Raw genomic sequence first — 71,631 nt, 5'->3', positions numbered from 1 at the left:
CTCACTGTGGCCATAGCAAAATCTGAGTACAAACCATCAACACTCAGGTTTTGACACTAACAGAAGGGGATTTCTTGGGCCAGGTGCTCTCATTGACTACAGACAGGCTTATTAATCTTTCATTTCAAGCGTACTGCTTGACAAGCCTGCCCTAATTTCCACACCACATGCTCACCTGCCAGCCTTCTCCAGCCTGTGACACCAATTCCTGAGCACAGACCCAAATTAGCATTTGGCCTTTAGAAAGTTAGCTCAGAATGCAAGTGCATGTCCAAAACCCACATAAAAAACTCATCTTTTCTTGCCAAAACCAATGAGAAGCTAGGAAGACACTGCAGGTTATGAGCACAAGGAAAGCGCACTTACAGGGAAAAATACGGAGTTTACAGGGTGTGACTTACTTGTGGCAAAAATTGTAACTTGCCTGCATTCACAGCCCACAGTTGCAAGGAAAAAAAATAGAAAAAAAATAGTGTTCAATAACACCTGAATAACACCTGAAATAATTAAATTACTGTCTTCAGAATGCTGAGGAAGAATGGGATCTAGAGAAAAACATATCTAATTTTTGAGCAAAATTGAATAGCCTACTGTTTCACCTCAAGTGTTCTGGTGAAACAATGCTTTAACTTTGGTGCCTTTTTTTTCCAATGTTTTTAAGAGGAAAACATAAACACAACCTTACAGAGCACTTTAAAAAGTAACTCTCTCTCTCTCTCTCTCTCTATATATATATAAAATATATATATTTATGTATGTATATAATAGTTGTATCACAATTTCTTTCCCTTATGGTTTTTTCCTCTCTTGCCACATGATTGGAAGCCCCAAGCTGAGGCATTTCAATCAGCTTCCTCTGGACTCCCTCTATAGCCAGTGGAGGAAAAAGGACCTCTAGAGAGCACTGCAGCACATAAATTCTGAATCACCTTCAGCAGGGCTCTCTCCCTTCTCTCTCAGCTCTCAGGAGAGCCTTGGAATATTCTCAGTTAAATGGGAAAAAAGGTAGACCCACATTCCTGTTGTGAGGCAGCAAATAGGTCTCCATTGCTTTAAAGATATGAAGTGCCTGTCTGAAGCTGCTGGAAAAGAATTCCTTGTTTCAATGATTTTGTTTTTTCTTTTCTTTTTTATTTTCCATAATTAACTGCAAACTAGACACATTTACCTGATTTAATATAGCACCACCAGAATTCAGAGGTCCTGGCATTTTGAGCTGACCAGGTTCTTTTTAACTTGAAAGAAGTGGAATGAACTTTCAAATATTTGGGTCGCACAAACAGTTTTTCATGTTCATTTATAAAATCAGAAACTTATACCAGACTGTTGATCCAAAAGCTACAGTTGCTAAAAAATACTGTTGCAAAATACAAAGTTGAAAGACAGATCTTGAACATTGTCTTTATGCCTCTACTGGTAAGAAACAAAATACAAAGTTTTATATTTTATGCCAACGTCTTTGCAACACAGTGTGCTTGAAGAAGTGTATTTTTTTTAATAGCTGGTATTTCAATGGAATCAAGGGTATGATGCACAAGTCTCTTCAAAGAATAATGTCCTGATTTTATCTAATTTTCTAAAAGTTGCTTCAAAGAATTTTAGGCACTTCACAAACTCCAAGCCAAAAAACTCAGTACTAATGAATTGGTAATATGATCCTTTTTCGAGGCAATTACATTTTCTTGACTCTAAAGTGATTGCAGTTAAGATGAATCTTGAATTCTCATTCCCTGCCCATGCACATTATTCTTTAACACAAAATTAATTTTTCCTCTATTTTATTGTGCTAAAATTTCCCTCCCACAAATCAAACCTTCCTTTCACTTTCCATGGAAAAATGCTGACCTCAGTAATGTTTTTGCAAGATTTATCCCCAACACCTTCTGGAACGTTTAATCAAAGGTACCAATAGATACCACTTCTGTTTCTTTTAAAATAACCATTCAGCTTACAAATAAGTGACATTTTAAATACTTTGTGCTACTTTCAGCAGTGTTCTACTCCAGCAAGCAAAATGAGACACGACACAAGCAGTGTAACTCCATTAAATGACAAGTATTTCCCATGTTCCTGAACTCTCAAGGTATGTTAAAAGACAGAAAGAATTCTATTTGCATTTTGTCTCCACAATCCAGGTCTCTACATTGCAGGTACCTGGATGACATCCAGAAATAAAAAAAAGAAAAATAATTCAGGGCACAATAGTTTATCCTCAATAAGTAGAAGTCAAATGTCGCAGTAAAAAGCTTTTAGAAAATCAGCAAAGGAGTAAACTTAATGTCTAATAGAAGCAAGAAGATGTAGCCCTAGCTAAATTATGTTGCCTGGCATGGTGAGGTAACTGATAAAAGCTTTCAAGTTTTTGTATGATTAATAGAATTCCAACATAATGTAAATATGATCAGATTAGTCTTAACATTTTATGCAACAAGCTGTGCTTTAGCAATTGTCATTTTGTTTCGATTGGCAGAGAAAATATTGATATTGACATAATAACATTCCTGTTTCACTAACTTTATTAAAAGTAGCTACAAAAGAGAAAAGTTCATAAATACATAATTTAAATTAAATCAAGCAAATGTGCCCTGCTTTATCAATGTGATTTCTTTTTCCACTGGCAATATGAATTAATGACTCCTTTGTTCTGCTCAAAACAAGATTGTTTTCTCATTTGCTAAACAGTTGTTGAATTGGTGAAACAGACCCAACATACGGGAGCCCCAAAGGACTGATGTTCTTCTGGGAGTCTTTCAGGACTCCGGGTAAGTAAGGACAAGTGATAACTAAACACAACGCTACAAAAACACCTGCAGAAATACCAATTCATCCCATCATCTGTCTCCACTCTTCCATTGCACAGACACCAACTGTAGCATTGATTTCTATTTCTCAGGCCTTCCTTCACAAGGGCTGCTATTTGGATTGCTCTCTGAACACTTCTCCATTTGCTTTCCATCTTTGACTTCCTCACAAACAGGTTTTTGCTTTTTCCTCACCTACCAGCTCACTCCCATTTCAGCCTATTATGGCTCCCTTCCTTATTTTACTTTTTCCTTTACTGCAGAATTCCTTCCAGCCATTTTTTACAGAGAATGCTCTTCCAGTCACCTTTCTTTTCTTTACAGCCACCTTGTAGGAAGGAGATTTTCCTGATGGGGTCTTCTCACAAGTAACAGATTCAGGATGAAAGAGATTCAGGTTCTGCCCGCGGAGGTTTAGGTTATTTGGAAACATTTCTTCAAAAAGAGGTCGGTCAGACCCTGGAACAGGCTTCCCAGGGGTCAGGGGTGGAGTCAGTGCTCCCAGAGAGATTTACAAAAGGGTGGATGGGGCACTTGGGACAGGGCTAGGGAGCGGCCTTGGTAGGGTTACACTTCGTCTCAATGGTTTGTTCCCATCGAATTCGATCTGTTTCTATGGCCCCTGTGACTCCTGTAAGAGTTTTGTTGTCATCTCATTGCAAAAGCTCCTTACCTTCTCGGTGATTTCTCAGGGGCAGATCCTCACAGCACTGACTCCTCCTTCACAGCCAGCTGCTCCAACTCTCCCCTCACCCAGCTCAGCCACTCTTTCGTAGCACTCGTCTTCTCATTGGGCGCAGCTGTGGCCTGTTAAGGGCAGGGCTGCTCCTGATCTTTGGTACAGCTGCAACTCCTCAGGCGTGAGACTGCCTTCTGCACTGTTCTCTTACATTCTGTCCCTCCACAGAGTTTAACTGAAGAGAATTTTGCAAATTTATCTGGAGGGGAAAAATAGTTTAAAAATGCCTCACCAACAAGATAAAACCTATGAACTTTTTCTACCAAACATTTTGTAGAACTTTGCAGTGACAGCACCAATCTTACGCAATACTACCCACAGAAACCATTTGTCCATTCAAGTCAGTAAAAGTAAAGCTCTTCAGGGAAAAAAGAAAAACTAAGTTTTAATACAATCTGAAACATGCTTACCTTTCAATATATTTTTCTTTCGTTTCATTCACTTCAATCATAACGCTTAAAATAACATTCATCTAGAAAATTATTGTGGCAACATTGGCAGCTGTGGAATATCTATCTTTTAATGTTGTATATGAGTGAGAAAACATTCTTCCTGCCTGATACAACCTAGAAACTTGTTAAACAGAAGTTACAAAAGGAAGAATAATGTTGTACTTCAGAAATCCTATGTTCCTGTGGCATTTCAAAGTTCTTTTCCTTCCTGCAACTGCTGCAGGTTTCATTTGTGGTCCTGGAAAAGTTCGTCCTCATCACCCATGAAAATAGGATTTAATTTCTTCCAATCTCATTCTGAAGCAAGATGCAGCTTGGTGTTAAACTTGTTGGGTACAACTTTGCAATCAATTCTGCCATCAGATCCTGCTCAGGGTCCTGGGAACATCCTATTATCTGGGATACCTGGGTGCTCTCATAAAGCCAGCAATAATCACTACCATAGAAATAATTGGCACAAAGACACACATTAGTGAACACTCCAACTTGGCCAGCCCGTGAGGCACTGAGCTGACATTGATTGGGGAGTTTCAGTGATTTGGGCCAAGTACTGTCATGCACACACAATGGGAACTCGCCTCAGTAATTTCTGCTCACAAAACCAGATGAATTTTAAGGCTAAAAACTTCCCTTTTAAAGCCCATTTCACATCTACTGACAACCTTCATTGTTAGCTGCTAACTTGCTTGGGTGTGTTGATCCGCGAGTCTCATTTGAATACATTCATTATTATACTGCCAGAAGAAACAAAATAAACTTAATTAGAGGTCACATCACTTCCAGCTCAAGTGAATTAAAAGCCTAATCAAACCTTTTGGGAAACAGTGGCCTGTCAGTGAAAAAATGATAAGGGGAATAAATGGCATTATCCCCACACTAAGGACAGTAATCTCTCCGATTGCCTTTTCTTCCTCCCCCGCCTGATGTTGCACAAACAGAAACACACAGGATGGGATACATACTCTTACATAACATTCATACTAAATAAATGAGTTTGCCAGCTTTCCCTCAGCCTGGGAATCAATGCCTGTTGCAGGAGGAAATGCAGGAACGATGCTGCACATCTTGATGCTGCCTAGCCCATAAAAATGATCAGCCATTACAAGGTCAACTTCCCAACCAAACTTCATTTGGGAGAAGTATGGAAACCAGCTGGAGGCCTAACAGGACTGAATCTCCAATTAACAAAGATGAGATAGGCAGAACTCATGGGGTGCACACTCCAACTGCTGCTGTCAGCGCACCCGAGCTCTCACAAATTACTGACCTGCTGTGTAACCTGGAAAAGCCATTGCCTCTCTTGGATCTTGGCTTTGGCCTTTTCAATCTGCTCACAAAATGTGCATTTCAGACAATGTTTGCTTCTTGGTAAAACACTCTCTTCACTTACTGCTATAATACCAATTAGTACCAGCCATGTTGTAAGGAAGAGACAAAGAAAGACATTTCTCACATAGAAAGTCTAGTGAGGAAAAGCGTTATCAACAGATGCTGAAAAATGTGATAGCCACTGTTTCATATCACCAATAATCTCATGCAACAGCCTTTCCCATAAGGAGCCCACAGATGAAGTTCATAAAAGATCAATACTGATGTTTCAATTAAAATTGCTTATTGGACTCAAAGAGAAGTCCTGAACAGAAAGCACCTAAGGAGAAATCTGGGATACTCAATGTGTTCATTATCTGTATTTCTTCAACCCCAGGTACTTTCTGAGTCCAGCAAGAACCCATTAGTTTTAATCCAAACTGCTTCCTTGGGCATTGTAAGTAATATTCATTATTGAACACAAAATCTCCAATTGTGTCAAACTAACAGCTCAGTATCATGTCCCTGCTCCATACTGGATTCATAAAACTCCTAAAAAAATGGGATCCAAACATGTGCTTCCAATTTTTTCTGCTTGTCCTCACCCTTATTTGCTCCTCCTGGAGAATGAGGAGCTGCTCAAGCTAAGCTGAGCTGAAGTTCTCCCCAAAACAACTTTTTATGCCGAACTCTGAGAAATCACATATTGATTTCAGTGTTGATTTGAAAGGAAAATCCAAAGGAAACTTTTAGAAGACTATTTTGAAATTAAAATTCAGGGACATGAAGCTTCATTTAAAATTTTATTCTTAACTATGCTGTTCACATCTGTTCTGGATTGCTCTTTCCATAATTTCATGATACATAGAATATTTTTGCTATTCCTGAGGGCTCCACTTAACGTTAACTGAAAGGCATTATCTACTTAAATGAAAATACATTTCCTGTTTGTGGGAAGAGCAAAACCACAAGCATGGCTGTGTTTTCCTGGATTGTCCCAGAGCCATCACTTTTCTTACACATTTGAAGAATCCAGGTTTACATGAACAGAGGAAAACCAGCTTAACATGGAAAAGCAGAAAGCAGATCAGGAAGAAATTGCTAACATTGGATATATCAGCATTTTATTTTGGTATTGTTTTTCTCTTGAGACCTGTTTTCAGGGAGGGAAAATTAGGAACACACACAAATTTGATTTTTCACCTCCTGTCATTCTCTCACAAATGTTGTTCTCAATTTCAGCACCAAATGGAAATATCTAACATGGCTTACAGATTTTGGCAGCTGAGCAAATTCTTCATACAAATGAACATTTCAGTTGCAAATCAAGACTAAAATAGAGATTTATTATGTCTGGAACTCAACTGGAAGTACTTACATTCCATTTTCTTTCTTCTCATGACAGTTCCCACCCAGCATGCATTGTATCCTACTCATAAAAATACATCTGTGCTTAGAGTGAAGGTGGGCACAAATCTCTTAATCAGATGAAAGAATTCAGGTCAGCCTTCATCAGAGAAAGTGAAAGAAAAGTCAGGAGAATTTTCTTCATTCAGGAGAATTTTGTTTATTTTAAAAATAAAAGACTACTGAGATCTACTAGAAACCATGGAACCACAGAAGCATCATAAGTGTAGGGAGGCCAATATCTAGGAATGCTAAAATCAGAAGGAAAAAGCAATCAGTGCAAAAACAAAGTACCAGAAATGATGGATGCCAGGAAAGAAAGAGAGATGTGTCATGAAAGGAAAACAGATAAGTGGATATTGAAAGGAAGGTTCATTGGAAAGAAAGATGAAGGACAAAGTAAAAATCAATGAGAATAAAATATACATAAAGTGAGTCATAACAGGATGCTTGTATTTTGTCAGATGGAGTCATCAGTCTGCGAAAAGCAATAAAAATGCAAAGCTGTGGAAAAAAGAACCAGCAGAGCTGGGCTGGAAATGCACTGGAGCTTCCCTGGGGCAGCACTGTGCCAGGGGCTCCCCTGAGCTCCACCACCACAGCGTTGGAGTTTTGGTGCCTTCCCTTCAGAGGGGAGCCCTTTCACAGGGATTGTTAGCTCTGAGTGTGAAAGGCAAAGCTGGCACACAGGAGCTCCTTGGGCAGGCAGGAACATGGGCTCCTTGGAGCGCTTTGCACTCTTGAACTTGGGCAAGCCAAGCTGAAACCAAAAGCAGAGTTTGTGTCACCTTGGTGAGCGTAGGAAGCCAAGTCCGCAATGGTGAATGGAGACAGATCACGGCAGAGTCCATCAGAGAACAGGACAAGAAGGAATGGGCTACTATTGGCTTCTTGAAAAAGCACAAGACAACAGCAGTCCACACAGACCTCAGTATTCAAGCCATTTCTAACACATTTCTGAGCTCTGGGAGGGAATTTTGGTTGTAGTTTATATAAATGAGAGATGGAGTTCACGATATAGACTTGATTTGGAAGTCACTGCTGTAGTAGCAAATGGCTTTGTGAAAAGAATCTTGGGAGTTGTTACACCTTGAAACTCTCCTCCTCCAAAGTAAGATTTTGAATGAGGTAATGTTGAGGTTTGGAGCAGAGGAAATAAAGCCCTTTCCAGGATTATTTGCCAAGGTTCTATGAAACAGGAACAGACACTGATGCTGCAGATCCTGCAGGTGCTTTTCCCGGCTGCCTGCCAGATCAAGGGCCTGCTTAGCTGCGTCCTCCCTCCCTAAAATTTGCCAGAGTCAGCTCAGGTGGAACAAACAATTTTCTCCCTACCAAGAAGAAGTTTCCGGGCAGATTCTTTTGTAAGAGGGATGTAGCAGCAAGTCTTCAATTGTTGTTATGCACGTACCTCTCCTTGGCACTCCTCACTGGGACTCCGACATGGATAAATTCGCCTCAGATATTGAAGTCAACCTGGTAACCAATACATATATGTAGAATTTAAAGTACTAGCCCCTATTCTACGGAAACAAGATAACCACATTCTTTTTTGTTACAATATTTTCCTCAGTGATAGGAAAAAAAAAAAAGATGCAGGATTCTCCATCCTCTTTTCTCTACCCCCCCTAAAGGCCTGATCTGTATTTCTCACAACTACTGTTCCTTGCTCAAACACCACCTTCAGCACTGCTAAATATGGTCTGTCATTTCCAGAGCCATACACAACTTCACAGCATACAGACACCACAGCACTTCGTGCTTGGTTTCATACAGGCTTTGTTTAATCTTTTTGTCTGAAACTTTCAAAAGAACAATTTACAGTGAAACTGCAAATAAACCTTCAGAAGTGCCTAATTCATAGCAGAAAATGCTTCTTAATCTTACAAAATGTATTTGATGCACTAATTAAGGATATTTAAAAAGCTGTTTGAATCACTGTTTTAAAAAAATTCCATAAGCTTAACAGAACAACGAAATAAGTCAGCTGTGAAAGGTTCCCTGCCTTTAACAGGACACCTCAGTAGAAAAAAATGAAGCAGTCTGAAACATAAGACCTCATTTCTTCTGTTGCAATGATATTTCCTACTTTAATTTATATTAAATACTGTTATCCCTTCTCAAAAATATTAATATCTGCCCTGGTACTTTACCATTTCTTAGGAGTCTATGGAGTTTTCTTCCTCTCACACACTCATTCCATTATCCTGGGCTCAAAACTAATTGTGCTACATTCAGTTACTCTATTTACACCTGAGGGATGGGGAAGGAGGAATAAATCTTGTCGGAGGAAGGAGACCCAGACACCAATTGGTTCATCCAAGTCCAATTTATTGATCGAATACGGCGGGTTAAATATAGTTCTTAATAAGCTTCATACATATTGCAAAAGTTGAGCTCAGGATTGGTTAGTTACATATCAGCAACTACACCTACTTCTACATTCTTGTGCTTATTCTTCTGTTACATTCTGCAGATATTCAGGACTAATCTCACCTCCCTTTCCTCATGTTGCAGCAAGGCCATCCGGCATTCTTGCCTGTCAGCAGTCACTGAATCAGAGACTGCTGACCTCCCTCTTTCAGCTTAACCAGTGGCATTATGTCAGTATGGCCTTTCTCAGCTAACCAACTCTTAATAAAATCCTCCACATTTCCCCTGTTTTCTTCTTGAGCAAGAAGACTAGTCTGCATTTTTGCTATCATACGACTGACCATGTTTTGAATACAAGTAAAGATACAAGGCAAAATAAGCAAAAACAGTAAAACTACACCCAGTAGTCCTATAGCATAGATCACAAGGTTCCTTAGCCATGGCCCAAGTCCTAAGTTTTTAAGCCATTTGTCAATTCCTAAACCTTCTTCTTCCTTGAGATTGTGAAGTCCTTGTTGCAATTCTTTTATCTTAGTGTGAATGGACACCGAATGATCAGACAAATTCATGCAACACATTCCCTCAAATTCTTCACATCCATGCCCTTGTGCTAAGAGCAAAAAGTCTACAGCAGCTCTATTTTGTAAAACAGCATGGTTAACACTTTGCACATCTGCAGTCATCATATCCAGAATTTGGGATGTCTTGTTCAGCTCATTTTTTTTTTTGCCCAGCACCCTAATTGCTTTGCTAAATTTGTAGCCTTATTGGCAGATCCTCCTGGTAAAATAGTTGAAACTACTACTTGCCTGAATGTACCCCAAAACTTTTGATCTCCAATCTGGCTGCAGTCCAAGTCATGTATACTACGCTTTTTCCTGTTTGATGTTTGACTGAGCTGCATTAGCAAGGATACATTAGGGTGAAACAAGGACAATTTTCCCAAATAACAGGGTCCACCCTGTGGCTTAGCTGGTACACCATTCCACGCCCTGTCTCCACAAATTAGAAATATTCCTGTAGGTAATTTCATTGGTGCCGTGATGTTTGTGCCGTTACATTGACTGTAATGCTGTGGAGAGAGTTCACTCAAATTCAGGGATGAATCTAAGGTGGCCCATGTGTCTTTAGGTTGATTTAAATTTTGAACATCCAAAGGTTTGAAACTAAACTATCCTCCAGCTGTAGTGTTAGGCATACTGGCATTTGCACTTCCAAAAAGATCCAATTCCTCAGGAGGAGAATGCAAAGAGGTGTTAAGTGATTGGATTAGTAAGCATTGGCGATAGCCATCACTGACCTGCAGTATACCCTTGCTGCACTGGCAATGTGATGTTTGACATGTTCCCACCAGGCATGTTAGAAATGGGTTAGTGACTCCTCCAAGACTAAGACAAAGCGATGATTGATTAATTTGATTAGCAAGTGTTACCCATAGATTTTCTCTTGGCTGACTAAAATGCGTTATTCCTACTGCTTCACTTGCTACAGCATTGAGCAATATAATAAAAACAAACCTCATTTTTCTTTCTGCTTTCTCTGTTTTTCCTTTCTTCGTTGTCTTTTCCCTGGTTTGTTAGAATGTCTATTGTAAGGCTGAGTCAATTTCTGAATACACTGATCTAATTCCAAATCAGCATCCTTGCTTACGGGTATAGCGTGAGGTAAGTTTAAAGGCAAATCAGCTTTATAGCGAGCTGCTATGATGCGTGAGGATGTAGTAATTTCAAGCTCTCTAAGTACTTGCTGTAATTTCCACCTTATATGTGCTATAGCCACTTGTTCTGCACTCTCAAAAAGCTTTAATCCTGCCCTTCCTGGCAGGCCAGTACTTTGCTCAAGAGCTCTAACCCAGACAAAATCTTGAATCCACTTCCCAAAACAAGGTCTACACCATAAATTTCCTATTGATCTTTGTGAGTACCAATAAACCTTATTACAATCAGCACAATGCACAGCTACCCAAGCATAGCACTTATCATTATCCTTTTTGCAAACATAACAAGGAAGTGTATATAGGAAAGGATCAGTATTAAAATTTGTCTGTGTGATTCAATCCAACCAGTTCAATGGTGGTGATTGCAAAGCCTCTTCAGCGTTCTTACTATATACAGCTACCAATTCAAGCTCCTTCTTTACTACAAAATGTACTTGCAAACTTAATTTTTTGCAACTTTTCAATGCAGCAGTCTAGTGCTCTTTCAGGATTCCCTCTGAAGGACCCTACAATCGAACGTTGCGTTAAAGGTACTAATTTTCTACACCTTACAGAGACTATACGTGATTTACCTTGAACCTTAATTCTATTCACAACACATTGTACTTCCCATCGATAATAAGCAAGAATTTTCTGTTCAGGAGACTCATAAAGATTTAAAGCTATATATGCATTTTGCCCTGTTTGTCTCCTTAATTCATCTTGTCAGCTTTTACCCCACGTGTGCTCGTGCTCACAAGTGTGACACCATAAATCCCATAATAATGATTGTTCTATCCAAAAAGTTCTATCACAACCCCCACAACGTAGAGCTATCCAGGCAGCACAATGTGGATTGTAACAGTCAAGGCAATGTTCCTTTGCTGGATTTGTTAAACGAAAAGTTGATAATGAGTCAATAAAACCAATCAGCTCCTGGGCCGTCCGATAGTGACGTGTCAGTGCTTTGTCCAACACTTTCAGGTGTCCCTTCAACTGTAACAGTAGTGGTCGTAGGACTAGAAACAGTTTCTTCCCCAGTAGCTCCTTGTCCTCTTCCGTGAGGTGGTCCACCAGAGGCTGTATCAAAAACAGGTTTAGTCCACTTAGCAGGCACCCACAAAGGTCCTGTAGGTGAGGAAACACAAAGATATCCCCGACCCCAGTATAATACTTTTGCAGGTTTTTCCCATAATCCTGTACTCGGGTTCTTATACCTAACCCAGACCTCTGTCTCCTCAGTATTTTTCTGACCTGACCTTGGATGATGTTTAATCGCAGGAGGGGTATCATCATCTCCAAAAATACATAAATGATTGATCACATACAGAACCTTAGCCAAACATGATTGTGGGTCCTTTATATCTTGATGCTTTTCAATATACTACTTAAGGGTACCATTTGCTCTTTCCACTATTGCCTATCCAGTAGGAGAGTGTGGAATACCTGTCACATGCCTAACAGACCACTGATTCAAGAATTTCTGGACCCTAGCACTCACATAAGCTCAACCATTATCCGTTTTGATACTCTTTGGGACTCCCATGACAGCAAAGCAACTTAACAGGTGCCTGATAACATGTGTAGCTTTTTCTCCTGCCTGAGCCGTAGCCCATATGTAATGACTATATGTATCTATAGTGACATGCACACACTTAACTTTACCAAATCTAGCTATATGTGTAACATCCATTTGCCATTTCTCATTTATATCTAAACCTCGAGGATTAACTCCAATGCCTAAACTTATTCTACCATTATGATAACTACATGTTGGACATGCTCTAACAATGGCTTTAGCTTCTGACAAACAGCTCAAAGTGCTTTGCTAATCCCTTTGCATTTTGATGATATTTACTATGTGCTTCTCTGGCCAATGTATGCTTATCAATAGGACAAGAGTTATCAATGGGTAAAGTAACCAATTTGTCTGCACGTTCATTCCCTTCTCCTAAACCTTCAGACCATTTATGGCTCCTAATATGAATCACAGAATACACTGCATTTCTCTCTCGTAAAGCTTTCCTTAATTGTATCAATAACTCATACAATCGTTTATTATTCACTCCCTTAATTGCTGCTTCCTCTATTCGTCTGGCTACTCTGGCAACATACATAGAGTCTGTGACCACATTTAAAGGCTCCTGAAAGTTGGACACTGCCCATACTACTGCCAACAATTCCAAAGTTTGTAAACTATCTGCAGGATCTGCTGTAAGAAGTTGATGCTTCCATTGTCCTTTTTCTTGCCAGGTGACAGCAGCACGCCTTGATTTCTTTCCTGCATCTGTAAAAGCTGTAATAGCTCCTGTATCCAATAATCCATAAAGGGTTATGCTTTGATGCCCATGGGTAATTTCCACTTTTTGTTTTGGTCTATTTTGTAAATCCACAGTTAAAAGTGTAACACCAGTAGAGCCAAAACCCTTTTTCATCCCGCGTTTGTCCAGTAAATGATAGTATACCAGATGTCATTTGTGATAGTGGTATTAATTGTGCAATGCATTGTCCTTTTGTTATTCTAATAGGAGGATAAAGGGTGTAAACCATGATTTGTATTTCCCCTGTATAATTCTCATCGATAACACCAGGCAATACAAATAATCCCAGCATAGTTATTGAAGAACGTCCTAATAACAATGCTCCACATCTTTATCCATTTAATATAAGAGGACCCTTTACTCCAGTTTGTATCCTCTCAGGCCGGTTCGTCCTTAGTGTGACGTCTACTGCTGCTGATAAATCCAAACCGAGGCTCTCTGCTGTTGCTGTTGCAGACAGGAGGTGACAGTGATGTTACGGCAGCAGCTGATGTCTCCGATGTCACGGTGGCTACTTGTGTCTGGGCGCGTATGTCCCTCATTGCCGCATCAGTAACACTTGATGAATGGTCTCGAGCTCTGCGTGTCCGCCAGTGAGCCGCTTCGGAGAGGAGCAAGAGCAGCTAACACCTGATTCTGAGCAGCTAACACCTGATTTTGAGTAGACTCTGCTTGCCTTTGTAACCCTAATCCTAATTCCTTTAAAGTTTCTACTATAAATGCCTGTGAAGCTGTTGGCATTAATGCCATTCGCTCTAAAGCTTCCTCAATAGTCCAATTTGCCCCTAAAGTAGCTAACACTCTTGCATTTGCCTAACAGGTTCACTTTTTACTCCAAACTAACCATAGAACGTAATTGAGCTAACATCTTCCAATCTAAGGGAGTATATTCCGCTATATTATGTGTAAGGTTCCCCTGTGCATCATACTGTGGTGTGTATGTAACCGGACATGCAAGATTAGAAGCTACTTCCACCGCCTCGCCATCCCCCATCTGCATTACTTCTTTTGCCACAGCAGCCCAAGCTTCCCTCCTCTGTTTAGCCATCTCCCCCCATAGATCACGGTGTGCCCCCGGGATGGGATCTGGCCCTTTAAGGGTGCTATGCTGCTGGCACTTCGGTACCGAGACCGAGCTCTCGCACGGGGAAGGCGGTGGAGCAGGAGCTGACTCGCGCAGGGAAAGCGGCCCCCCCGCTGCTGGAGCTGACAGTGAAACTGGAGACGACTCGCACGGGGGAAGCGGCCCCCCCGCCAGAGCCGGCCCGCTCGGGGGAAGCGGCGGAGGCAAAGGTGGCGGCGGAGGCGAAGCTGGCTTGCTCCCACCCCCACCATCCGACCCGCCTGAAGCTGGCGGCGGAGGCAAAGCTGGCTTGCTCTTACCTCCACCATCCAACTCGCCTGAAGCTGGCGGCGGAGGCAAAGCTGGCTTGCTCTTACCTCCACCATCCAACTCGCCCTCCTCCCCCAACAGTAAGGGTGCAGACGGTTCCACACTATCTATAGGAAAATCCTGCACACCACTCTGCTGGGGACTCTTAGGCATAAGTATCTGAGTTACAGAAGGTGCTAAGGGATCATCCTCACGACCATACCCTATATTCCTCTTATGAGCTTCTGTCGCCCTTTCTGCTGCCTTTCTCTCAGAGACCTGCTGAAGTAATGTATTATACACCACCCGCCATAACTTGCCAAATGTCTTTGCTGACTTATCATCATCTAACACTGTATCCCACAGGATATCCCCAAACTTTTTCCACTCTGCTATCTCATGAACTATATGTGAATTAGCAAAAATTCCTTTAGAATGACCATAAGCTAATAACCCTGGTAATTCCTTTTTTAAATCTATCCCTTTTACTCCTCGTCTTTCTAAATATGAGGAGAAGGGATCGTATGTCGCTTGCCTATCCATACCTATATATCAGCGCGCGCTGTTGCAGCCCTTCCAGGCTTCGTGCGACACGTAGAGACTTGAGATACCTTTTGTAATCCTCAAGGGTGCTTTTAAAATCCGGCACCGTCCCGGCTGCAAGGACTCTCACCCAACTTCCCCGACCGTGGCGAATTTATAATCCAAGAGAGCGAACGTTCAGAATGCTGCCACTTGCCCGCATTCTCCACCATTTGTCGGAGGAAGGAGACCCAGACACCGATTGGTTCATCCAAGTCCCATTTATTGATCGAATACGGCGGGTTAAATATAGTTCTTAATAAGCTTCATACATATTGCAAAAGTTGAGCTCAGGATTGGTTAGTTACATATCAGCAACTACACCTACTTCTACATTCTTGTGCTTATTCTTCTGTTACATTCTGCAGATATTCAGGACTAATCTCACCTCCCTTTCCTCATGTTGCAGCAAGGCCATCCGGCATTCTTGCCTGTCAGCAGTCACTGAATCAGAGACTGCTGACCTCCCTTTCAAGCTTAACCAGCGGCATTAAGTCAGTATGGCCTTTCTCAGCTAACCAACTCTTAATAAAATTCTCCACAACTACCTCTTTGACACTGGGAGCAATTATTGTAAGTTGTCCCAAGGCACAAGGGCCTCCATCTATTTTTGAGGGTATACCTTGCCAGGCCCTGTCTCCACAGATGAGCCAGATTCCTCTAGGGAATCGAACTGGAAGTTTGTTAAGATGATCTGCATGAGGTTCATCGTACATAAGAAGCTTGGTTTGATTACACCAAGAAGTCATATTGCTATAACATACGGGGTAACATTTAAATGAGGGCCACCTTCTCCTAGGAAATGAAAGAAGTAACAGGTATCCATAGTTAATGAGCCTAGGATTTCTAGCTCTTGAAGGTCAGATTTATCAACTTTAGAATTATCGATATAAGTTTGGTGTTTCTGGCTGGGAGTTGGAGATACATGATGATCATCATATGGCCAATATTTCTGAAATGTAACATTATCAAAACCTTCTGGGAAAGGTACTCCAACTACACAGGTTGAGAAGGGTTTGTCAGGGCTTGTGTCAGATAGACAGATGGTATCAGAGCCTGCGGACTTGGCTAAAGCAACCCAGACATTCGTCTTTGGTTGATTTACAGGTAAAGCTTCACTACAACAACTAAAACAAAAGAATAAAAGCAACATGCATTCGCACAAATGATAAAAGTCCATTCTTTTCTTGAGCTGTTTCTGGCAGATCATTTTCTCCTGATGACTCTGCGCAGTTCAAGTCTGGGTGCTTGCTTCCTGGTTTCCCCTCACGGAGTCTCTGGCTGATGTGGGGGCGTCAGCGGGCTCCAATGCGTGGGTTCTTCGCTGGAACCCACTTGAGCCCTCCACCTGTGGAAATACATGGAAATCCCTCTCCCCATAAGATTGTATGGTCCTTCTACTTGTCCGGAATCTAAATTTTTAATCAAAACTGGGGGGTGCTGTTTCAGTTTTGCCTTTTTGTTGTTCACGAAGTGCCTGTAAATGGGGGGGATCAGGCTCTGGGCCCAGCACGGGGCTCTGGGCTCTGGGCTCTGGGCCCAGCACGGGGCTCTGGGCTCTGGGCCCAGCATGGGGCTCTAGGCTCTCGGCTCTGGGCTCTGGGCCCAGCACGGGGCTCTGGGCTTTGGGCTCTGGGCTCTGGGCCCAGCACAGGGCTCTGGGCTCCGGGCTCTGGGCTTTGGGCTCTGGGCTCTGGGCCCAGCACGGGGCTCTGGGCTCCGGGCTCTGGGCTTTGGGCTCTGGGCTCTGGGCCCAGCAAGGGGCTCTGGGCTCTGAGCCCAGCAAGGGGCTCTGGGCTGGAGGCCCAGCACAGGGCTCTGGGCTTTGGGCTCTGGGCTCTGGGCCCAGAACGGGGCTCTGGGCTCTGGGCCCAGCACGGGGCTCTGGGCTCTGGGCTCTGGGCTTTGGGCTCTGGGCCCAGCAAGGGGCTCTGGGCTCTGGGCTCTGGGCTTTGGGCTCTGGGCTCTGGGCCCAGCACGGGGCTCTGGGCTCTGGGCTCTGGGCTTTGGGCTCTGGGCTCTGGGCCCAGCACGGGGCTCTGGGCTTTGGGCTCTGGGCCCAGCACGGGGCTCTGGGCTCTGGGCTCTGGGCTTTGGGCTCTGGGCTCTGGGCCCAGCAAGGGGCTCTGGGCTCTGGGCTCTGGGCTTTGGGCTCTGGGCTCTGGGCCCAGCACGGGGCTCTGGGCTCTGGGCTCTGGGCTTTGGGCTCTGGGCTCTGGGCCCAGCACGGGGCTCTGGGCTTTGGGCTCTGGGCCCAGCACGGGGCTCTGGGCTTTGGGCTCTGGGCTCTGGGCCCAGCACAGGGCTCTGGGCTCAGCACAGGGCTCTGGGCTCTGGGCCCAGCATGGGGCTCTGGGCTGTGGGCTCTGGGCTTTGGGCTCTGGGCTCTGAGCCCAGCAAGGGGCTCTGGGCTCTGAGCCCAGAAAGGGGCTCTGGGCTCTGGGCTCTGGGCCCAGCACAGGGCTCTGGGCCTTGGGCTCTGGGCTCTGAGCCCAGCACGGGGCTCTGGGCTCTGGGCCCAGCACGGGGCTCTGAGCTTTGGGCTCTGAGCCCAGCAAGGGACTCTGGGCCCAGCAAGGGGCTCTGGGCTCTGGGCCCAGCACGGGGCTCTGGGCTTTGGGCTCTGGGCTTTGGGCTCTGGGCTCTGAGCCCAGCAAGGGGCTCTGGACTCTGAGCCCAGCAAGGGGCTCTAGGCTCTGGGCCCAGCACAGGGCTCTGGGCTTTGGGCTCTGGGCTCTGAGCCCAGCACGAGGCTCTGGGCTCTGGGCCCAGCACGGGGCTCTGGGCTCTGGGCCCAGCACAGGGCTCTGGGCTTTGGGCTCTGGGCTCTGGGCCCAGCAAGGGGCTCTGAGCCCAGCACGGGGCTCTGGGCCCAGCACGGGGCTCTGGGCTCTGGGCCCAGCACGGGGCTCTGGGCTCTGGGCTCTGAGCCCATCAAGGGGCTCTGGGCCCAGCATGGGGCTCCGGGCCCAGCACGGGGCTCTGGGCTTTGGGCTCTGGGCCCAGCAAGGGGCTCTGGGCTCTGGGCTCTGGGCCCAGCACGGGGCTCTGGGCTTTGGGCTCTGGGCCCAGCACGGGGCTCTGGGCTCTGGGCCCAGCATGGGGCTCTGGGCTTTGGGCTCTGGGCTTTGGGCTCTGGGCTCTGGGCCCAGCAAGGGGCTCTGGGCTCTGGGCTCTGGGCCCAGCACAGGGCTCTGGGCTTTGGGCTCTGGGCTCTGAGCCCAGCACGAGGCTCTGGGCTCTGGGCCCAGCACGGGGCTCTGAGCTTTGGGCTCTGAGCCCAGCAAGGGGCTCTGGGCCCAGCAAGCGGCTCTGGGCTCTGGGCCCAGCACGGGGCTCTGGGCCCAGCACGGGGCTCTGGGCCCAGCACGGGGCTCTGGGCTTTGGGCTCTGGGCCCAGCACGGGGATCTGGGCTTTGGGCTTTGGGCTCTGGGCTTTGGGCTCTGGGCCCAGCACGGGGCTCTGGGCTCTGGGCCCAGCATGGGGCTCTGGGCTTTGGGCTCTGGGCTTTGGGCTCTGGGCTCTGGGCCCAGCAAGGGGCTCTGGGCTCTGGGCTCTGGGCCCAGCACAGGGCTCTGGGCTTTGGGCTCTGGGCTCTGAGCCCAGCACGAGGCTCTGGGCTCTGGGCCCAGCACGGGGCTCAGAGCTTTGGGCTCTGAGCCCAGCAAGGGGCTCTGGGCCCAGCAAGCGGCTCTGGGCTCTGGGCCCAGCACGGGGCTCTGGGCCCAGCACGGGGCTCTGGGCTTTGGGCTCTGGGCCCAGCACGGGGATCTGGGCTTTGGGCTTTGGGCTCTGGGCCCAGCACAGGGCTCTGGGCTCCGGGCTCTGGGCTCTGGGCCCAGCAAGGGGCTCTGAGCCCAGCACGGGGCTCTGGGCCCAGCACGGGGCTCTGGGCTCTGGGCCCAGCACGGGGCTCTGGGCTCTGGGCTCTGGGCCCCCCACGGGGCTCTGGGCTTTGGGCTCTGGGCCCAGCACGGGGCTCTGGGCTTTGGGCTTTGGGCTCTGGGCCCAGCACAGGGCTCTGGGCTTTGGGCTTTGGGCTCTGGGCCCCCCACGGGGCTCTGGGCTTTGGGCTCTGAGCCCAGCACGGGGCTCTGGGCCCAGCACGGGGCTCTGGGCTCTGGGCCCAGCACGGGGCTCTGGGCTCTGGGCTCTGAGCCCAGCAAGGGGCTCTGGGCCCAGCATGGGGCTCTGGGCCCAGCACGGGGCTCTGGGCTTTGGGCTCTGGGCCCAGCAGGGCTCTGGGCTCTAGGCTCTGGGCCCAGCACAGGGCTCTGGGCTCTGGGCCCAGCATGGGGCTCTGAGCTTTGGGCTCTGAGCCCAGCAAGGGGCTCTGGGCCCAGCACGGGGCTCTGGGCTTTGGGCTCTGGGCTCTGGGCCAAGCAAGGGGCTCTGGGCTCTGGGCCCAGCACAGGGCTCTGGGCTTTGGGCCCTGGGCTCTGAGCCCAGCACGAGGCTCTGGGCTCTGGGCCCAGCACGGGGCTCTGAGCTTTGGGCTCTGGGCCCAGCAAGGGGCTCTGGGCCCAGCACGGGGCTCTGGGCTTTGGGCTCTGGGCCCAGCAAGGGGCTCTGGGCTCTGGGCCCAGCAAGGGGCTCTGGGCTCTGGGCTCTGGGCCCAGCACAGGGCTCTGGGCTTTGGGCTCTGGGCTCTGAGCCCAGCAGGAGGCTCTGGGCTCTGGGCCCAGCATGGGGCTCTGAGCTTTGGGCTCTGAGCCCAGCAAGGGGCTCTGGGCCCAGCAAGCGGCTCTGGGCTCTGGGCCCAGCACGGGGCTCTGGGCCCAGCACGGGGCTCTGGGCTTTGGCTTTGGGCTCTGGGCCCAGCACAGGGCTCTGGGCTCTGGGCCCAGCAAGGGGCTCTGAGCCCAGCACGGGGCTCTGGGCCCAGCACGGGGCTCTGGGCTCTGGGCCCAGCAAGGGGCTCTTGACTCTGGGCTCTGGGCTTTGGGCTCTGGGCTCTGGGCCCAGCACGGGGCTCTAGGCTTTGGGCTCTGGGCTCTGGGCCCAGCACAGGGCTCTGGGCTCTGGGCTCTGGGCTTTGGGCTCTGGGCTCTGGGCTCTGGGCCCAGCACGGGGCTCTGGGCTCTGAGCCCAGCACGGGGCTCTGGGCTCTGGGCCCAGCACGGGGCTCTGAGCTTTGGGCTCTGAGCCCAGCACGGGGCTCTGGGCCCAGCAAGGGGCTCTGGGCTCTGGGCCCAGCACGGGGCTCTGGGCTTTGGGCTCCGGGCTCTGGGCCCAGCACAGGGCTCTGGGCTCTGGGCTCTGGGCTTTGGGCTCTGGGCTCTGGGCTCTGGGCCCAGCACGGGGCTCTGGGCTCTGAGCCCAGCACGGGGCTCTTGGATCTGGGCCCAGCACGGGGCTCTGAGCTTTGGGCTCTGAGCCCAGCACGGGGCTCTGGGCCCAGCAAGCGGCTCTGGGCTCTGGGCCCAGCACGGGGCTCTGGGCTTTGGGCTCTGGGCTCTGAGCCCAGCAAGGGGCTCTGGGCTCTGAGCCCAGCAAGGGGCTTTGGGCTCTGTGCTCTGAGCCCAGCACGAGGCTCTGGGCTCTGGGCCCAGCACGGGGCTCTGGGCTCTGAGCCCAGCACGGGGCTCTGGGCTCTGGGCCCAGCACGGGGCTCTGAGCTTTGGGCTCTGAGCCCAGCACGGGGCTCTGGGCCCAGCAAGGGGCTCTGGGCTCTGGGCCCAGCACGGGGCTCTGGGCTTTGGGCTCTGTGCTCTGAGCCCAGCACGAGGCTCTGGGCTCTGGGCCCAGCACGGGGCTCTGAGCTTTGGGCTCTGAGCCCAGCAAGGGGCTCCGGGCCCAGCAAGGGGCTCTGGGCTCTGGGCCCAGCATGGGGCTCTGGGCCCAGCACGGGGCTCTGGGCTTTGGGCTCTGGGCCCAGCACAGGGCTCTGGGCTTTGGGCTCTGGGCTCTGGGCCCAGCAAGGGGCTCTGAGCCCAGCACGGGGCTCTGGGCCCAGCACGGGGCTCTGGGCTCTGGGCTCTGGGCTTTGGGCTCTGGGCCCAGCACGGGGCTCTGGGCTTTGGGCTCTGGGCCCAGCATGGGGCTCTGGGCTCTGGGCTTTGGGCTCTGGGCCCAGCACAGGGCTCTGGGCTTTGGGCTCTGGGCTCTGGGCCCAGCACGGGGCTCTGGGCTCTGGGCTCTGGGCTTTCGGCTCTGGGCCCAGCACGGGGCTCTGGGCTTTGGGCTCTGGGCTCTGGGCCCAGCACAGGGCTCTGGGCTCTGGGCTCTGGGCTTTGGGCTCTGGGCTCTGGGCCCAGCACCGGGCTCTGGGCTCCGGGCTCTGGGCTTTGGGCTCTGGGCCCAGCATGGGGCTCTGGGCTCTGGGCTTTGGGCTCTGGGCCCAGCACAGGGCTCTGGGCTTTGGGCTCTGGGCCCAGCACGGGGCTCTGGGCTCTGGGCCCAGCACGGGGCTCTGGGCTCTGGGCTCTGAGCCCAGCAAGGGGCTCTGGGCCCAGCACGGGGCTCTGGGCCCAGCACGGGGCTCTGGGCTTTGGGCTCTGGGCCCAGCAAGGGGCTCTGGGCTTTGGGCTCTGGGCCCAGCACGGGGCTCTGGGCTCTGGGCCCAGCACGGGGCTCTGGGCTTTGGGCTCTGGGCCCAGCAGGGCTCTGGGCTCTAGGCTCTGGGCCCAGCACGGCGCTCTGGGCTTTGGGCTTTGGGTTCTGGGCCCAGCACGGGGCTCTGGGCCTTGGGCTCTGGGCTCTGGGCCCAGCACGGGGCTCTGGGCTTTGGGCTCTGGGCCCAGCACGGGGCTCTGGGCCCAGCAAGGGGCTCTGGGCTCTGGGCCCAGCAAGGGGCTCTGGGCCCAGCACAGGGCTCTGGGCTTTGGGCCCAGCACAGACTTTGGGGTCCCAGCCCTGCCCCACAGCAGCCCCAAGGCTCCTCCAGAGCTATGCAGCTCTGCAGGTGGGGTCTCACCTGGGGACAGTGAAGGGTGACCTGGTAAATCTCCAGCTGTGTTCTCAGAGGAGGCCACTCAGCAGCTGAAATTGTTTATGAGCCAATGTGTGCAGTGCTGGGTGTGCTGCCCTGCTGGGGCTCAGCCCAGGCCGTGCAGGGGGCAGGGCTGGCCTGGCACCGCTCTCCTGTGCCCTGCAGAGCAGGTGACTGTCGGGCACTGGATCCCCGGCCTGAGCGCGGACCACGAGGATGTCATGGCCGCGCCGGCGCCGCAGAGAGCGCGGCCCAAGTGACCCAAGGTTGTCACTTTCTGAAGGCTCCGGCCTCTCAAAGAGTTCTCCTGTGCTGCTGCACTCCAGTGCTGATGACAGAGAGCGGATCCAGAAAATCAAGCGAGCTGCAGAGGAACTGTTGGTTTTCTGTCTCCCCTCATTTTCCCGGTTTGCCTCCCAAACTTGCCTGGTGCACTGTAAAGCTGGGAGCAACAGGAGCACAGCAAGTGGCTGCTTTATTAAAGGAATTGTGGGTGTTTTCTAAAGGCTCTTGTTGGATTCTGGTTTGGTTTTGACTTTTCCTTTTAGGAATAATGAACTTATTCCTCCATATGTTCCAGCTTGAGCAGTCTTGTGAAGCTTCAGATCAGCCCTGTGGGCTGCTGGGCTTGGGGTGCAGTTCCTGATGGTTGTAGTGGTAATTATCTGCGATTAACCGAATTGGTCATGCACACTGGGTCATTTCAGTGTGTTCACTAACAGAATCCAGCCCTTCCTCTGAAACCTCTGGTGAAACACACCCCTAAGGAATTGGAGAGCAAGTGAGAAGCTTTCTTAGTTTACTTACTTATTTTTCAAAGAAAATGCTCAAAAATCTGCAGTGTTTCCACGCCTTGGTGAGCTGGGAGTAAACTTTTCTTTGTAAAAAGAAAAAACCTGGTGGATATTAAACAGAAAAATTAAGAAACCAACTCCAAACAGAGTTCCTGCATCCACCAGTATTACTGGAGAAGTGCACCCTGACCTTCCCTCACATATTTTTCTTGCAGCAAAAAACAAATATGGGAAATTAAATTTTGTGGGGATATTTTATTTTATTTATTTGTACAGGTGATTATTTTTAATAAAATATTGCCAAACAATACAGTGATTAGAGGTCACATTTTAGATTTCTTGGTGCTGCTGTGGAGACTGAGATAAGGGGTGTATGTTCATTTAGTAATAATCAAAGCACATTTTTAAAAGGGGAAGAGGACTGCAGGAATTTCAATCACAATTATATCACACTGCTTAAACGTCCCTTCACAGCTCTTTGCGCCCATTCCTCCAAGTATTTCCCCTCTAAGAACTTGATACAGGCCAACGCAGTGTCTTTGACTGAGCTTGATGCGTCAGTAACCTTATCTGCAGTTAGGAAGGACGTAATTCGTGATGATAACGGAAGGAAGTAGCAGACCTGTTTGTACAAAAGTAAACGAAACAAAAAAGCCTATGGATTGCAAGCTAGCCATTTTTTTGCAGAGCCTGGATGAGTACCATAGCTTTCATGGATGTGAATAGAAGCACACAGTGCTTGTGAAACTGAAGGCAATAATTTGCAAAAAGCATGCCTTTTTACAGCACCCCAGTGATCTGGTTTCCTCTCTGCTCCCAGGCCCTCCAGCATCTGCAGGTAAATGTACAGAGCAGTGCAGCAAGAAACACTTGTGTATAACATATCAAATATGTGTGCTCTGTGAGCAAACCTGCTGCCCCAAAAAAGGAACTGCAGCCACCAAGCGCTGCTGAAAGTTTTCAGAAATGTGTTTTCTTAAATGGAAAAGTTTTAGCCTTCCCATGGCAAAGAAGATTGGCCATGGGTCCAGAGATGGGAATCAGATTGTGAGATTCCTGGCATATGAAAGTGCAAGCGATGAATTTAATTTGAACTAATTCCTTGGCCTCTGTAGTCAGCGGAAAGACAGACACACCGCCAGAGGCCAGTGCAATGCACATCCTCTAGGGGTGTGTTTTAGAAGTCTGGAGGGGTCGGGGTTCAGGGCTCATTTCTAACAGTCAGATTGGCCAAAGCTGGGCAAGGCAGACTCCACACACACCCAGACTGAACTCCTTTTTTGGAGTCTCAGCTCAGGCGAGGTGACAGCCCCAGGGCAGGGGGACAGGGCAGGGGGCACAGCTGGGCCCTGCAGGGTTACTCACAGTGCAGGAGCAGATGCCGGTCCTGTGAATCTGGAATCCAGAACAGACGTCTTGAGCCCTGTTGTACCCTAGGCGTGCGGGCATCGCCTTGTGCGTCACAGACTTCACCGCTACGATGTAGGGCAAGCTGCAGGGCGGGGACAAGCATCACTGTCACCGTGATATTTTCTGAAAAATCCCTTCACCAGGATTTCTTCTCCTGGGAAGATGAGAAACCTCAGTTTCTCCATGTTTTGCTCCTCTGGAATGTAGCTGGAGATTGTTTATCCAAACATGTGAATTGTTTTTAATTAATGACCACTCACCATCAGCTGTGTCAGACTCTCTGAGTCAATCACGAGCTTTCATTATCATTCTTGTCTAGCCTTCTGATGTATCGTTTCTCTTTTTTTAGTATAGTTTTAGTATAGCATTTCCTTTAATATTATGTTAATATTAAATTAATATTAAATTAATATTAATATTAATATTAATATTAATATTAATATTAATTTAATAATATAATATCATAAAATAATAAATCAGCCTTCTGAGAACATGGAGTCAATTCTCATCTCTCACCTCATCCTGGGGAGACCTCACAACACCACACATCACACCCTTCCTCTTGTTGAAAACATTCATGGGAGTGACAACAACACATCTTTTTCACAGGAGGGCAGAGGAGCTCGGGTGTTTTGCACGATCCTGGCTCAAAGCTGGGCCCCTGCTGAGCCTCAGTGAGGCTTCACACAGAGCCCAGTGCGGGAGACCTCTGTAGCAGCCAGAGAACAATTCCCCACCTTTTCTTTTTAATTTACCCTGCTCTCCTCAGCTCATGTTTACTGCATCAGGGAACAACCCTTACCCAGAGGCTTCACAGTGTGGCCACAGTAAAGGTATCCACACTCATTCAATCCCCTCATGGAGGGGGAAGGCAAGCACAATACAGAGTGCTGCCTTTTAGGGCTAACTGGAAGAATCACTGAATGTGAAAAAGAAACAGAATAGAGGAAGGTAAGATAGACCAAAACGTTCCATTTGCCCATGTTTCACTGTGTAAGAACAAAAGGAGATCTAATAACAATAATAAAACTTTAAAAAGCAGGATATGTTAAACTGAGCAAGGGACTCGGCAGAATTTACAGACACAACAAATGTGTGAGGTTTCAAGAAGTTCCTTGACTAAATAAAAACCCTATAATTACGTGGAATGGGAGTACAAAGTCACTTCAAACAAAGAACAAATAAACTCCCAGCTAGGTGCTTCAGCATACTGACATGCTCTCTGGGACATGAGTTTTTTTCTCCATTTGCCCTTTTGAAATTCTGGCCTATTTGCCCTCCTGGTAGACCACTCCCAAAGAGTCACTGTCAGGGAATCAATACTGGACTATGCTAAAAATTTGTGATGATCTGTATTTATTTCATTGCACCCTAACATTGCAAAGCAAATCTGGCTGTACAAACTCAGGCATCAACCAAGGAATCTCACTCCTTACAAAGCAAAATGCCCTTTTGTCACCCAGTGACAGCTCAAGGTGACAGCACCCCAGACTGCGTCCCCAAAGTGCTCAGAGTTAAAATCAGAGCCATACTCACTCTGCCTGCAACGGCTCCCTTAGGGATACCAGAACGACAAAATCCTTGGGCTGGCGGCCTGCCGTGGGGCCAGACGTGAGATGGTAAATCTTTTCGCTCTGACTCACATCCTCCACGACCTTACATGCTCTGTGAAGACATTTAGCACACACCTCAGGCCCTGTGTGTGCAACTGCAGCTCCTCCAACAAACTCAGTGCAAACAGGCTCATCCTGACACTGGACCGTTCATTTTCATGTTCCAGCAGCAAGGCGGAGAGAGTGAAACATTTAGGTTTTCTGCAACACCTCATCAGCAGGATTTCTTTAGGTTTTGTTTGTTACAAGCTGTAAATTCAGTAGAGTTTGCAGATTTTCAAATATCCCTGAAGTTCCACCCTCAGGTAAAAATCTTTCAGGATGGAATAACTAACTGAAAATGCTTCACCATATCAAATCAGTACAATTTCAATTCAACTGTCTCTAATCACTATTCTACACCATAAAAGGTAAATAAAAAACCCCAAACACCTTTTAGAGCCATTCCAAAACTTGTTTCAAATCATACAAACTTTCAAACATGTTATTTTTTGAAAATATGCATTTTGAAGGACCCCATTTCTTGATTTCTCATTTTGACTGTGAAATTGAGCATCAGTGTCTCCAACAGCACAAACATGAAGGAGTCCAGCTTTTCCCTAATTTTTAAAGCTAGCATGCACAATATATCCACCTCAGTTCTTACTTTAAACTTTTTCTTTTTTTTACTAGTTTTGGGTTTTTGTACAAAAACTTTTAACATACACCTGCCTAGGACTGGAGCAGTGCTTATTTAAGAAAAAGTTGACCTCTGTCCTATCCCTGCCTTTGAATGATACAGAGCATTCAATTCTTTTGAAAAATACAGTGCACTCTGTATTTTGGAACCAGACTAAGCACAAACCAAATTTTACTTCTACACTAAAAAAACCCAAACCCCATATTTTGATTAATAAATGTCTGATGTCAAACTCTTACAACACTTTGTTCCTAACAGGGCAGGGTCTCACAGGATGTGCCTGCGACAGAGGAGAGGAGAGGCCAGGGGGCTCAGAGCCCCACACAAGGACAGGGTCTCACTGGATGTGCCTGTGACAGAGGAGAGGAGAGGCCAGGGGGCTCAGAGCCCCACACAAGGACAGGGTGTCACTGGATGTGCCTGTGACAGAGGAGAGGAGAGGCCAGGGGGCTCAGAGCCCCACACAGGGGCAGGGTGTCACTGGATGTGCCTGTGACAGAGGAGAGGAGAGGCCAGGGGGCTCAGAGCCCCACACAGGGGCAGGGTGTCACTGGATGTGCCTGTGACAGAGGAGAGGAGAGGCCAGGGGGCTCAGAGCCCCACACAAGGACAGGGTGTCACTGGATGTGCCTGCGACAGAGGAGAGGAGAGGGGGCTCAGAGCCCCACACAGGGACAGGGTCTCACTGGATGTGCCTGTGACAGAGGAGAGGAGAGGCCAGGGGGCTCAGAGCCCCACACAAGGACAGGGTGTCACTGGATGTGCCTGTGACAGAGGAGAGGAGAGGAGAGGGGGCTCAGAGCCCCACACAGGGACAGGGTCTCACTGGATGTGCCTGTGACAGAGGAGAGGAGAGGCCAGGGGGCTCAGAGCCCCACACAAGGACAGGGTGTCACTGGATGTGCCTGTGACAGAGGAGAGGAGAGGAGAGGGGGCTCAGAGCCCCACACAGGGGCAGGGTGTCACTGGATGTGCCTGTGACAGAGGAGAGGAGAGGCCAGGGGGCTCAGAGCCCCACACAGGGACAGGGTGTCACTGGATGTGCCTGTGACAGAGGAGAGGAGAGGAGAGGGGGCTCAGAGCCCCACACAGGGACAGGGTCTCACTGGATGTGTTTGTCCCATGTTGGTCGATGGTTGAAATCCAAGAGTAGAAAGGCGGCCATGTGAAATGGCACGTTGACCTCCATCTCCACCTTCATTAACCGAATATCACCCTCCTCGTCAGTAAAGACTTTTATCTGGGAAAAATAAAGGCAGCATGTATTAGAAACAAAGAATTATTACTGTAAATGTTTAGATACATAAATGTTACATAGTTAGGACTTCAGGCAGATTTTCTCAGGAGTTCCTGGGAAATGCCACACCCTTTTGTCCAGGCAAATCAGCCACACCTTGGCTTAGCCCTCTTGCCCTAGAGTAAACGCCCACTTCCCTTTCCAAAATATCCTTCTTTTTCTCCTTTGCTCTCTTCTGTGAAGCAGAGCACCCAGAACTAATGACACTCTGAATAACTACTTAAAATCACAGTTTTGCATCTCTCGTTCCCCACCTGTACTATCTTGCCTTGATTATTTTGGGTCTATTTCTATTCATAGGCCTAAACCCCAAAACAGAGAATTCAAAGGGAATAACCTGTACATCACAATGCACACACAAGAAGGGTTTGTCACCTCCCACAAACCCCATAAAACGGAAGAGGATGGGTACAACAGAGTGTTTAGAATTAGCGAATTTTACTCCCAAATTCATGTGCTTTATTGCCTCTCAAATCCTGAGAAGTTTAACAGATTTGCATTTCCAAGTGATGCAAAATTCATAAGGTTCATCATCACTTTTGAAGGTTTGTTGTTTTGGTTTTCTTTTTCTGCATCAAAAATGAGCAATGTTTTGTTTCTTCTGCATTTCCGCAACAACACAGATTTTGTATTTCTCTGGATTGTCCTATCTTGGAAGAGGAAATAAACCCCAACTTAATCCAGCAAGCACCTTTCTGAAGTAAAGTTTGGTGTAAAATTAAATGCTTAAGAGCTTTAAAAACCATCTACAGGAGGTCTGCATCAATATTCCTCTATGGCACAGAACAGAAATCATGTTGTTCTAGGAGTCTTCTAGACTTGAGAAATCACAAATAAAAGCAGGAGGTGCAGCTGTCAAAACGCCTCTCTGCTAAGTGAACATTGGCAAGGCTGGATTATCTCTGCAGCCTTACAAGCCTTGTGGCTTTGTGTCAAAGACACAAAGAATGCCATTTTTTACCTTCAAAAACTGTCAAGTCAGCTTGGGGTCATTCCAGTTGCAGGGAAAAGGGAACAGATCTGCACTTTAGGATCATTCCCCCTTGTGCAGTCCCTCTCCAGACTTCTGGTACCTCCCCCTTTAGGTACTGGGAGGTGCTTCAAGGTCTCCCCAAAGCCTCCTCTTCCCCAGGAGGAACAACCCCAGTTGTTGTCTCTGCCTGTCTCCAGGAGCTATTTCAAGCTTGCTTTTCCCAGCTCTAAATACAAATACAGAGTTGCTTGCTGTTTATTTGGCACAGCAGTATTTACTGAAATATTTAACCACTGGAACAACCTACACACAGCACTGGCAGCTTTGCCATCACTCGAATTCCTCATGATTTGTATCTGCCCTTATTAAGTATCCTATTGTCTACATGCAAGAGTCACTAAGCAATGTTCCATAGCCTGCAATGCACAGGAGGTCAGAGTAAAATGCTGAAAAAGTCATTTATTGTCCCAAAACACCTCTGGGTTGACACGATCTGGAAGTAAACTGCCAGTCACTAACCCCATTTCAGAAACTCAGCCCTGGCAGACGCCAGGTGTCTCTCCATTTTCTGGAAAACATGCACTGCAACAGGGTTAACACCCTGTTTTCCCTTGCCCGTCTCCTGCTTTTCCTAGCAGCGTCCTCCTCTGCTAGAACTGGTTTACACAGGTGTCCTCACTGATTTTGGGTTTATAACAACCCTTCACAAACAGGGAGGTGCTCTGCTTTCAGATTTCTGTAATTTCTTTTCGGCACTTACATTATCCTCAGAATTGTCCAAGGCTATTTTCCACTTTGTTTTCTCTGCCACGTAGGTCAACGCGGCAATGTTTTTGTAATTCAAGTACGCCTGAAACACAAGACACGTGTCTGTAAATGGAGGGGTAAGGGTACATTTCACTGAACATTGCAGAAATGAGGTGCTCTTTTTCCCCATCATTATGCTTCAACTGCAAACAAATGTTTATTCTCCTTGTAAGGGAAAACACACTTCAGTAGTTTCTGAATTAAAACACTTCCAGTGGCTTCCTGATGCACTCACATGGCTGTTGGCAAAACAATCTTAATTAAAGGACAACAAAACACTATTTTCAGCTTCTCCAGTTATAAAGCTGTGAAGAGCAACTTTGACCACCAGGGAGACAATACAGATAACCTCTCAGACCGCCGAATTAATGGTTTTGTCCATCTTCCTCTTAAGCAATTAGAATCTACTCAAAAATTAACCTCTTCTTTGCTACCAAGCTGGGTCCATCTCGGCAATTGTTTTTCACAGCAGGCTCACAAGCAAAGAAAATGCAAATATAGCCATTCTTTGTGCTTGGCTACAGTGGATGGAGTTCTCATTTAACCACTCCATAAAGGGAATACAGCCTCAGAGTGTTTATGACAGGTTTTGATTTCACAGGAAATAAATCTTAACCAAGCGATTTTTATCATTGTGTGCATATTTACATTTGTTGCTCTGCATAAAAAAAAAAAAAAAAAAAAAAAAAAAAAAAGGAAAAGAAGCTGCTTTAGCTACAAAAACTGGACACTGAAACAGCATTTAATTTATTTATAAATCCACCTAAATTCATCATTCACTACAGGACATGGACACAGTCAGTGGCCCATCATGTCCAAACCAGAGACACTTGGTGCAGGGAATCTGGGAATGAAAATTATTTCCCCTATCTTTCCATTAAGCTATTCCAATGTTCATCTCGCTGGTGCTATCTCTCCCCCCACTTTTAGCACTTACTAAATGGTTTCCAATTTTTCAGACATTCTGTGGCTGGATAAAGACAAAAACCAAAACCCCAAACTACTTCCTCCACAGGAGAATTCAGCTTTTATAACAGCTGGGGATACTGAGGGATAAATCTGCAGGAGACCTTAAGGGACCACTTGTATGCACGCGTTTTAAAGACTATTTTATATCCTTCTATTGAACTCACTCTTAGAGCAGTAGTGAACCATCTACTCCCCCTTTTCAAAAGAGACATTTCACTGTGTTACACATCCATCCATTCCTCACGATTACCACAAAACTTCCGAGGGTCCACCTGTACTGCCACAGCCTGAACAGTTGCTTCACACACCCCAAAAGGTGCACAAATACAGCTTTTTATGCACCTACAGATTACCTTGTTTCTCTCCTCCCACATATCACTGGGCTCTTCTGCTCTGGCGTAAACGATGGACATACTAAAACATAATTAAAAAGAGACAGTAGCATAAACTGGTTCTTTACACATCTGTGTATGCTAGGAAAAATCACTTTCTATAGGTTTAAGTGTCTTTTAAATACAGGTACTTTATCAAGTTTTGGTTTGCAATAACTGCTTTTTCTTTCCAAGAAAGACAGTGAAACACAATAACCTCCAGAGCAAAGCAGCTTTGAGACAAGAAGCCTCTAACAATTTCAGTGCCATTGAAACAAAATTATTTGCAAATGTATGCCATATAACAGTCATATATATGTTAAGGGGAGTTCAATTACTTTATTTAGAGGATTATGAAATTAAGTTTTCAAAATCAAGACCTGCCAGTGACCCAGCTATACCTGCTGAACAGAAATCTCTTCCTCACAGCAGCTTCATAAAATCTTCTCTCATCATCCTGCAGGAAAAGTGAACCAGAGAGCAACAAATCTCATTATTTTAGAACAAAGCCTGAAAAAAGACAACTAAAAATTATTTATTCCAGATGGGCAAATGCCAGAGCAAAAATACAAGCAAATAAAGAGCAATTGTGCAGTGGCCTTTCCACAAGCTAACCCAGAAAACCAGTGGTTTACTTTTTGCCTAAGCAATATTCTCTGAAATTTGAAAAAAAACAATGGGATAGAAGAGTTGTATTATTGCAGCATCCTCCAGGTGCTCTTTGGTCCTAAAGCAGTTGCAGCTGGGCAGTGCACCACACATTCTGCTCTTTCTAAACGTGCCATTCACCAAATAAACTATTAACCTAATTTATCATCATCTGGTGTTCAAAGCACAAAGGGAAATTGTATTTTTCAAAGTCAGTTTCTTCTCTTGGACAGCCTGCAGTGCGCAGTAGTAAACTTACTGCCCCAGTGAGTACATAAGACACCTTGATTAATTTGTCTAGTTCCCATCCTATAAAAAATAAGGTCTCTGATGTTAAAAAATAATTTCATTTCTGCCTACACTGGCTCTCTAAAATTCTTGTAACTGGAGCAGGAGGATTAGTGACAGGTGTTAACACAGCAAATAATTCAACAATAGCAGTCAAACTGCTTCAAGTGCTTCACGAACCACTTTCAGGGAAACATGAACTGAGATCTCCATGTCAAAGCGACTGGAAAGCCCACCCACATCATGGGATTTGATTCCCACAGACTTCTTTATTCACTCTATTTCTCACCTTTGTTAAGGGTTTATAAAAATAACTATTCACCGAATACTTATAAATTTCATCTGGTCAGTGGAACTTGCACGAGAAACAGACAAGTGGAAAAATCTCCTAACACATCAGATTCTTCTTCTCTGTGGTTCTCTCCATCAACCACAGAATCTCTGTCATGAGGATTCTCCACGGAGCCTCTCACTTTTGGAAGACTAAAGCTGACAATAACAAAGCTCGCACTCGAGGGCAAGCACTTCATTTGGAGCTTTTCTCTCCAGCAAGAAGATGCACTGCAGTGCCCTGCTTGGTCCTTGCTTCCCCAGCAAGGCTGTGGTGCCACCCCACTGCTGAGAGCTCACCTGAGTAGTGGGCCTGACCCTGGGGAAGGTGAATGGCTCCCCTTTTTCGTCCAAAGCAGAGAAAGTGAGGAATGCGCTGCAGATGCGCTGCGGTTCCGGGCACTCCTGGGCCCACTCCTCAGCGCTGAAAGCCTCCACACGGACACCAACCTCCACACTGCAAGGACAGGTTAAATAAATCATTGAGCTGCTGCCAGTGGTGCAGAATCAGCCCTGAGACATTCTGGAGAGGACTGCAGTGCCTGCAGGTGTGCAGGAAGCCTGACTCAAATACCGTCTGTAGCATAGCAAATCAATTACTCAATCTGGACAGGCACACCTTTGAAATAAAATAAACGATGGCAGTAGCTAAATAGTGTTACCAAAAATAAGCAATAAATAGAATGCAGTCTGTCAATAAATGCCAAGATGGGAAGATCCTGGCAAGAAGCTGGAATCTTCTGAGGAGTCAGATCTCTGGGAGCAACTCAGCCCTTGAAAATCCCTGATTTTCAGAGGAATATTTATTGTCTGAATTTGCAGGAGTGGGATTTGGTGACAAATGATCTTTAAACTGAGAGTCAGAGAACAATTTCTTTAAAAAAACTTCCACTGATAAAAGTGAAACCAAAAAAAGGGCACATATAGGAAGTTACAGATACAGATACATGCCTCCAAGTCCCACCTGAAAAATAACTAATTGACTAATGAAAATCCTACTGATGAAACGTGAAACACACAGTGTAGGCTGGTGCTGGAGATGCCCAGGGAGACGAGAGATGAGGAGCCTTACCTGCTCTTGAAAGTGTTGTTAACACTGGCCTTGAACAGCAGGCGGTCATACTCAACGGACTGCCGCCAGAATGTGAACCTGCTAATTTCCTTTAGGAATGGCTGTGACCGACAGAGGCGGCTGAAACAGAAACACAGAGAGACAGACCGAAACACAGCTGTGCTAAAATCACAGCCAGCGTGACTGACCACAGAAACAGGGCTTGCAGGACCTGGAAGGTCACTAAATTACACTGATCTACTCCATGCTAGCACGGTCAGCTCCAAGAGCATGTAACTCGAGCTTCAGCCATCATGATACCACTTATGCCATGCTGTTACATTTCCAGCACGTTTTAGAAACGCCAATTAATTCCCACTGCTTGAGACTGCCCTCTCTCAAAGCCAGACCACGAATCCCTTACCTACAGCGTAACCGCTTACCTCACAGTTTCATTGCTTTCTGCAGGACTGCATGGGGAGCAGGCCCCTGAGCAGTGTAAAAATGCCAGACCTTAAGGCCTTTAAACAATTAAAGAAAACCTGAACAGAAGGCTGAGCACCAGGGACAGTGTCCAAGCAATGCCATGTCAAGTTACCTAGTCTTAATATTAGTACTTTTCGCTTGGTTTTAGATGCTTTCTGCTAGTATGATATGAAATGAGAATTAAAAAACCGTCACATGGCTACCAGATGCATTCTGAGTGAAAAGAATATTGTTTCCAAGCTCTCTGGAGCAGGAAAAAATCAGGTTTCTTCATCAGTTCTGCATGTATTCAAAGCCCCTCACTTTCTACTGGGAAGTCTGCGCATCACAGGAAGAGGGGACAATTTACAATATATGACATTTATTTTTGGCAACACATTGCTCTCAGTAAGGAGCCCACGTGCACATCTAGGATAGACTGTTCCATGGTGAGGTTTCCTAAATTTCAAAATACAGTTTTGTAGCACTTCTAGCTTTTAACTCAACTGCACTTTGAAAACTAATGTACCGGTATTTTTAAATGCACACAATTATCTGCAGCTAATTAACTGGCTGGTACATCTCTTCAATAATACATTGGAATTACTTTGTAATTAAATTAAAATAATTTGCTCCTCTGATTTAAAATGCTAAGCGTTGATTTTATTTACAATGTTCACTCTAAAGATGCAAACACAATAATGATGAGGAGAGGAACAAGCCAGAAATCAGGCTTAAATATTAATTTCTTTCTGGAAAAGTACACCCTGAATGCTTTTATTGAAAATGTAAGGAATAAGAAAGTATCCATCAAGTTCAAGCTAATATTACTAATATTCAAATTGTTTTATTGCTATCTGCACAATTTTATGCATTGACCAAAAAAAGGTGGTGGGGAAGTGAGAAGGAGAGTGAGTAACCTTTAAAACGCCCTTAGAATTTTATTTTTTCAGGCTTATCCCTCCTCTCCTGTTCCTCCATCACTGTTTGTGGCCATAGAAACTCTTACCTGGCACCTTCAGAGGTAGGGTCTGAGTGGCCTCACAAAAGGTTCATAGTGAGAGTAGTTACTTCTCCAGCAAAAACTACAACATCTCTGCTTTCAACCAGCCTCTGACACCAGCTATTACTCCTGAAATTCTCAACATGAGTAATCATGTTTGACATGAATTAGTTCAAAGAAAATTTGTCCAGTACTCCATTTGCTGATGTCTCCGTTCCTTTTTTAAATCTAAATGTGACTCCCACAAGGTAAAACTTATCAGATGAAAACAGGTAAATATTCTGAGTCATATTACGGCAAAAATCTGCAGCAGTCCCTTCAAGCCACTGGAATTGCACACGGGGGTAGGGTCAGTGCACTCTGTTGTTACTAAAACAAGTTGTTTATCCAACTACTACAGAAAATCTGTTGTTATCAGTACAACCACTGGATACAAATCAAAACCACAGGAATAATGAATGGAGAAGTCATTTGATTATTAAAGATAAAAAGGGAAAACATATCTAACGTCCCTGCAGTGCATTAGGTCACTCGGTATGCAAGGAGAATTCAGACTGAAACTTGAGTGCTGCTTCCAAAGAAGTTTTGTGCAGTGCCCAGGAACAGGAAGGGAGACAAACAAGGGTTGGACTCCAGGGAAGAGGAATTAAGTGATTATGTGCCTGGGTCACACTGGCAGGCAGCGTCACAAAATATATTTTGTTCTCTTCACCTGAAGATGCCCGAGCTCTTTAAACTGCTAAAATTGTTGCAAGCCATAGGATGTGCAACTCAGAGGGACAGAAAGGTCAAGGGACTTGCTGAGGGTTGTGCATCCATTCTGTGCACACACCAACCAAACAGAGCCTGTTTATGTGGGTCCTTTTTCTCTGACTTATTTGTCTTCTGGCATCACGAGGATCTGCAGACTAAGTTCTGGCAGGCTGTTCCTTTTTGGATGCCACTTGATGCAGGGTGAGCATTGGTTTGATCCTGGTTAAACAACTAACTTTGTTTCTAAAGCACTGCACCAGGCACAAGGAGAGCAGGTTTCCGTTCCTGTATCCAATGTTAGCCTTCTGCAAAGATTCCCAGAAAGGTAACACAGCCTCTTTTGCCTTAGGCTCTGTATGTGTAACAGAATAATGCCTGAGTCTCAGTGGCATGGCATGCTGTGGGAGACGGACCACTTAAATAGTTCAAAGGCCTCCTGTCATGTGAGGAGGAAGACAAGTCACAAAGGCCTGGGTCTGTATTCTTCATAAAATAAATCCCTGTGAAACCTTGAACGTTAAAAGCACATCCACTTAGAACCACATGCAGAGACAATGCTGGAGGAAAGTACCTTGCTGAGATGCTTGCCACCATCTGTATCCAATCCATTATCTGTCCAGCAGAGGTGTTCCCTTGTTGGGTTGTGTGCGAAGGCAGGACAAGCTCCATGCTCTGGACATAGGTGTGCTCGGTTGAAATGGCCTGTTCATCTTTAGAAAGATCTGAAACAGAGCAGCAATGAATCAATGAATGCTTTCAGAAGAAAGCACACCCAGTGAAGAGAGCAGCTTGTTCAGACTCAGCAAAAAGACGACAAACAGAAAGGCACAGAAGAGCCTTGTGGTTTGCAAGGGAAGCAATAAGAAGCTGGACGTTTTCTCTGTTCTCCCAGGAGCTGCTACTGCCAGCCCTCAGCGCATGCCCACATCCCTGTACCAGGGGCAGTTCTGTGCCATTTTTGTCAGGGGCAGTTCTGAGTCCCTGTGTCAGGACAGTTCTGTGTCCCTTTGTCAGGGGCAGGTCCTGCAGGGGAGCAGCAGCTGAAGCCCCAGCGTGTGCTGGCTTTCAGGGGCTGTCAGAGCAGTTCAGCACCAACTCAAATGTCTGTCAAAGACTCTGCACTGTGTTTGATGGGCACCCCTACAGGTGTGTTGAATTAAGACTAGAGCAGGACTTATTTCACCTTCTTACAAATTTTTAATTGCCTGAGATAACACCTGCGCGAAATGACTGAAATGAGGATCTGAACCGCCTTGTATTACCCGAACAATTCTGATGTCACTTTCAAGTGTTCAGCCTTGCATCCTCACGCTAATCTCAATTCTTCTCGGTCGTGTTTCACAGGAAAAGATTTAGGCATGAGATTACATCAAGTAATTTTAAAAGTGCCTATCTGTGCTAGGAGCTGCTTGACCTGAATTGTGCTTTTGACTTGTGGCATAATTAGCTAACTTTGTGATTATGTAAGTGTGTGGACACATATGACTGACTTGTACTTTGGACCTACTCAAGGTGTTCCCTAAGATCCACTCGTCAAACAAACCTCACTTTCAGGGTATGATTTGTACATGTGCTGCTCCCTAGCAGCCTTTACACACAATGTTCTCTCCTCTCTTCTCCCACTCTGCTTGTTCTGTCTCCTTAAGGAGGTGAATTAGTGCTACAATATATAATATCCTTCAAAGAAATTTCCAGGAAAGGCAGTGGAGACAAAACCCATCAACCTCTGATTTGTCACTCAGGTTATTAAACTGCAACCCTGTGGGACAGTTACCATGAAGACAAATAGCTTGTTTTCTTGTTCTACGAAGTCTTACTAAATTGTTAAGGTTAGATTTTTGTTTATAACAGGTTTAATCTCTCCTCAGTAAAACCACACAATGCCTGTTATTTATACATGGAGCTACAGCTCAGATTTTCCAAATACCAGCATATTTTCCTAACTGCTTTGAGTAATTTCTTTTGTGAGGGAACACAACAACTTACAAGCACAACTTTCTTTAAGAACAGAAATTACTACCATAAATAACGAGGAACCTGTTTCTTTGTTCAGTTCTTCTAACTTTTTTACCTGTTTTGACCTCCACATAGTGAAACTTCTGCTTGCTGGGAATCATCTCAGGGCATAAACATAGTTCTTACTTTCCTTTCTGGCAAAGACATGGCCATAAGCCTGAATGAATGTCCTGCTTCTGTCCACATCACAACTAGTGTCACAGAAGTTTATTTACTGCTGTAAACCTGTGAAACCTCACACACAGAACCACATGAAGATCTGCATTTCACATCTATTTAATGCACACCTGGCCTTCAACCCTGTGTTTTTACATCTGGACTTTCTGAGAGACAAAGAAATACCACTCTGTTAGAGTAACTGCCTAACACACCTCTGGCACCTCTACCCACAAATCTGGCACAGACTTTTCTACCTGACACCACAACCCCAAGGAGATGCTTTGCCTGCTTTTTTCCTTCCTTCCAGCTGCTCATAAGTGTTTGTTCCACCTTCTGTGCTGAGTAGAAAACTCACCTTCCTTACTGCTCTCCTGCATCACCTTCTGAAGGACCTTCGAATAGTCCCTACGGAATATGCTCCTGTCCAGAGACAGGAAGTACTCCAGGTAGTCTTCTTCAGACCGAAGCTCTATGGGTTTTGGCTCAATCTGTGCAAATGGAGAGGAAAAAAATACAACAATTCTGAATGTCACAATTGTAACAAAGTGCACTTTGAACTTTAAATGGCATCAGCATTTTCTACAGCTTGTTGCGGTGTGTCTTGAGCTTCTGGGTCCCTTTCCCAGGTGTGCCTATACCTCTCTCCCTTCCCCCTTGCCCCCATGCTGAGTGAGTCCTGTCAATCAGGCTCAACATTCCAGTGAGGTGTCCTGTGGTTGGTCAAGTTCAAAAGATGCCCCTATGCCCAGGGGTCATTGGCCAGTCTGGGTGTCGTCCCCCCCGCTGAGACCCAGCCCCCCTCACCTGGTTGGGTGGCTCACCTGTACCTCCCCTCCCCCTGTCCCTGAGCTTAAAAGGTTAATGAGACCATGCGGTTCTATTCTGCTGGAGCAGCTGCTGCCGTCCAGACCTCTGTAACCATGGAATAAACTTCTGGACATTGAACCCTGCAGCGGAATCCTCTCCTTTTTCTCTTCACCATCGCCAGAAGCTCTCTCTCCTGAGGTAAACGGAGTTCCTGACAAGCCTGGACTTGCTCAGTGCCCAGCTGCAATCTCCAGCAGCCAAGGTATCTCTGGGGTGATTTACACCACAGTTGCTGCCTTTGGCCCAGCAGCGAGGGTCAGACTGGCCCAGGCACAATCTAACTGGTAATATTGGGATTTCTATTCCAATACAGCTTTTTCCTATCAGCTGTCCAAGATGACCAGTTCAATAATACAACTAACATGGGGTATAAAGTTCAAGAGATTCTGCATTATCCTTTCAGAATCATTCATTAAAACTCAATGACAAAGTGCTTTTAGCTTCTGAATACAAACATCCATGACAGCACACAGTGTTGAAGACAGTTCTCATTTAAGAAAAAAAACAAGAAATAAAAAAGACAGGAAAAGATGAACTTAATATGAAGGTTTGAGGATAGAATTTTGGAACCAGAAAATAAATACAGTTGCACTGGTCAGTGGTGTCAGTGCAAATTCCTGTGTATTTCAGTTCAATGACAAACTGCATCCAAAGCAAATGTAGTAATTTAAAGAAAATTACTCCATGTGGATAATTACACCACAGGTGACACTGAACAATCACTTGTGAGATTTGTCTAGAAGGCCTAGCCTCAGAAGCATTAAAATAATGCACAAAGCAGTGCACCACAGACAAATTCAACATTTTGTGTCTTGCAGTGCAGCCACTAATGTTTCTCAGCCTTTGACTCTTCCCTCTAACCCTCTTCCAGATTCGCTGCCTCCTTTCCAGCCCTTTTCAAGAGCTTCCTAGATTCTCCCATGTGGCCCAGTTAAAATATTAAGAGGGTGGTTATATTGACATTCTCTCTGTTCAACCTTAGAAACAGTTGTTTAGAAAAGTGGATTTGAAAAAAATATTCTTCAATGTCTCTGAGATTTTAGTTTGTCATGGAATTTGAACTGAACTCTCAAACTCCCTCTGGGACATTCCTGTCTTAAGCCTAATCTTAGTTAATCATCACCAATTCAATCCTGAATTAATGTCCCCAGAAATTTGGGCAAAAGGTGAACTGGTTTATGTTATGAGTATGATATCAAAGTAGGAACAAACAATTCTTACTTGATAACATTTTAGTGCTATCAGAAATTTAGCCATTAGCCTTTCAGAGACAAGAGCTGGGCTTTAGTTTTAGCAGAACTGCTCCAGTCTGTTTCTTTTCCAAACTGTGGCACATCCTCACAGAAGAGAGAGCAGTAGTGATTGGATGTATTAATTGCTCACGGGATGACTCTGCCAATCTCCAGTGGATGTTTATGACAGCCAGATGTGCTGTCATAACACATGCAGTCAGACAGGAAAGTCAGATCCACGATGTCACATTCAAGAAAGCAGAATTTTAAATGCAAAGGGAGTTTTTTTTTAGGAGAGTCTGAGGAGTGTCTGGCCTTCTCTACAAGAAAATTCTAAAAAGATTGTGCCTGTCTGGCACAGTGATGTGAAGGCCAATGGTACCATGACTGATTTCCAAACACTGGGGAGAAGAAACAACCCTGGTGTGAAAACCAATCAACATAAATGGCAAAGAACCAATTTCGATTGGAAGTGAGCTTAAAAATAATGACTTCTGTCTGAACAACCTCCCCAAGAGGGGAAGTAAAAGATAAAAGAGCCCACTCTGCAATCAACTTCTGAAAAGGAGAGAGACTCACAAGGATCTCCCTTTCACGGCTTGCCTCCGTCAAAACTGCAGGCCTCAAAGATGTCACTTCTATAATGAACAAATGTGCAAAAGGAGATGGAAATAGAAATGGAAACAATAACAATAAAACAATAACAATAATAATAATAATAATAGTAATGACAGCAGCAACAACAACCTAACCATTTCAGAGAAACAAATTAGAAATAAACCTCCAGACTCTATCTGAAAAAGTCTGAACTTAGTGCTTTTTTCCTATCACTGATCAGAATAAACAGTGCTTCTGCTGTGTTACACGACCAGAAAAGGTGGGTTATTTCACAGAAACTCAGTCACTCCAAGCTTAGGAGAAAGCAGGAAAAATACCTTTTCAGCACCAGCTGGTTTGGCCTCATATGTTGCATATGCCATAGTCACAATCTTTTCATACTTCGTTACAACATCCTCTACTGTCACCTCTATGCCAACCTATGAGGAAGAAGGTGGTGGAAGAAGGAGACAAAAGAAGTATTTACATCATAGTCAACTGATTTGAGACAATACAGTGCAGTTTTTATCAGTCCCTTACACCCAAAGCAAAAAGGTAAAAAACCTGCTCTAATCACTAATACATATCTGGCGATCACAATATTCAGTCAACCCTGAAAGGTTTTTTAGTACCACAACTTTTATGTTTGTTTAGCATCACTTGTAGGGTAAAATTACAAGACCAGGAAAGACACTTAAACGTAGTTTTATGGATATTATCTTCCGTTTTCTTCTGTGGCATTCAGAGCCCCCATCTGAATGAGTTTCTAAGGTCTGTACGTGCAAAAAAAGTGTGTTTAGGGGTGCAAAGCAAAATGAAACACTTGCACGTGAAACATTGGATTCGATCCTGTGGCATAGGCCTGACACACACCAAAATTCTGATTTTTTCTAATTTTTAGAAACTTTTGGAATACATTACCTGTGAGATGCATCACTCCCATTCATAACGATGGGAGTGCACAAAAAGCACCCCCAAAGTTCAGTTCTGATTTGAAGTGATCAGGCAAGGCATTGCATACTGCCTGCAGTATGAAGATTAAGATCATGTGTACACCTGAGATACGTACATTTGTATCAAAAGTTTCAAAAATGCTTTGAACTTCACCTATTCTGTGGATCTGGCCTGGACCAACACCACCTCTCCCATCCTGCCCACTCCACCTGCCAAAGGCTTCAATTCTTTGGGGCCCAGCTGCTACTCTGACATGGATCATTTAACAGGAAACACACAACTGTAGCACTCTGAAAGCAGTGCCATTGGGCAGTGTCATTGTTCAGATATCTGCAGATATCTGGAGCAAATAAACCTGGAGCCACGCTGTGCTCCTCTGCTGCTCCCAACTCTGCTCTATTCCTTCAATATCTTTAGAAAAAAGAGTGCTGATCTCTTACCTCTATGCGGGCTTTGACTTGTATGTTCACCTTTGCTCTGATGGCAAGAATTTCTCCAACCCTGTTAAGAAGAGTAAGACCTTATAGCAGGCAAACATGCAGCTTTATAAGGGCTTGAGTTTGCCTCTCTGTGTACTCCTAAAAGTGGTGAAGAACATCTCATTAATCAGTCTGTGTCTTCCACACTGCACTGAGAATTCACTGAAGAAAAGTGAATTTTTCACTGTTCAATTCAACACTGTTATTCTCCAGTCAGACTTGGTCAATAAAATTAGAGCCACTGCACAACCTTAATGGCAACATTGCTTCTCTCTGCCGGTGTCTGAATGGCAGCAGGTGTGCTCAGGCACAGCCAGGAGTTCTGGCTTTGCTCACAAGCACATCCTGCAGAAATCACGGAGTCCATACAGCTGCAGGAGCACTCAGACACACTCCACAAGCACCCCTGGCACACAGGGGTGTGCACATGAGTAGATAACTCCAGGGAAAAAGTGCTCTTGGAGGGGGAAAGAATTCATGTTCCAAGTCTTGGCCAAGAACAGGACTGAGGTAAAGGCTTACTTAAATTGCTTATTCCACTGCAGAAGTAGGATGGGAAATGGGAAATGGGAAATGGGAAACAGGAAACCTGCTCTTCCAGAGGACCTGACAGGAACAACAAACTAGACAGCAATTTTCTTTTTCTTGTTCTCACCCAAGAAACCCAAGGTGGAATCCTTTGGGTGCACAGGGCAGGGGAAATGGTCAGTGCAAAGAACCAAGGCCAGCTGCAGGTGCACAGCCCTCATTAGCCTCTGCAGGAGATGCTCAGAAGCAGTTTTTGCATTATTTATTGCAAAGAAAAAGCACAACTCTTAAGGCAATTGTTCCCAACTGCACAGCTAAGGGAGCCACCAGCTCCCTCCCAGATAGGAGAGTGGTCAAAGCTACAGATTTGCAGGGGCAGAAGTCACACAACACCACACTTCCACTTAAAACTATCAGAAATTTACCAGAATGAAGTGACTATCATTCACAGACAGAAGACTAACAACATTTAAATAAATGCAATTTAAAATCAGAGGTATCAATTTAAAATCAGCAGTTCAGTAATACACTGAACTGCTGTGTATTACAGGAGGATGGAGAGGTTATCATGGTATAAAGATAAGTTTTGAACTATATAGATGTGTGACAATTTCTCTTTACATAATAAACACAGAAGACTTAATCCCTGCAGAAGATTTAGTCACCTGGCTTAGGTAAATAAACCTTCCAGTAAGCCACTTACTTAAACTATTTTATTAATTTACCAGAGAGAGAAGCAAGAGTTCTTTTATTTATGCAAGATGTTTGTATAATGAACTAGATGTGGCAAAATTGAGGAAATTGCACAGTAAACTACATGAAGGATGTTAGGGATGACCTGGCAGAGAAAAATAATTTCTTAAATAATTTCTTTCACAGTTACAAGATTGGTACCTGAAACTCTTATTACAAATGGAACATTGGTATTACAAGTGAGAGAAGAAATAGAAATATTCAGAAACAAATTTGGAAGGAAAAGTAAAAACACAGAGCAAATCAAGACAAGACAAACACTTCAATATTGTGAAACAGACCGAGAAATTCTCTTTTGAGTTCCAGATTTGGTACGATCACGTTCTCTTCTTTGTCACTGGCTTTAGTTCTCATTCTAATGGGCATTGCCCTAACAGTCTCAAGTCTGAGCGGATGCTTATTTTACACTTATGAACAGTTTTTAACTGCCATCAGCCAGCGTTGCTCTTTTCACAGCCACAAAAACTGCATGTGCACTGTCCCCTGCAACCAAGCCTATCCTATCTAACCTCTCCTTAATTCCTAGATTGCCCTGTGTGAAACCACACTAAACCCAGAAAGTAATGGCTTCAGCTTTCTGTAAAGGTATGCGTTAGGAATAAAGGGCCTATTTCCTCTGCCACTGAAAACCATGAGAAATGGTAAAACAAGTTCAGTCCTCTGTTATTTGTAGACTCAGTTAATTCAGTGCTCAGTGAATGTAAAACATTTATCTTTTTTATAAAATAGCTGAAAGAGACAGATGTTAAGTGAACCGAAAGAGACCTTGCAGCAATAAAAACACTGGTAACAGTAAGTTTTATAGGTAGCATTGCTTATTTAACAGAGATAAGCAGAACTGATAAGCCGGAGCCAGATGCTATCAGTTTCTCACCAGGCATCCCAACTGCCAAGTGAAGTTAACAAGAGTTTATTTCTGCCCTGTGAGATGGATCTGCTCTCTGCATGGGTCAGGTTACAGGTAGAAAAGAGCAGTTTTGAGACTCAGCCCTGTGGCTGTCCACGAGTCTGCTGTCTCCCATTTTATAATGCCTCAGTTTATCTCTGCCAAATAAGAGCCTGCAGAAGGGAAACATCTGAGTGCTGTCAGCTGGTTTGTACCTGGCAGTGTCTCCGAACACAATTTCATCCATGGACTCTGTCGTGCAGGGCACACCGGCATGTTTCTCAGCTTCAAAAGAGACACAAGGACACAGTTAGCACTCTGCACCTGCAGCAGGCACTCGCCCCTGCGCTGGTGCCTGACAGGCCAGGCACCAGGTCCGTCTTCTTCGTGTGAGGGACCAATGCAACTCTGCAATGAGACCCTTAGGAAAAAACAGAAGCTAAGTAAGATTAAAGTTTACATTTTTTGTAACGATTCTGTTGTAAAGGGTGTTTGTATTTATGGGTAACATCAGGAGATGAGACTAGACGATAGTGACTAACTCACTCAGTTAGAAAACTGTCATCGAAGGTCTTTCTCTAAAAATGAACTCTCAGACACGTACCTGCCAGCCAGGCGACCTGCTCCATCCACCGCAACAGTGTCCCCGAGTCCAGCTCCCCGTGGCCATCGGTGTCGGCCGCCAGTACCTTGCGGTACACACATAAGGCCGACTTCCACGCCCACCGCCTCAGACGCGGGAGGGAACCCGCGCGCGCGGCCGGCGCGCCACGGCGCCGGGCGGCCGCGCCAGCGAGGAGGGGGTCGCTGCGCACCCGCCGGACGGGGGGCAGGGAGCCGGTTCTCCGGAGGCGGCCGGGGACAAGTGCCACAACGCTCCGGGCGCCTGGGACCCGCAGCTGCTGCATGACGACAAATGCCGCGGTGCTCCGGGAAGAGGAGAGATCGGGCGCGCTCGCGCGGCCTGGGGTCTGCGGCGGAGAGATGGAGAGTGAGGGGGTGTCCTAAAGTACTCTAAATCACCCCGATTTCCCCCAAAATGACTCCAAAAGTGCCCAAAATCACCCTAGAATCACCTAAAACCCCAAAAATACCCACATTCACCTAAAATAGCCTTAAATCAACTGAAAATCACCCGTCAAAATTCCCAAATGCCCCAAAGCCCCCCCTAAATGCCCCAATGCCCCCAAAAATCCCCAACATCTTCCCGGGACCCCCCAAAATCTCCCAAATACCCCCAGGACTCACCAAAATTCCCTTAAAATCCTCCTAAATCCACCTAAAATTCCCCAATCCCCCCAAAAATCCTTCCAAAACCCCCCAGGACCCCTCAAAACGCCCCAAATAACCCAAAATCCCCCCAGAATTCCCACTGCTACCTGTAGGAATCTTTTTTCAGCAGAAGTTAGGGAAATAATATTCCCTGTCTCCAAGAAGTCTCGCACACCGCTGGCTGCCCGTACGGGGCTGTTGAAATCGCCTGATGGCCTTGGAAAAAAAAAGAGTCCTCAGTTCTCAGTTCCTCAGTGTTATCAATTCTTATCTACAGTGTTGTCTCCCGGCCCGACAGAGATTCGCTAAGCACGCAGCCAAGGGCACTGACTGCACTTGCTAGGGGTAGTTTTGGGAAATTTTTTAGGGTTTTTTTGGGGAGATTTTTGGGGGAATTTTTTAGGGTTTTTCTGGGCACTTTTGGGGAATTTTTCTGGATTTTTTTGGAATTTTCTTGTGAATAGAGTTATTAGGAAGCTAGAAGTGTCAGAAGACAAAAAAGCAAGAAATTTCAATAGGAAGATATTTTTAAATCATCTAAAAGGCCAAGGCATAAAAAAACAAACAAAAACCCCAGAAACAAAAACTGAAATAGATTTCTAACTATTCTAAATAATAGACATTCAAGCCCCTATCTAAATTTTTAGAATTTTGGGGAAGAATTAATTACTCAGAGAAAGCCTGTATTTGATGAGTTGTCTAATAACATGCCAAAATAATTTCTAAAGGGGTTATTTTTTACCTCCTATCATTAATTCAATTGCAGCTGAATTAATCCTTGCCTAAGGATATCTCCTTTGTAATATTCAAGCTCTAATGTTTTCCTTTAAATTCTATGTTTATAGGGATGACTTTTGTTTTCAGGAATATTGTCTCATTTGTGAGAAGAAAAGAGAATATATCCAAGAATTTTCTGTTCATGCATAGCACATCAATCTTTCCTTGTTTTATGGTTACTACTTCTGCTTCCAGAAAGTAAACCATTACTAGACATTTCAGAATTAAAATATCATTTATGTTTTAAATCATTGCCAAAATGTCTTTCAGTCATCAAGTTTTGTCTTCATAAAAGGCTTGCAGGTTTACTGAAAAATTAAAATTTCACATCATTCAGTGCTTTTGAGAAAGACAATATCCTGAAGGTATAAATTCACTTACATAGTTTCCATGAAATTAGTATAGATAAAGTTATTTTGATTCCTGCAGGGATAATTTTTTACTTTTCTGAAAAAGGAAAAACATGATTTTTGGGGGATTTTTTGTCTTTTGGGGGATTTGAGATTTCTTGGTGTGATTTGGGATTTTTTTGCAAACTTTGTGATTTTGTGGGATTTTGAAATTTTTTGAGGGATTTGGGATTCTCTTTGTGTCATTTTTGGGATTTTCTTCGTGGAATTTGGGTTTTTTATGGGGTTTTGAATTGTTTGGATGGGATTTGGGATTTTTTATAGAATTTGGGATTTTTTTGGTGGGATTTTGGGGATTCTTTGGTGGCATTTGGAGGTGCTTTCTTTGCAGGATTGGGAATTTTTTTGTGGGATTTGGGATTGATTTTTTGGTGAGATTTTGGAATTTATTGTGGGATTTTTTTGTGAAATTTGGGATTTTGTTGTTGATTTAGGATTTTTTTGGTGGGATTTGGGGTTTTCTGTGGGGTTTTGAAAATCTTTTGTGGGATTTGGGACTTTTTTGGTGGAATTTGAGATTTTTTGTGGGATTTTTCTTGGTGGGATTTGGGATTTTTTTTATGGGATTTAGGATTTTTTGTGGAATTTTTTGCCTGGGATTTGGGGGGTTTTATTCAGGATTTGGGGTTTTTTTGGTGGGATTTTTTTTGTGGGAATTTTTCTGTGGGATTTAGGATTTCTTTTTGGGAGTTTTGGGATTTCTTGGTGGAATTTGAGATTTTTTTGTGGCGTTTTTGGGATTTTTTTTCCCTGGGATTTGAGATTTTGGACTTTTTTTGGCATTTGGGATTTTTTGGGGGATGGATTTGAGGTTTTGGGGGGATTTTGGATTGATTTTGTGGGGGACTTTTGGGTTCTTTTGGGATTTTTTGGATGGGATTTGGGATTTTTGGTGGAATTTTTGCAATTTTTGGGGGTGGGATTTGGGATTTTGTGGCATATTTGGTTTTTTTTCTGGAATTTGGGATTGATTTTTTGTGGGATTTTTCTGGTGGGATTTGGGGGTTTTTTGGTGAATTTGGGGGTTTTTCTGTGGGATTTGGGATTTTTTGGGTGGGATTTGGCTTTTTTTTTGTTGTTCCCGCTCCTGGTTTTCCCCGCCGCTCCCGCTCCCGCCGCTCCCGCTCCCGCCGGCTCCGCTCCCGCCGCAGCCGCGCCATGTGCGGTACGGGAGGGCACCAGAACCGGGACACAACCCGGGACAAACTCCGCCAGAAACCCGGGACAGAAGCGGGATAAGAGCCGGGATAACGGCGGCGGCGAAGGCGATGGGGGCGGGAGCTGCGGGAACGGGAGCGTTCCGTGAAGACAAAACAATCCTGTTCTAGCTGGAGACTCAAGGATGATCTCTTCAAACTTCAGCCCCAAAGCATAAACAACGTGAAAAGATGACAGCAGGCAAGCAAGCAAGGAGGATGAAACTTCATCATTTGAAGTTATTAATTGGGCTGTTAACTCCTATATGCAAATGGACTAAAACTTATAAAAATGTGAGATCTCGTGACTCTCTTTTGCTCCCATCCTGGGGCCATCTAGGCGGAGCCACAACTGTGGCTCCGGTACTGCCAGGGTGTGGCATTTGAAAGCACTTCAATAAAAATCAAATTTATTCCTTTTAATTCTGTCTGGGCTGTGTTCCAGCTCCTTAAGGCATCACAACAGTCCAGGAGCCGGAATGGTGAGGAGTGAGCGCAGTATCTGAAAACGAACTGCTGCTCTTCCTCCTCCCCTTCGCTCTCAGAACCGGCCTGAAAGGTGCAGAACTCATTTCTGGGCTAAACACACCGATGGGGTTCGAGCATCATAAAGTCACCCCAGGACACGCCCCTGTCAGGGTCAGGGGTCCCGTCCCCGCCTCATCTCCGGGCTGCCGGGGGTCCCCCAGCTCCGGTATCGCCCCTTCCCCTCTCCCTGCCCCGGGGGTCCCCCGTTCCACAGCCCCGGCTCTCACGGGGATCCCCAAAACCAATGTCCCGCCCCGTCGGTACCGGGCCATCCCCACGTGGACCCCCGGGACCCTCCGAGGGGCGATCGCGGCTGCTCTCCCCCTAAAAAGCTCTTCTGAGGGAGCCCGGCGATACCCGGGGCTCGAGTCCGGGATCTGCCGGCTCCGAACACTCTCCAGAAAAACCCTCCCGGAGACCCCGGGCTGGAGCCGGGGCGAGCTCGGCCTCCGCCCTCCCCTGCGGCTCGGGGCTGGGGGCGCTGCTCCCGGGGCAGGGGGTGCTGCAGGCTCGGCGTGCGGGCGCTGCGAGCGCCGCGCTTCTCCCGCTCCCGCTTCTGCTCCTCCTCTCGCTCCTCTTCCTCCCGCATTCCCTCCGCTCCAGCCCGGACCCCCCTTTCCCACCGCTCGGCCCCGCAGCACCGGCTGCTGGGTGGGGGAGCCCCCGATCGGCCCCAGGGCTGGGCAGGGGGCTCGGGGACCCCCCCGGGGCGGATCCGTCCCCCGGCCCGAGCCCCAAATTCCGCTCCGGGGCCGCCGGGCTCTGCGGGTCCGCCTGGCAACCGGTGAGTCATCGGCGGGAAAAGCTCTGGTTGGCTGGAAATTGGTTAGCGCCTCCTCTGATTGGCTGGAATTGTAAAAGGCGCTGCGCCCTCGGGTGACCCTGGGAGCTGCGGAGTCCGGGCCGGAGCATTTGTTACTTCTTTCTCTCCCTCTGAGACCATTTCAGATTTCTTTCTCTCCCTCTGAGACCTCGTCCCTATTCTTTTTCTCACCCACGAGACGTCTTTCCTATTTCTTTCTGTCCCTTTATTACCTCTTTCCTATTTCTTTCTCTCTCTGAGACCTCTTCCAGATTTTTCTCCCCCTTTCTCCTCCCCATTTCTTGTTCAGTTTGTTATATTTGCCCAATTATCCCATCATCAAAAAACCAAACTATATTAGAGGTAGCAGGAATTTTAATTGAATAGCTTAAAATATATAAAATCGGATACACTTGAAATATTGACAATATAATTTGGTTTAAATGTGGGATAATTTGGTTCCAATAATAGCACATAAGCAAAAAAATAACCACGCGGGGTACGGAGTGCAGGATCCTTGGACACCTGCCACCTCACACACGAGCTTGCCAAATGAAAATTCCCTCCTTCTGTGCCGTGTGTCAATGGCATCTCCTCCCATTTTCGATACACCCCACTTCTACCTGCGCCCTCATCATCACCTTTACCGCGCATGCTCCACCACCCTGAGTGACCCCACGTGACCCCTGAGTGACCTCTGACCTTTGGCCTCCAGCAGCAGCTGCAGCTCCTCCTGAGAGCCAAAATTCCACTGAAATTACCCCAAAATTCATATAAAAATTCACCCCAAAAATGGGGAAAATCAGCCCAAAATTAATTCAAAATTCACTCAAAATTGACCCTAAAAATGGGGAAGTTTTACTCAAAATAAGCCCAAAATTCAACCAAAAATTTACCCCAAAAATGTGGAAATTTAACCCCAAATTCAATTAAAATCAGATTAAAATTCATTTAAAATGAACCTAAAATTACCGAAAAATTCACCCCAGAAATGGAGAAAATTAGCCCAAAATTAAATTAAAACGAACTTAAAATTCACCTAAAATTTACCCCAAAATGGGGGAAATTTAACCCAAAATTAACTTAAAATTAACACAAAATTCATTAGAAATTAACACCAAAAATGAACCCAAATTTCACTGAAAATTAACACCAAAAAAGGGGAAAATAGCACAAAATTCAATTAAAATTCACCCAAAATTCAATTCGAATTAACACAAAATTCATTAAAAATTGACTCAAAATTAAACCCAAAATTTACCAAAAAATTGACCCAAAATTCAATTAAAATTCCCTTAAAATCAACCAAAAATCAACCCAAAATTCACTGAAAATCATCTTAAAATGAACCCAAAATTGACATAAAAATAGAGAAAATTTGCCCAAAATTCACTAAAAATTTGCCCCAAAGAAATCCAAAATTAACAAAAATTAAACCAAAATTCAGTGAAAATCAGCCCAACATTCACCTAGAATTCACCTAAAATTCCCACCGAAAATCAACAAAACTTACAAAAAATTCACCTAAAATGAACCCAAAATTAACATCAAAAATGGGGAAAATTCACCCAAAATATACCCAAAATTAACTCTAAATTGACACCAAAAATGGGGAAAATTCTCTCAAAACTCACTCAAAATAAACAACAAAAATGGGGAAAATTCACCCAAAATTCACCCACAAATGAGCAAAATTCTCTCAAAATTAACACCAAAAATGGGGAAAACTCAATTCCAAAAAAAAGACAGAATCAACCCAAAATTCACCTTTTTCCCCTTTTCCCCCCAATTTTCCCCCTTCTTTTGGTCATTTTCCCCCTTTTTTTCATTTTTTTCTCCCCACTTCTTTCCTCCCATTTTTCCCTTTACAACCTAACTAAGCCTGCCAGTTAGATGATCCCATTTTCAGCTGGTGACAGCTCAGCACTTACTGCAGCCCTCCAGCACACAGAAATCCATACCTCTGGACACTAGGCTACAGTCTGATCAGTCAATAAGAAATTGTATCAATAGACGCTCTCCCCCTTTGGCATTAGCAGCAAACTAATACATGGAGAGTCTGGCAGCTCAGGGGGAGCAGCTGTTTAGTTTAGGAACTCAAGTCTCCAAAATTGAGCTTAAAAACTCCAGTCTCCAAATTGAGTTTAAGAACTCAAGTCTCCAAAATGTCTCTGAGTGACACTGTCAGGCAAGAGGTTTTCAGTAGTCCAGTCTATCACAGCTGTCCTAAAGGAAATTAGGAATTTCCCGCAATAGCAAACCTCACAAGCACACTGGGGTTCCGAAGTCAAGCTCTTGAACGCTGAGAAATGCCAGACTTATCGAGTTGACAGTGTAAATTGAATTCTCTCCTTGCTGCACATGTCTACACATTGTGGCACAATTTTCATTACTCCTTGGATACTGTTTTTTTCCCAGGACATCACTCAGCCCCCCAGCTTAATGCAGAAAGGAGCTGAATTAATATTGCACCAACAGCCATAAAAATGGCATTTTCCACTTGCAGGTGCTTGGCTTTGCAACAAAGTTACATTCTTTTGACACAAATCTGAATAAAATTTGAATTATATAAAACCACAGATTTGAAGGAATAATACAAGAAGAATGGGATGAATTATTTATATATGACCAGCATCAATGTGATTAATAAAAACAGCAGGAGGTGTTAATATCTACATGGTTGAACATGCTTTACAAACACAAAGTCACCACTGTAATTTAGATATTTGAAAACATTTCACAAACCTACAACATTATTATTTGTGACCTTAAGCCTTCCAAGATAATCTGCAGAAGCTGCTGTATAAGAAAATGAAGACCAAAACAGAAAGCTGGTACACAATAAAATGTGCTGATTATTCTTCAATTTTAGAAAAATCTGAAAGGGGAAAATATCTATCCTTTTGTAAAAAGTGAGTGGATGTCTTTCTAAGATGCACTGGGGTCTTACTGTCATTAGTTTTACAAAAATATATGTATATAAAAGATGTAACTGAAAAAGAACCAGAAACTGACCCAAGAGAGACACTAACGTCACAAGCTCCAGCCCTATGGCATAGTCAGTCATCTGGAAAATTGAGGCTATATTTCGTTCACATTTTCATGCTTTTATTAGCAAAAATCCACTATAGCTAAAACAATCCAGGCTAAATTTGTTATTTCAGAATAAATGAGTTTTTTACACAATACTTGCTCGTTTATGCACAGCAGTGAGTCCAATGTTTTCCACAATTTACAAATCTCCTCTGAATTCAAACCCATATACCTGATGTCACATCAAAGGGGTAGTTCCTTTTGTCTCATTACTTTGCTATGATGCATCATGATGTTATTAACTGCACTACCATATTATAAAATCATGAAAATGTAAATAAAAAGGCTCTCGTTTGGAAAACAACTCCTCACCGTTCTGAGGACTAGTTCGGCAGCTCTAGGGAAAACGCCTCTCTGAATAAAATAATCCTCTTTCTGCTAGAAGGCCACACAAAGAGGTACGGTAGCCACAAACAGAACAGCTTTACAATTTGTAGCTTTACAATTATTTTTTGAACACTTAGACAGGAAACTATCACCCATGGGTAAAGTATTCTTGAATTAGAGATGAGAACAAAAGTCTTCCAGAAGGGATTCTTCTGAAAGAATGAAAGAGAGCTTTTCTTGTGCCTTAAATAACATCTTACATAAACAAATAAACTGGCAGTTCATTTCCAAACTTAAATGAAGTCCAAGTAAAACTCTGGGGCTCTAAAGGAGACTGCAATAGAGGCCCTGGGCTGAAAAACAAAAGAGGAAAGGCAGCAGGGCTGGAAGTGTTTGAAAGATCACCTAGGAGCAAAGGCTTTCTCCTCCTATCCTGCTAGAGACCGTGACTATAGTGTGGTAGATAGGGAAAGGCACTGCGGAAGATCTCGCGATGTCACGGAAAGCCAGGACCCTCAGATCCCCTCAGATAAGACCATCTGCTTCCCATAGATAAGAAACTAACATAGGAATGTAACCCTCCTAACCAAATTCCAGTAACTTTCCATCCCCTACCCAGTAACAGTCCACCTCTTACTAACCATAGATGGTAAAGACAGACCCATGCTGACGTAGAGACCCCTTAGACTATAAAAACCCAAGAGATGAGACAATAAACGCCTTTTGACCGTCCATCACATTGATGTCTGCGTGTGTCATTGGCCCGAGTGGCCCTAGTGAGAGGGCTGCCGTGCCGTTTCCTCAGAACCAGGTCGCCTGCCTTGCTTCAGAAGGCAACATACTGGTGCCAAACCCGGGACTGCTGCAGCGCCCGGGGAACGGGAATTCTCCTGGTCAGAGGGCGGCGGCTGTAGCGGCGGGTCCGACTACAGCGGGAGGGACGCCTCCGGACCAGCGTGGACCATGGAATCCACAGCGAAGGTCGTAAGTCAGGCTCATGAGCAATGGGGAATTAAATGTGAGCTCAGGAACTCTAATCTTGCTATTGCAAGGCTCCTAGAGCTGGGGACGATCGGACGTCCGGTAAAAATATTATATTCGGGAGCGCGGGAGAAGTGCACTGCCGCCTCAGCAGAGGACTCTAAGTCCGCAGGCAGAGGTAAAAACCTCAGAGCGTGGGGGAAAGTAGAAGAGACCCTACGCGAGACGTTAGAAGAACAGGAGACGCGGAAAGCCGCGTGTACAGGTTTATTAGCCACACCAAAGCTGGGGTGGGGGCCGCGACACAAACCGCCTCAGAGAGCGATCGGATTGAAGGCGGGAACATGCGGGGGCCGGGCGCGTTCCATCCCTTTCCGAGCCCGAGCCCAGACCCCCCGGAGCCCCCAGGAGACCCCCCGGAACCCCCAGGGGACCCCCCGACCTTCCCACGGAGCCCGCCGGGTCCTAGCCCCCCCGCGGAACCATCCGAGAAAACCGCAGTTTCTCTATCCGTCCCTTCCCCGCCGGTCGCCGATCCAGCAGAAGAGGCAGAGCAGCGCGCGCGATGCTTCTGGCAGGGACCCGCGGAGAAGGCGCGGAACGCGGCCGGATGGTCGGACCCTGCCGGGATCGGTAAAAACTCACCCCCGCCATGTGCGTTTAAAAATGGCGCCGAACCACATGGCGAGGGCGGAAAGGGAGGAGGAGAAGGGCGGAAATGCCGTCAGGCTGCTTAACAACGCATGCGCGGGCGAGCGGGGAGGGGGGCGGTCCCCGCGGTAGAGTGTCAGACCAACCAGAGCGCTCTATTCAAATTAGGTCTTTATAGGGCAAGGACCTCCCCCGGCAGGAGGCGGGGGGACCCCAGGGGGAGGGAGCGGCACCACCCCCAAAGGGAGGAGCGGGGTCGGAGCCGCACAAAACGGCACGGAGCGCCGGAAGGGTACTGGCAGTCAGCTTCCGGCTCAGAGTCAAGTAACAGCTGCTCAGACAGCTCGGAAGTGCCGACCGAGCCCGGCTGGGACTCGGAAACCGAGAGAGCAGAATTAATGCGGTTTCGAGCGAAACCGAATAAAGCTTTAAACAATATCGGGAAACAATCGCAACACAAACTCACCGATGGGGGAAAAATAAAAGCAGCCTGTAGGGACCGGGCACCGGCAGCCTCCATGCACGCTTTCCCAGGGGGGGTTGCCGGAGCGCGGGGGAACCAACAAAGGGCATATACCCCAGTTAACCCAAAAGAAGCCAAAGGGATTTCAGAAATAGGGACCAACTCAGTTGTAGTACCCACTCCTGAGGACGGCCTTTCTAGCAATAACGATCTGCTCAATTTTGATATTACGCAAATAAGCCGCATGCTTTTTGATGGGGCGGGGCGGATTGCATTTAAGCAGGAATGGCAAGACGACCGTGTTAGCCCAGGCTTCCGGGGAAGGACAGCTAGTCAGCGAGCACAGCTTTCCCTGGCAGCACCCTCACTCCAAGCATCCCGGCCCCGGGGAAACGGGAGAGGGAGGGGGCGCGCGGGCCACACTCAGCCTCCTCCCGCTGCAAATGCGAGACGGCCCAGCTACAGCAACCCCCAGTGGGGCAGGGGACCCTCAACCCCTATGCCCCCACAGGGAGCAGTCAATTTTGCAGAATTCTCCACCCCTGTTAGGAAGGGACGTTCTCTCCTTGCTTGGATTTCGGATCACAAATTTACCACGAGGGCCACTGCTGTACACCCCCCGCTGCCAATCAAATTGACTTGGAAATCATCAGACCCTGTATGGGTTGAGCAGAGGCCCCTGACAGAGCCTCAAATGGCAGCCTTGCTGGAACAGGTCGATCGAGAACTGCAAAAGGGTCACATAGAACCCTCCACCAGCCCTTGGAACACCCCGGTATTCGTGGTCCCCAAAAGGCCCGGACAAGGCTATCGTCTCGTCCGCGACCTGAGAGAAGTGAACAAGATGATCAGACCCATGGGTCCAGTCCAGACACTGCTACCCACAAACTCAGCCATCCCCGAAGGGCAGCCGTGTGCAGTACTGGATATCAAGGACTGCTTCTTTTCAATACCTCTGCACCCTGAGGACAGAGAGCAATTCGCCTTTTCGGGGGCATTTCGGAACGGCGAGCGGCCCAACCTTCGCTTCCAATGGAGAGTACTTCCGCAAGGCCTGGTCGACAGTCCCACCATATGCCAAATCACCGTGGACAAAGCACTGACGCCAGTCCGACACTCCTACCCCACCGCAACCATCATCCAGTACAAGGGCGACATCCTGGTCGCAGCACCATCGACAAGCCAAGTAGATCACCTGGTGACCACAGTCACGGAAACCCTTCAAGCCAACGGCTTCGAGATCGCGAGCGCAAAGATCAAGAGAGGACCCTGCGTGACCTTCCTGGGAGTGGGGATCACAAGCTCCTACGTGACCCCCCCAAAATGAAGATCAACCGAGACACCGAGACGCTCCACGACGTGCAACGCCTGGTGGGATCGCTGCAGTGGCTTCGCAACATCGTCCTGATTCCTCCCGAGGTCATGGACCCTCTGTACGACCTCCTGAAAGGAAAGAACCCCTGGGAACCCAAGGAGCTGACACCGCAAGCAACGAGCTCCCTCGACTTCATCGAAAACCAAATGGCCACTGGCACGCTTGCCAGGTGGAACCCAGCCGTGCCACTGGACCTGTACGTCCACTTTACACCGAAGGGGGGAGTGGGAGCACTCGCCCAAGGACTTGCAGAAAAGGCCCGACCGATCCAATGGGTGGTCCTCGGAAGACCCGCTCGTGCGTTTTCCCCAGGAATCGAGTGCATCGCCAACCTCATCATGAAAGGCAGGAGACTCGCCTTGAAACACCTAGGGACGGAGCCGACAAGCATCCACCTTCCATTTCGCAAGCAGCCGACCATAGAGTCAGCCGCAAAATCAGAGTACCTGGCCCTTGCTCTCTCCGGCTTCAGAGGAGAAATCTCCTACTCCTCCAAGCCACCCTGGACTAAGCTGCTGACCATAGTCGACATGGGCATGCCGCCGAAGGTCAAGGACAGACCGCAGCCGGGACCAACGGTCTTCACAGACGCTTCCTCCACGACCTCAACCGCAGCATCAGTGTGGCAGGCAGGAGAGCAATGGCACTGCGTCAAAGCGTGTGACCCCACGCGGTCAGTGCAACAACTGGAAGCAGCAGCAGTGGTTTTGGCGTGCGGACTCTTCCAAGACGAACACCTCAACATCGTAACGGACTCCATATTCGTGGCAAGGCTCAGCCTAGCCATGGCAGGGCCAGGAGTGTCAACATCAGCAGCAGCCCTAATGCTGGAAGAAGCACTCTCCTCGCGACAGGGCACCGCGTCAGTCATCCACATCAACAGCCATGACCCAATCAAAGGTTACTTCCAGATCGGCAACGACAAAGCGGACGCCGCAGCAAAAGGCGTTGGGACCTTGCAAAGAGCCCGTCAACTGCACGAGTCGCTCCACATCGGAGTCAAAGCACTGGCGAAGAGATGCGGAATCTCGACGGCGGACGCCAGACATGTGGTAGCCACCTGCCCTCATTGCCAGAAGTCACCCCTTTGGACCTACGGAGTCAACCCGAGAGGTCTCAAGCCCTCAGAAATCTGGCAGTCGGACTTCACCTTAAGTCAACTGCTGAAGCCCCGAGCATGGCTTGCAGTGACAGTAGACACTCATAGCGGAGCGATCATAGCCACACAGCACCCCAAAACTAACTCCAAAGCCACAATTCAGCACTGGCTGACAGCCATGGCTTGGCTAGGCATCCCCAAGCAGATCAAAACGGACAACGGCTCCAACTTCAAATCCAAACAAGTACAGGAATTCGCCTCGAAATGGGGTATCACGCTAGTGCAAGGCATCCCATATAACAGTACCGGACAGGCCATAGTTGAGAGAGCAAACCAGACCATGAAAGCCAAGATAGAAGTGTTGGCAAAAGCAGAAGGCTTTGCCAATGCCATTCCCCCAGGAGATCAGGCACGTATGCTGGCAACCGCCTTGCTGGCACTGAATCAATTCCCTAGGGGAGATGAAACAAACAGTCCCGTTCAAAAACACTGGGTCACTCGAACGCTAGAAGAGGGCCCACAGGTGGTAATCAGAAACGAGCTAGGCGAGTGGGAACGGGGTTTGAGGCTGGTGCTCACGGGGCGAGGGTACGCAGCGGTCAAAAAGGACGGCAAAATCAGGTGGTGTCCACTTAAGTCGATTAAATCGGACCTTCAGGGCGAGCAGAATGAGACTGACGAGAATTGCGAGTATTTGTTTACAGGACCTGCTCGTGGGACGCCCTCGTGATGCATACTTCCCGGTTCCGGACGAAAGCGACAGACCACCAAGCCGCCAGGCAGCACCCGAGAGACCCGCACGGGTGAGACCCAAGCACCAAGGGAGTTTCTGTGGGATTTTGCTGTTGGGGCTAGTTGCCAGAGGGCAAGCCAGCCCAGATCACTACCCCCATCAGCCCTTCAGGTGGGTCATGCGACACCTTAGTAGGGGCAAAGCACTCAGAGAAATCGCCACACCGTGCTCCGCATCACCGACGGGTTTCCAGGACAGCCAAAGGTACACCCCTATTCCCCACACGTCAAACACTCGTACCTATCCTACTGGTGCCCAGCTTCAAACCCTGGGAAAAGCTACTGCAATCACCCAGGGTGGGGACACTGTGGGCACTGGGGCTGCGAAACCATAGTTACAGATGCCAGGCCATCGGGGCCTGGGTGGGATCCACAAGAGCCACACAAATTCTTACAGTTCACCAGGGCACCCATCGGTTGCAAAGCACCCCTCTTCTCTCACAGGAACTTCCATCGAAACCAGCATAAAATCCCTAGATTTCGGGCACGCACCGATTACAACAGGACGGTCTTGCAGCCAGATCACCCTAGCTGGGCCACAGGCAGAACGTGGACAGTGGTCCTTCAAGGGTCAATAGAGAGGGGGAACGTGCAAATTATCAGGCTTCAACCGTCAGCACCCCGAGCAGTCGGACCCAACAAAGCGATTAAAAGCGTGCCGAAAGGGAGAAACATAACCTACCCCAAAACCTTACCCACAGGGGTCAGCAATGTCCCGACCGGTCAAGCGGAGACCTTTCAGATGAGCCGCTTAACCGAGCCAGACTCAGACCCAATCCTTCGCATGTTAGAAGCTACCTTTGTATCCCCGAACGAATCCAACCCTAACCTAACCGAATCCTGCAGGCTTTGTTACGATGTCAAACCCCCCTTTTTCGAAGGAGTCGCCTTAAACACTCCCTTCAGTTACTCCTCAGCCGACGCCCCTCACCAGTGCAGATGGGACACCCCTCGCAAAGGAATCACCCGGAGTCAAGTCACAGGCCGAGGCAGACGCTTTGGCAATGCAACCCTAGCTAAGCGGGGAGGCAACATCTGCACCAAAATCGTCAAGCCTAACAGGAAAAACAATAAGTGGGCAGTCCCATCCGCATCTGGGAGGTGGGTTTGCCAGCGATCCGGAGTGAGTCCTTGTGAGTTCCTTGCCAAATTCAATGACTCTAACGACTTCTGTGTCCAAGTTCAGATTGTTCCTAGGGTCCTGTACCACTCAGACGAAGAAGTGCACCATCTTCTTGAGGGACCCAGCCAGATCCACAAAAGAGAAATATAGACAGGTTTCTAACAGTCACCTTCGGACCATGCCTGCTGAACAAGCTGGTCTCGTTCGTTCAGACCCGCCTGGAACGGACCAACATCATGTACCTAGACCGACAACAATTGCTGTGAATTCAACCGGAGAATTCAACCAGAGAATTCAACCAGGGAACACCGTCAGTCACAAGATCCTCCGAACTTGTCTGGCAAAAGCTTACTCAAGTTTCCCAAGACTCCTTTCCCTTGTCCAGTTACAACCTCATACCTCACTTCAGTACCTATGTATACGACTACCTCATTCATTTGTGAAAAGGGGGGGGGGAGATGTGGTAGATAGGGAAAGGCACTGCGGAAGATCTCGCGATGTCACGGAAAGCCAGGACCCTCAGATCCCCTCAGATAAGACCATCTGCTTCCCATAGATAAGAAACTAACATAGGAATGTAACCCTCCTAACCAAATTCCAGTAACTTTCCATCCCCTACCCAGTAACAGTCCACCTCTTACTAACCATAGATGGTAAAGACAGACCCATGCTGACGTAGAGACCCCTTAGACTATAAAAACCCAAGAGATGAGACAATAAACGCCTTTTGACCGTCCATCACATTGATGTCTGCGTGTGTCATTGGCCCGAGTGGCCCTAGTGAGAGGGCTGCCGTGCCGTTTCCTCAGAACCAGGTCGCCTGCCTTGCTTCAGAAGGCAACATACTGGTGCCAAACCCGGGACTGCTGCAGCGCCCGGGGAACGGGAATTCTCCTGGTCAGAGGGCGGCGGCTGTAGCGGCGGGTCCGACTACAGCGGGAGGGACGCCTCCGGACCAGCGTGGACCATGGAATCCACAGCGAAGGTCGTAAGTCAGGCTCATGAGCAATGGGGAATTAAAGGTGAGCTCAGGAACTCTAATCTTGCTATTGCAAGGCTCCTAGAGCTGGGGACGATCGGACGTCCGGTAAAAATATTATATTCGGGAGCGCGGGAGAAGTGCACTGCCGCCTCAGCAGAGGACTCTAAGTCCGCAGGCAGAGGTAAAAACCTCAGAGCGTGGGGGAAAGTAGAAGAGACCCTACGCGAGACGTTAGAAGAACAGGAGACGCGGAAAGCCGCGTGTACAGGTTTATTAGCCACACCAAAGCTGGGGTGGGGGCCGCGACACAAACCGCCTCAGAGAGCGATCGGATTGAAGGCGGGAACATGCGGGGGCCGGGCGCGTTCCATCCCTTTCCGAGCCCGAGCCCAGACCCCCCGGAGCCCCCAGGAGACCCCCCGGAACCCCCAGGGGACCCCCCGACCTTCCCACGGAGCCCGCCGGGTCCTAGCCCCCCCGCGGAACCATCCGAGAAAACCGCAGTTTCTCTATCCGTCCCTTCCCCGCCGGTCGCCGATCCAGCAGAAGAGGCAGAGCAGCGCGCGCGATGCTTCTGGCAGGGACCCGCGGAGAAGGCGCGGAACGCGGCCGGATGGTCGGACCCTGCCGGGATCGGTAAAAACTCACCCCCGCCATGTGAGTTTAAAAATGGCGCCGAACCACATGGCGAGGGCGGAAAGGGAGGAGGAGAAGGGCGGAAATGCCGTCAGGCTGCTTAACAACGCATGCGCGGGCGAGCGGGGAGGGGGGGCGGTCCCCGCGGTAGAGTGTCAGACCAACCAGAGCGCTCTATTCAAATTAGGTCTTTATAGGGCAAGGACCTCCCCCGGCAGGAGGCGGGGGGACCCCAGGGGGAGGGAGCGGCACCACCCCCAAAGGGAGGAGCGGGGTCGGAGCCGCACAAAACGGCACGGAGCGCCGGAAGGGTACTGGCAGTCAGCTTCCGGCTCAGAGTCAAGTAACAGCTGCTCAGACAGCTCGGAAGTGCCGACCGAGCCCGGCTGGGACTCGGAAACCGAGAGAGCAGAATTAATGCGGTTTCGAGCGAAACCGAATAAAGCTTTAAACAATATCGGGAAACAATCGCAACACAAACTCACCGATGGGGGAAAAATAAAAGCAGCCTGTAGGGACCGGGCACCGGCAGCCTCCATGCACGCTTTCCCAGGGGGGGTTGCCGGAGCGCGGGGGAACCAACAAAGGGCATATACCCCAGTTAACCCAAAAGAAGCCAAAGGGATTTCAGAAATAGGGACCAACTCAGTTGTAGTACCCACTCCTGAGGACGGCCTTTCTAGCAATAACGATCTGCTCAATTTTGATGCACCCCTCTTCTCTCACAGGAACTTCCATCGAAACCAGCATAAAATCCCTAGATTTCGGGCACGCACCGATTACAACAGGACGGTCTTGCAGCCAGATCACCCTAGCTGGGCCACAGGCAGAACGTGGACAGTGGTCCTTCAAGGGTCAATAGAGAGGGGGAACGTGCAAATTATCAGGCTTCAACCGTCAGCACCCCGAGCAGTCGGACCCAACAAAGCGATTAAAAGCGTGCCGAAAGGGAGAAACATAACCTACCCCAAAACCTTACCCACAGGGGTCAGCAATGTCCCGACCGGTCAAGCGGAGACCTTTCAGATGAGCCGCTTAACCGAGCCAGACTCAGACCCAATCCTTCGCATGTTAGAAGCTACCTTTGTATCCCCGAACGAATCCAACCCTAACCTAACCGAATCCTGCAGGCTTTGTTACGATGTCAAACCCCCCTTTTTCGAAGGAGTCGCCTTAAACACTCCCTTCAGTTACTCCTCAGCCGACGCCCCTCACCAGTGCAGATGGGACACCCCTCGCAAAGGAATCACCCGGAGTCAAGTCACAGGCCGAGGCAGACGCTTTGGCAATGCAACCCTAGCTAAGCGGGGAGGCAACATCTGCACCAAAATCGTCAAGCCTAACAGGAAAAACAATAAGTGGGCAGTCCCATCCGCATCTGGGAGGTGGGTTTGCCAGCGATCCGGAGTGAGTCCTTGTGAGTTCCTTGCCAAATTCAATGACTCTAACGACTTCTGTGTCCAAGTTCAGATTGTTCCTAGGGTCCTGTACCACTCAGACGAAGAAGTGCACCATCTTCTTGAGGGACCCAGCCAGATCCACAAAAGAGAAATATAGACAGGTTTCTAACAGTCACCTTCGGACCATGCCTGCTGAACAAGCTGGTCTCGTTCGTTCAGACCCGCCTGGAACGGACCAACATCATGTACCTAGACCGACAACAATTGCTGTGAATTCAACCGGAGAATTCAACCAGAGAATTCAACCAGGGAACACCGTCAGTCACAAGATCCTCCGAACTTGTCTGGCAAAAGCTTACTCAAGTTTCCCAAGACTCCTTTCCCTTGTCCAGTTACAACCTCATACCTCACTTCAGTACCTATGTATACGACTACCTCATTCATTTGTGAAAAGGGGGGGGGGAGATGTGGTAGATAGGGAAAGGCACTGCGGAAGATCTCGCGATGTCACGGAAAGCCAGGACCCTCAGATCCCCTCAGATAAGACCATCTGCTTCCCATAGATAAGAAACTAACATAGGAATGTAACCCTCCTAACCAAATTCCAGTAACTTTCCATCCCCTACCCAGTAACAGTCCACCTCTTACTAACCATAGATGGTAAAGACAGACCCATGCTGACGTAGAGACCCCTTAGACTATAAAAACCCAAGAGATGAGACAATAAACGCCTTTTGACCGTCCATCACATTGATGTCTGCGTGTGTCATTGGCCCGAGTGGCCCTAGTGAGAGGGCTGCCGTGCCGTTTCCTCAGAACCAGGTCGCCTGCCTTGCTTCAGAAGGCAACATACTGGTGCCAAACCCGGAACTGCTGCAGCGCCCGGGGAACGGGAATTCTCCTGGTCAGAGGGCGGCGGCTGTAGCGGCGGGTCCGACTACAGCGGGAGGGACGCCTCCGGACCAGCGTGGACCATGGAATCCACAGCGAAGGTCGTAAGTCAGGCTCATGAGCAATGGGGAATTAAAGGTGAGCTCAGGAACTCTAATCTTGCTATTGCAAGGCTCCTAGAGCTGGGGACGATCGGACGTCCGGTAAAAATATTATATTCGGGAGCGCGGGAGAAGTGCACTGCCGCCTCAGCAGAGGACTCTAAGTCCGCAGGCAGAGGTAAAAACCTCAGAGCGTGGGGGAAAGTAGAAGAGACCCTACGCGAGACGTTAGAAGAACAGGAGACGCGGAAAGCCGCGTGTACAGGTTTATTAGCCACACCAAAGCTGGGGTGGGGGCCGCGACACAAACCGCCTCAGAGAGCGATCGGATTGAAGGCGGGAACATGCGGGGGCCGGGCGCGTTCCATCCCTTTCCGAGCCCGAGCCCAGACCCCCCGGAGCCCCCAGGAGACCCCCCGGAACCCCCAGGGGACCCCCCGACCTTCCCACGGAGCCCGCCGGGTCCTAGCCCCCCCGCGGAACCATCCGAGAAAACCGCAGTTTCTCTATCCGTCCCTTCCCCGCCGGTCGCCGATCCAGCAGAAGAGGCAGAGCAGCGCGCGCGATGCTTCTGGCAGGGACCCGCGGAGAAGGCGCGGAACGCGGCCGGATGGTCGGACCCTGCCGGGATCGGTAAAAACTCACCCCCGCCATGTGAGTTTAAAAATGGCGCCGAACCACATGGCGAGGGCGGAAAGGGAGGAGGAGAAGGGCGGAAATGCCGTCAGGCTGCTTAACAACGCATGCGCGGGCGAGCGGGGAGGGGGGGCGGTCCCCGCGGTAGAGTGTCAGACCAACCAGAGCGCTCTATTCAAATTAGGTCTTTATAGGGCAAGGACCTCCCCCGGCAGGAGGCGGGGGGACCCCAGGGGGAGGGAGCGGCACCACCCCCAAAGGGAGGAGCGGGGTCGGAGCCGCACAAAACGGCACGGAGCGCCGGAAGGGTACTGGCAGTCAGCTTCCGGCTCAGAGTCAAGTAACAGCTGCTCAGACAGCTCGGAAGTGCCGACCGAGCCCGGCTGGGACTCGGAAACCGAGAGAGCAGAATTAATGCGGTTTCGAGCGAAACCGAATAAAGCTTTAAACAATATCGGGAAACAATCGCAACACAAACTCACCGATGGGGGAAAAATAAAAGCAGCCTGTAGGGACCGGGCACCGGCAGCCTCCATGCACGCTTTCCCAGGGGGGGTTGCCGGAGCGCGGGGGAACCAACAAAGGGCATATACCCCAGTTAACCCAAAAGAAGCCAAAGGGATTTCAGAAATAGGGACCAACTCAGTTGTAGTACCCACTCCTGAGGACGGCCTTTCTAGCAATAACGATCTGCTCAATTTTGATGCACCCCTCTTCTCTCACAGGAACTTCCATCGAAACCAGCATAAAATCCCTAGATTTCGGGCACGCACCGATTACAACAGGACGGTCTTGCAGCCAGATCACCCTAGCTGGGCCACAGGCAGAACGTGGACAGTGGTCCTTCAAGGGTCAATAGAGAGGGGGAACGTGCAAATTATCAGGCTTCAACCGTCAGCACCCCGAGCAGTCGGACCCAACAAAGCGATTAAAAGCGTGCCGAAAGGGAGAAACATAACCTACCCCAAAACCTTACCCACAGGGGTCAGCAATGTCCCGACCGGTCAAGCGGAGACCTTTCAGATGAGCCGCTTAACCGAGCCAGACTCAGACCCAATCCTTCGCATGTTAGAAGCTACCTTTGTATCCCCGAACGAATCCAACCCTAACCTAACCGAATCCTGCAGGCTTTGTTACGATGTCAAACCCCCCTTTTTCGAAGGAGTCGCCTTAAACACTCCCTTCAGTTACTCCTCAGCCGACGCCCCTCACCAGTGCAGATGGGACACCCCTCGCAAAGGAATCACCCGGAGTCAAGTCACAGGCCGAGGCAGACGCTTTGGCAATGCAACCCTAGCTAAGCGGGGAGGCAACATCTGCACCAAAATCGTCAAGCCTAACAGGAAAAACAATAAGTGGGCAGTCCCATCCGCATCTGGGAGGTGGGTTTGCCAGCGATCCGGAGTGAGTCCTTGTGAGTTCCTTGCCAAATTCAATGACTCTAACGACTTCTGTGTCCAAGTTCAGATTGTTCCTAGGGTCCTGTACCACTCAGACGAAGAAGTGCACCATCTTCTTGAGGGACCCAGCCAGATCCACAAAAGAGAAATATAGACAGGTTTCTAACAGTCACCTTCGGACCATGCCTGCTGAACAAGCTGGTCTCGTTCGTTCAGACCCGCCTGGAACGGACCAACATCATGTACCTAGACCGACAACAATTGCTGTGAATTCAACCGGAGAATTCAACCAGAGAATTCAACCAGGGAACACCGTCAGTCACAAGATCCTCCGAACTTGTCTGGCAAAAGCTTACTCAAGTTTCCCAAGACTCCTTTCCCTTGTCCAGTTACAACCTCATACCTCACTTCAGTACCTATGTATACGACTACCTCATTCATTTGTGAAAAGGGGGGGGGGAGATGTGGTAGATAGGGAAAGGCACTGCGGAAGATCTCGCGATGTCACGGAAAGCCAGGACCCTCAGATCCCCTCAGATAAGACCATCTGCTTCCCATAGATAAGAAACTAACATAGGAATGTAACCCTCCTAACCAAATTCCAGTAACTTTCCATCCCCTACCCAGTAACAGTCCACCTCTTACTAACCATAGATGGTAAAGACAGACCCATGCTGACGTAGAGACCCCTTAGACTATAAAAACCCAAGAGATGAGACAATAAACGCCTTTTGACCGTCCATCACATTGATGTCTGCGTGTGTCATTGGCCCGAGTGGCCCTAGTGAGAGGGCTGCCGTGCCGTTTCCTCAGAACCAGGTCGCCTGCCTTGCTTCAGAAGGCAACATACTGGTGCCAAACCCGGAACTGCTGCAGCGCCCGGGGAACGGGAATTCTCCTGGTCAGAGGGCGGCGGCTGTAGCGGCGGGTCCGACTACAGCGGGAGGGACGCCTCCGGACCAGCGTGGACCATGGAATCCACAGCGAAGGTCGTAAGTCAGGCTCATGAGCAATGGGGAATTAAAGGTGAGCTCAGGAACTCTAATCTTGCTATTGCAAGGCTCCTAGAGCTGGGGACGATCGGACGTCCGGTAAAAATATTATATTCGGGAGCGCGGGAGAAGTGCACTGCCGCCTCAGCAGAGGACTCTAAGTCCGCAGGCAGAGGTAAAAACCTCAGAGCGTGGGGGAAAGTAGAAGAGACCCTACGCGAGACGTTAGAAGAACAGGAGACGCGGAAAGCCGCGTGTACAGGTTTATTAGCCACACCAAAGCTGGGGTGGGGGCCGCGACACAAACCGCCTCAGAGAGCGATCGGATTGAAGGCGGGAACATGCGGGGGCCGGGCGCGTTCCATCCCTTTCCGAGCCCGAGCCCAGACCCCCCGGAGCCCCCAGGAGACCCCCCGGAACCCCCAGGGGACCCCCCGACCTTCCCACGGAGCCCGCCGGGTCCTAGCCCCCCCGCGGAACCATCCGAGAAAACCGCAGTTTCTCTATCCGTCCCTTCCCCGCCGGTCGCCGATCCAGCAGAAGAGGCAGAGCAGCGCGCGCGATGCTTCTGGCAGGGACCCGCGGAGAAGGCGCGGAACGCGGCCGGATGGTCGGACCCTGCCGGGATCGGTAAAAACTCACCCCCGCCATGTGAGTTTAAAAATGGCGCCGAACCACATGGCGAGGGCGGAAAGGGAGGAGGAGAAGGGCGGAAATGCCGTCAGGCTGCTTAACAACGCATGCGCGGGCGAGCGGGGAGGGGGGGCGGTCCCCGCGGTAGAGTGTCAGACCAACCAGAGCGCTCTATTCAAATTAGGTCTTTATAGGGCAAGGACCTCCCCCGGCAGGAGGCGGGGGGACCCCAGGGGGAGGGAGCGGCACCACCCCCAAAGGGAGGAGCGGGGTCGGAGCCGCACAAAACGGCACGGAGCGCCGGAAGGGTACTGGCAGTCAGCTTCCGGCTCAGAGTCAAGTAACAGCTGCTCAGACAGCTCGGAAGTGCCGACCGAGCCCGGCTGGGACTCGGAAACCGAGAGAGCAGAATTAATGCGGTTTCGAGCGAAACCGAATAAAGCTTTAAACAATATCGGGAAACAATCGCAACACAAACTCACCGATGGGGGAAAAATAAAAGCAGCCTGTAGGGACCGGGCACCGGCAGCCTCCATGCACGCTTTCCCAGGGGGGGTTGCCGGAGCGCGGGGGAACCAACAAAGGGCATATACCCCAGTTAACCCAAAAGAAGCCAAAGGGATTTCAGAAATAGGGACCAACTCAGTTGTAGTACCCACTCCTGAGGACGGCCTTTCTAGCAATAACGATCTGCTCAATTTTGATGCACCCCTCTTCTCTCACAGGAACTTCCATCGAAACCAGCATAAAATCCCTAGATTTCGGGCACGCACCGATTACAACAGGACGGTCTTGCAGCCAGATCACCCTAGCTGGGCCACAGGCAGAACGTGGACAGTGGTCCTTCAAGGGTCAATAGAGAGGGGGAACGTGCAAATTATCAGGCTTCAACCGTCAGCACCCCGAGCAGTCGGACCCAACAAAGCGATTAAAAGCGTGCCGAAAGGGAGAAACATAACCTACCCCAAAACCTTACCCACAGGGGTCAGCAATGTCCCGACCGGTCAAGCGGAGACCTTTCAGATGAGCCGCTTAACCGAGCCAGACTCAGACCCAATCCTTCGCATGTTAGAAGCTACCTTTGTATCCCCGAACGAATCCAACCCTAACCTAACCGAATCCTGCAGGCTTTGTTACGATGTCAAACCCCCCTTTTTCGAAGGAGTCGCCTTAAACACTCCCTTCAGTTACTCCTCAGCCGACGCCCCTCACCAGTGCAGATGGGACACCCCTCGCAAAGGAATCACCCGGAGTCAAGTCACAGGCCGAGGCAGACGCTTTGGCAATGCAACCCTAGCTAAGCGGGGAGGCAACATCTGCACCAAAATCGTCAAGCCTAACAGGAAAAACAATAAGTGGGCAGTCCCATCCGCATCTGGGAGGTGGGTTTGCCAGCGATCCGGAGTGAGTCCTTGTGAGTTCCTTGCCAAATTCAATGACTCTAACGACTTCTGTGTCCAAGTTCAGATTGTTCCTAGGGTCCTGTACCACTCAGACGAAGAAGTGCACCATCTTCTTGAGGGACCCAGCCAGATCCACAAAAGAGAAATATAGACAGGTTTCTAACAGTCACCTTCGGACCATGCCTGCTGAACAAGCTGGTCTCGTTCGTTCAGACCCGCCTGGAACGGACCAACATCATGTACCTAGACCGACAACAATTGCTGTGAATTCAACCGGAGAATTCAACCAGAGAATTCAACCAGGGAACACCGTCAGTCACAAGATCCTCCGAACTTGTCTGGCAAAAGCTTACTCAAGTTTCCCAAGACTCCTTTCCCTTGTCCAGTTACAACCTCATACCTCACTTCAGTACCTATGTATACGACTACCTCATTCATTTGTGAAAAGGGGGGGGGGAGATGTGGTAGATAGGGAAAGGCACTGCGGAAGATCTCGCGATGTCACGGAAAGCCAGGACCCTCAGATCCCCTCAGATAAGACCATCTGCTTCCCATAGATAAGAAACTAACATAGGAATGTAACCCTCCTAACCAAATTCCAGTAACTTTCCATCCCCTACCCAGTAACAGTCCACCTCTTACTAACCATAGATGGTAAAGACAGACCCATGCTGACGTAGAGACCCCTTAGACTATAAAAACCCAAGAGATGAGACAATAAACGCCTTTTGACCGTCCATCACATTGATGTCTGCGTGTGTCATTGGCCCGAGTGGCCCTAGTGAGAGGGCTGCCGTGCCGTTTCCTCAGAACCAGGTCGCCTGCCTTGCTTCAGAAGGCAACATACTGGTGCCAAACCCGGGACTGCTGCAGCGCCCGGGGAACGGGAATTCTCCTGGTCAGAGGGCGGCGGCTGTAGCGGCGGGTCCGACTACAGCGGGAGGGACGCCTCCGGACCAGCGTGGACCATGGAATCCACAGCGAAGGTCGTAAGTCAGGCTCATGAGCAATGGGGAATTAAAGGTGAGCTCAGGAACTCTAATCTTGCTATTGCAAGGCTCCTAGAGCTGGGGACGATCGGACGTCCGGTAAAAATATTATATTCGGGAGCGCGGGAGAAGTGCACTGCCGCCTCAGCAGAGGACTCTAAGTCCGCAGGCAGAGGTAAAAACCTCAGAGCGTGGGGGAAAGTAGAAGAGACCCTACGCGAGACGTTAGAAGAACAGGAGACGCGGAAAGCCGCGTGTACAGGTTTATTAGCCACACCAAAGCTGGGGTGGGGGCCGCGACACAAACCGCCTCAGAGAGCGATCGGATTGAAGGCGGGAACATGCGGGGGCCGGGCGCGTTCCATCCCTTTCCGAGCCCGAGCCCAGATCCCCCGGAGCCCCCAGGAGACCCCCCGGAACCCCCAGGGGACCCCCCGACCTTCCCACGGAGCCCGCCGGGTCCTAGCCCCCCCGCGGAACCATCCGAGAAAACCGCAGTTTCTCTATCCGTCCCTTCCCCGCCGGTCGCCGATCCAGCAGAAGAGGCAGAGCAGCGCGCGCGATGCTTCTGGCAGGGACCCGCGGAGAAGGCGCGGAACGCGGCCGGATGGTCGGACCCTGCCGGGATCGGTAAAAACTCACCCCCGCCATGTGCGTTTAAAAATGGCGCCGAACCACATGGCGAGGGCGGAAAGGGAGGAGGAGAAGGGCGGAAATGCCGTCAGGCTGCTTAACAACGCATGCGCGGGCGAGCGGGGAGGGGGGGCGGTCCCCGCGGTAGAGTGTCAGACCAACCAGAGCGCTCTATTCAAATTAGGTCTTTATAGGGCAAGGACCTCCCCCGGCAGGAGGCGGGGGGACCCCAGGGGGAGGGAGCGGCACCACCCCCAAAGGGAGGAGCAGGGTCGGAGCCGCACAAAACGGCACGGAGCGCCGGAAGGGTACTGGCAGTCAGCTTCCGGCTCAGAGTCAAGTAACAGCTGCTCAGACAGCTCGGAAGTGCCGACCGAGCCCGGCTGGGACTCGGAAACCGAGAGAGCAGAATTAATGCGGTTTCGAGCGAAACCGAATAAAGCTTTAAACAATATCGGGAAACAATCGCAACACAAACTCACCGATGGGGGAAAAATAAAAGCAGCCTGTAGGGACCGGGCACCGGCAGCCTCCATGCACGCTTTCCCAGGGGGGGTTGCCGGAGCGCGGGGGAACCAACAAAGGGCATATACCCCAGTTAACCCAAAAGAAGCCAAAGGGATTTCAGAAATAGGGACCAACTCAGTTGTAGTACCCACTCCTGAGGACGGCCTTTCTAGCAATAACGATCTGCTCAATTTTGATGCACCCCTCTTCTCTCACAGGAACTTCCATCGAAACCAGCATAAAATCCCTAGATTTCGGGCACGCACCGATTACAACAGGACGGTCTTGCAGCCAGATCACCCTAGCTGGGCCACAGGCAGAACGTGGACAGTGGTCCTTCAAGGGTCAATAGAGAGGGGGAACGTGCAAATTATCAGGCTTCAACCGTCAGCACCCCGAGCAGTCGGACCCAACAAAGCGATTAAAAGCGTGCCGAAAGGGAGAAACATAACCTACCCCAAAACCTTACCCACAGGGGTCAGCAATGTCCCGACCGGTCAAGCGGAGACCTTTCAGATGAGCCGCTTAACCGAGCCAGACTCAGACCCAATCCTTCGCATGTTAGAAGCTACCTTTGTATCCCCGAACGAATCCAACCCTAACCTAACCGAATCCTGCAGGCTTTGTTACGATGTCAAACCCCCCTTTTTCGAAGGAGTCGCCTTAAACACTCCCTTCAGTTACTCCTCAGCCGACGCCCCTCACCAGTGCAGATGGGACACCCCTCGCAAAGGAATCACCCGGAGTCAAGTCACAGGCCGAGGCAGACGCTTTGGCAATGCAACCCTAGCTAAGCGGGGAGGCAACATCTGCACCAAAATCGTCAAGCCTAACAGGAAAAACAATAAGTGGGCAGTCCCATCCGCATCTGGGAGGTGGGTTTGCCAGCGATCCGGAGTGAGTCCTTGTGAGTTCCTTGCCAAATTCAATGACTCTAACGACTTCTGTGTCCAAGTTCAGATTGTTCCTAGGGTCCTGTACCACTCAGACGAAGAAGTGCACCATCTTCTTGAGGGACCCAGCCAGATCCACAAAAGAGAAATATAGACAGGTTTCTAACAGTCACCTTCGGACCATGCCTGCTGAACAAGCTGGTCTCGTTCGTTCAGACCCGCCTGGAACGGACCAACATCATGTACCTAGACCGACAACAATTGCTGTGAATTCAACCGGAGAATTCAACCAGAGAATTCAACCAGGGAACACCGTCAGTCACAAGATCCTCCGAACTTGTCTGGCAAAAGCTTACTCAAGTTTCCCAAGACTCCTTTCCCTTGTCCAGTTACAACCTCATACCTCACTTCAGTACCTATGTATACGACTACCTCATTCATTTGTGAAAAGGGGGGGGGGAGATGTGGTAGATAGGGAAAGGCACTGCGGAAGATCTCGCGATGTCACGGAAAGCCAGGACCCTCAGATCCCCTCAGATAAGACCATCTGCTTCCCATAGATAAGAAACTAACATAGGAATGTAACCCTCCTAACCAAATTCCAGTAACTTTCCATCCCCTACCCAGTAACAGTCCACCTCTTACTAACCATAGATGGTAAAGACAGACCCATGCTGACGTAGAGACCCCTTAGACTATAAAAACCCAAGAGATGAGACAATAAACGCCTTTTGACCGTCC

At 48.3% G+C, this 71,631-nt stretch overlaps 1 protein-coding gene across 1 annotated transcript; it reads right to left on the bottom strand.

Moving 5' to 3' along the window:
* Window positions 1-22,012: 22,012 nt before the first annotated feature.
* Window positions 22,013-44,813, bottom strand: LOC128950046 (acetyl-coenzyme A thioesterase-like). Its single transcript, XM_054294919.1, has 15 exons — window positions 44,510-44,813; window positions 44,121-44,190; window positions 41,700-41,760; window positions 40,644-40,745; window positions 37,965-38,097; window positions 36,006-36,156; window positions 33,235-33,354; window positions 32,463-32,619; window positions 31,298-31,353; window positions 30,879-30,939; window positions 29,510-29,599; window positions 27,586-27,719; window positions 25,724-25,852; window positions 24,143-24,269; window positions 22,013-22,417 (listed from the first exon to the last, which is right to left on the bottom strand). Exons 1-15 carry the CDS (start codon window positions 44,811-44,813, stop codon window positions 22,013-22,015), a joined length of 2,100 nt encoding a protein of 699 aa, XP_054150894.1.
* Window positions 44,814-71,631: the final 26,818 nt, after the last annotated feature.

Source organism: Melozone crissalis, unplaced genomic scaffold (assembly GCF_028551555.1).
Source record: "Melozone crissalis strain CALT ecotype California unplaced genomic scaffold, PUWL_Pcris_2 ptg000383l_1, whole genome shotgun sequence".
Taxonomy (NCBI): Eukaryota; Metazoa; Chordata; class Aves; order Passeriformes; family Passerellidae; genus Melozone; species Melozone crissalis.
Note: the sequence above shows the minus strand (reverse complement) of the source record. Positions and strands in the feature narration are given on the sequence as shown.

Excerpts from the sequence above, each read along its gene's own strand:
- LOC128950046 (XM_054294919.1), bottom strand. The coding sequence starts at position 44,813 with ATGCAGCAGCTGCGGGTCCCAGGCGCCCGGAGCGTTGTGGCACTTGTC. Across the intron at positions 44,191-44,509 it reads GCAGGTCGCCTGGCTGGCAG|CTGAGAAACATGCCGGTGTG; the intron begins GTACGTGTCTGA and ends TCTCTTTTGAAG. Across the intron at positions 40,746-41,699 it reads AAGTCAAAGCCCGCATAGAG|GTTGGCATAGAGGTGACAGT; the intron begins GTAAGAGATCAG and ends TCTTCCTCATAG.